Source organism: Pollachius pollachius (genome assembly GCF_949987615.1).
Source record: "Pollachius pollachius genome assembly, chromosome: 15".
In the NCBI taxonomy this organism is placed as follows: domain Eukaryota; kingdom Metazoa; phylum Chordata; class Actinopteri; order Gadiformes; family Gadidae; genus Pollachius; species Pollachius pollachius.
Genome location: NC_136948.1, coordinates 1,577,494 through 1,648,588, shown reverse-complemented (window position 1 = coordinate 1,648,588; position 71,095 = coordinate 1,577,494). Strand labels below are relative to the sequence as shown.

The 71,095-nt window shown below is 45.0% G+C and overlaps 4 protein-coding genes and 3 long non-coding RNA genes across 10 annotated transcripts in view; all 7 read left to right on the top strand.

Moving 5' to 3' along the window:
- Positions 1-842, top strand: part of LOC307086639 (major histocompatibility complex class I-related gene protein-like) — a 5,795-nt gene extending 4,953 nt beyond the window's left edge. Inside the window, exon 4 of the mRNA XM_079751913.1 lies at positions 425-842. Within this exon, the coding sequence (XP_079608039.1) occupies positions 425-825 (401 nt within the window). The 3' untranslated portion in view covers positions 826-842. The remainder of the gene's footprint in view (positions 1-424) is intronic.
- A 3,714-nt stretch (positions 843-4,556) lies between these two features.
- On the top strand, positions 4,557-5,900 carry LOC307086644. Its single transcript, XR_013812453.1, has 3 exons — positions 4,557-4,635; positions 4,863-4,923; positions 5,847-5,900. It is a non-coding gene; the product is annotated as an uncharacterized lncRNA (long non-coding RNA).
- Positions 5,901-11,601: 5,701 nt separating this feature from the next.
- Positions 11,602-12,987, top strand: LOC307086642. Its single transcript, XR_013812451.1, has 4 exons — positions 11,602-11,755; positions 11,923-11,995; positions 12,198-12,344; positions 12,893-12,987. It is a non-coding gene; the product is annotated as an uncharacterized lncRNA (long non-coding RNA).
- Positions 12,988-15,101: 2,114 nt separating this feature from the next.
- Positions 15,102-24,685, top strand: LOC307086637 (class I histocompatibility antigen, F10 alpha chain-like). Of its 3 annotated transcripts, none has more exons than XM_079751910.1 (8): positions 15,102-15,216; positions 16,461-16,727; positions 16,999-17,277; positions 18,230-18,550; positions 19,168-19,269; positions 19,515-19,538; positions 19,987-20,054; positions 24,537-24,685. In XM_079751910.1, exons 1-8 carry the CDS (start codon positions 15,162-15,164, stop codon positions 24,576-24,578), a joined length of 1,158 nt encoding a protein of 385 aa, XP_079608036.1. In that variant the 5' UTR covers positions 15,102-15,161; the 3' UTR covers positions 24,579-24,685. The 3 variants fall into 3 exon arrangements, with proteins under 3 accessions (XP_079608036.1, XP_079608037.1, XP_079608038.1); XM_079751911.1 differs by lacking the exon at positions 24,537-24,685 and adding an exon at positions 21,676-21,721; XM_079751912.1 differs by lacking the exon at positions 24,537-24,685 and adding an exon at positions 20,644-21,187.
- Positions 24,686-29,378: 4,693 nt separating this feature from the next.
- LOC307087349 (class I histocompatibility antigen, F10 alpha chain-like) lies at positions 29,379-34,878 on the top strand. The gene is made up of 8 exons (XM_079752891.1): positions 29,379-29,485; positions 30,322-30,588; positions 30,967-31,245; positions 31,846-32,166; positions 32,721-32,822; positions 33,068-33,091; positions 33,516-33,583; positions 34,205-34,878. Exons 1-8 carry the CDS (start codon positions 29,431-29,433, stop codon positions 34,208-34,210), a joined length of 1,122 nt encoding a protein of 373 aa, XP_079609017.1. The 5' UTR covers positions 29,379-29,430; the 3' UTR covers positions 34,211-34,878.
- Positions 34,879-50,861: 15,983 nt separating this feature from the next.
- Positions 50,862-51,625, top strand: LOC307086641. Its single transcript, XR_013812450.1, has 3 exons — positions 50,862-51,047; positions 51,213-51,285; positions 51,493-51,625. It is a non-coding gene; the product is annotated as an uncharacterized lncRNA (long non-coding RNA).
- Positions 51,626-54,656: 3,031 nt separating this feature from the next.
- LOC307086678 (class I histocompatibility antigen, F10 alpha chain-like) lies at positions 54,657-70,603 on the top strand. Of its 2 annotated transcripts, none has more exons than XM_079751975.1 (8): positions 54,657-54,758; positions 56,157-56,423; positions 58,561-58,839; positions 62,436-62,756; positions 63,328-63,429; positions 63,675-63,698; positions 64,001-64,068; positions 70,547-70,603. In XM_079751975.1, exons 1-8 carry the CDS (start codon positions 54,704-54,706, stop codon positions 70,586-70,588), a joined length of 1,158 nt encoding a protein of 385 aa, XP_079608101.1. In that variant the 5' UTR covers positions 54,657-54,703; the 3' UTR covers positions 70,589-70,603. The 2 variants fall into 2 exon arrangements, with proteins under 2 accessions (XP_079608101.1, XP_079608102.1); XM_079751976.1 differs by lacking the exon at positions 70,547-70,603 and adding an exon at positions 64,733-65,218.
- Positions 70,604-71,095: the final 492 nt, after the last annotated feature.

Genomic DNA, 71,095 nt, shown 5'->3' with positions numbered 1-71,095 from the left:
CATTGGTTGTAACGTAGTTTTTTTTAAATCAAAAGGAACATTAAATGTAGGCTACCAGACGTGTAATTTTATCATGGACAAAAATCATGTGCACTTCACGTGAACAACATATTCACATCAGCTGAATAATCAAGTGAATAACAGTTAACTATCAGACCAATCGCTAAACAGACCACCAGCCTTAGCCATTAATAAAGACGTGTGCAGTACCGAACCGCGCTGAGACGGTGGAGGGGTTAGAAACCCATCAATGAAAATAGGCTATTTATCTCAGGTACCCTATTTTTACACCAAAAAGATTTGAAAACTATGAAAGTTTAAAATCAAAAAGATTTTAAATTCCCTCTCTCTGCCCCCCTCTCTCTCTCTCTCTCTCTCTCTCTCTCTGTCTCTCTTTCTTTCCCCCCCCCCCTCCCCTCTCCAGAGCGTCCCCGGGTGTCTCTGCTCCAGAGGAGCCCCTCCTCCCCAGTGGTGTGCCATGCTACAGGCTTCTTCCCTGACAGGGTGGTGGTGTTCTGGAGGAGAGACGGCCAGGAGCTCCAGGAGCAGGTGGACCCCGGGGAGGTCCTCCCCAACCACGACGGGACCTTCCAGGTCAGCGTGGACCTGGACCTCACAGCCGTCCCACAGAAGGACTGGGGGAGGTACCAGTGTGTGGTCCGGCTGAAAGGCATCGAGGACATCTCCACCCCCCTGGACCCCGCCCTCATCAGGACCAACGGGGGTAAGACTGGTGTTGGAGGGGATGGAGGTGGGGGAAACATGTCTCACCACCTCCACCTGACCTCATCACATCCACTGCCAGGTCTACCTGGACACTGCTGAAGCTACTGGGTAAACACACAGCTCTCAGGAGTAGCTCACTGCAGCAGAACACGGTGGATTGTGGGTAAATGAGTTCTTTGAATAGGGCTAGGCTCAGATCAGTCCCTGAGTGACCCTGAGCTCCAGAACAGATTTTAGAGGAATGGTTACACTGACGTTGTGTAGCATCACGTGACCGTAGACATGTGGTTCACTGATGGAGGGATGGACAGGGGAGGGTCTCTGTCCAACATTAAAATTGAGTTTTTGGTGAGAAATCTGAGTAATACTGTATTACTCATGTTTCTGTATTACTAATACAGTTGTATATTGATCTTATCATTTTAGTATATATAATTAAAAGTACTGATGTCAATATTTATTAAGAATTACACATTTAATTTAAAATACAATTATTTATTTACTAAATATTTTCCTCATCACTAAAAATGGGGGTGTAAGTATCGATAGTGGTATCGATAAAGACTCGGCTCGTTAAGGAGTATCGAAAATGGTATCGATATCAATAAATATTAATGATCCCCATCCCTAACTGTCACTCTGCATCCACAGGCCGTGACTGACCTCCAGAGGATGGGGTATAGGGCCGTAGCACCAAGTTCTGGCCCCCCCCCCCGAATTCCCCCTACCAGCCCCCTGCGCAGAATTGTTGGGGGGGGGGGGGGGAGGGTTGCAATTTGCCGCTGAGCGCAGTGTGCGGCTCCTACCACTAGGGGTGGTAGAAAATTCAAAAAAAAAAAAAAATTTGTTTATTATTTTTTTTTAATCCCATGGGCCCCCCTCTGCCTTGGACCCCCCCACAACTGTCTACCTTACACCTGCAGTCCAACGGCCCTGCGGGGTAGGATGGGCCTACAACTGGTGTACAGTATTATGTATAAATGTTGCTGTTTGAGATAATGCTTTATAATCTACAGTTGGTTTATAAAGTAACCAATGAGCAGTTACAAATACATTACAGATTTTATTAAGCAGCTGTTGCTTTTTTAGATGGATAATGAGATTGCACCAAACAATTAAATAAATGAAGAATTTTCAAACTTTGTGTTGAATGAATAGTTGTTTTATTTGCACACTAACAGTTAATGTTAAAACATACAGACGCAGGCGCATCACCTCCAAATCTATGTTGGGTAATAAATGTGTTAATCATAGCTGCCCAAAAAGTCGATGCGTCCTCATCAATCACTTGTCAACAGAGCAGAATTCTGCAAACAACCCTGAGCAGGTTATTAAAGAGACACAGGGACTGTCCAGTTTGAACCAAAATTAAAATAGTTCACATTCTATGGATAAAATAACATTCTAATTGCTAAATTAACAAAAAGTCCATTTGAATCCGAAATAATATGTGTGAAAGCAGAGCTGGAGACTTGAGGCTTGACTTGACCTGTGAGACTGGACTCAGACTCCCTGCTGTGAGACCGGACTCAGACTCCCTGCTGTGAGACTGGACTCAGACTCCCTGCTGTGAGACCGGACTCAGACTCCCTGCTGTGAGACTGGACTCAGACTCCCTACTGGGAGACTTGACCTACTTGAGACTTGACTGCTTGGAGTCTCGGGTCTCTCTCTCTGGAGACAGAAAGTAAAGATGTGGTCACATTCCATAAGGGCTGTTTTAAACGATCGGTGTATCATATCATCACTGCATGCATCGTTAGTCCGTTGCATAATTATTCCAAAAAAACAATGCTTCCAAATATGTCCCTTCTTTAAACTGGTCTCATGTGCCAAGCTAAGGTAGGCCTAGTGTTGATGAACCAAACATCGGAATATTAAGAAATATTGAGAGAATGAAGTACAGAGAAGAAGTGAAACAACAAGCAAATAAATCATTGATTTAAAAGTGCCAGGGGTGTGTGTGTGTGTGTGTGTGTGTGTGTGTGTGTGTGTGTGTGTGTGTAAACCAAATAAACGCATCATCGCATGACTGTTACCGCCTCGGACACTCGGTGATAAACTGTCAGACACTGGGGGATAAACTGTCAGACCAACACAGTCTCACTTTAAATTCCGGCTGTTGGCAAGGGCACTTTAGCGTCTGTCACTGACGGGTAAAAGTACCCTTCTGCGTAGGGTGACCAGATGTTCCGCTTTGTGCGGGACAGTCCCGCATTTCCATTACTTTGTACAAAACTGAGACATTGTCCCGCATTGTTATTGACAGTCATACTCAAGTTTTTGAAATAAGTGTTTTATAATCTGGCATTTATCAAAAAGCTGTGTGCGGAGACAGCACTGAGGGCTGTCATCAGGGATTTGGCGGGCTGTCTGATCACGTCAATGAAATTTGGACGCGGACGCAGGTTAAGGGCACGCCCACCAACAAGAAACAATGCAAAGGCGATCCTAGGCGACCGCCTAGGGCGGCAAATGCGTTGGGGCGCCCTCTGGTGGCGGCCTTAATTAATTAATTAACTAATTAATTCATTAATTAAATTTAACTAAATAAGCGAAATAAAACATGTTCACTACAATGTGATGCCATACCCGGCGATGTTTGACGTTCAAAGCGGTTGCTCCAGCAGCCCAATCACTCCTGTTTTAACCCGACTACGGCTCTAATAGACGCTGGGAGCATCTTTCCTATTGGACAGTTATTAGATTTTTTTTCTGTGAAAATGGCGGACATAGTTTTTATTCTGGTTGGAAAATATGATAATTTAGTATAGTTACGCCATTAAAAGTGTTGATGTAAACATTTTTGGCGAGAAATGTGCATTTTACTTTCAGAATCTTCGCTCTGTGAATGGTAGGGGGATAAATATATTATTATGAAATATAATAATTATATTATTATATGAATTATTATCATTCCAATGATAGCAATGTGAAGATAGTTAAAATGCTGTCATCTATGAAAGTGAATCGCACCGCACGACTACGAGTTGCCTTTATTTGACGCACCAAAAACGTATAAGGATAACAGCACATCCAACGAACAAACATATCATAGTCAGTGATGCTGGCGGCAACGATACACGCACATGTTAATATTAAACAACACGCAACTACACACAGCCCCGAACCCATTAACCCCACTTAACCTAACAACCAAACAAGTTGACAAAAGCCCCTTTTTTCAACTGACAACCCCAATTCCCAGGATCCCCTGCGCGACCCCGGAAGAGTCGCCACAATAATAATGTTTTTTGTGACTCCCGCATTGTCTGTGTCGTTTCACGTCGTATTCACCTCCGTGTGAAATGGAAAAATGACTCAAGCAAACTTCACACAAAACTTTACCAAACTCGCCTTTCACTGGTTTCACCCAGGGACAGATGGTTTCCCATTCTTTACTGTAGCTGCATTTCCTCAGCCGTATGAGTCGTGCTTTCCTCCGTCCCGTGCTGCATGCCTTTCTCACTCCTCACTTATTAGTCAATTTATCTCGGATGCTGGGCCGAAACATGGACCTATTAAAGAAACATTTGTTTTACTAAGACTCCTTTCGGCTGCCCACCCCAAATAAATAAAGAAAACAGCTAATTTAACGCGTTTGAAAAGAGAAAAGTTACATTTTATTAGTACATGGTATAACGATAATTATGAGCCTTTGATTGACATCCAGACATTTTTTTGTGGGGACACATTCCTGTTCCCCAATTGTATTGGAGTGAACGGCGATATCTACTTCCGGACCTCCATGAATTGAGGGACCCGTCCACAGCCCGCTAAACAGCTGCAATACCAGGCTTGGCCGCTGAGCACTGGTGGATTGCGGAAGTATGCACTGCTCCCGGGGGCCTGGCGTTGCCTCCGTTGCCTCCTCTAAGGAACCCTGAACCCGGCCCTGTTCGTCTCGCGGTAATGAGGTCACCTGTCGCAGCTCGCGCTCTGTTTGCATTGATCAAACTATCTGTTGCTGCGTCTCGTTAAACTTAAACGGTTGGTCTCCCCAACCGTTTATCAGTCTAAGGTCTCAATATGCGGTAATCTTAATAATGGTTAAAAAGTTTAATCATAGCGTGGTGTGAATGTTCCGGTTAACGGTTATGACTGACCGGCGATGGATCTGTTCTTCTGTTCTCCAGGTGAACCGCGAGGTCACGAACACTTTTCGAAGTAAAACGGACCACAAGATCTGGAGCAGCTGTGAGTAGTTTATTATCCACGAAGCCGACTTGATATGTTTAATAATGTTAGTTCTAAATGTAATTTGAGTTGAACTGTTTTAAATTTGTGTTTCCTTGTGGATATGGGTCTGTTTTGTCTGATGTCTTGGCAGTCATACTTTAATTGAACCCTTCATGGTTTTATTTGTTTTTCTCCTTTTTGAAGGATTTTTGATTTAATATTTTAGTCAAAATATTATTTCTTCTATTCCTCAAACAGTTGATTGAAAATAATGTATGTATGACCTATAATATTGGCTTATTGATTTGGATAGCTCTTTGCATTGAAATGATTGCATTGAAGAAATTCTGTTAGTATTGGAACACGGCCCAGTCTGACTCAGCAGAAACCATGGACCTATTAAAGGCAGAAACTCGACTCATGGAAGCACGAGACCTCAATCAAACTTTAAAATGGCCTTCATCATAAGAGTGTTAAAGTAGGCGGGAAAATGACGGCGTACAATGCCTCTGTCTAGATAGACGGTAGAGCGACAGAACTGAATTGAATGTGAAAGAATAAGTCACTTATAAGCTATTCACATGGAAGTCAAATGAGGATTGTTGAAGCGCAATCTTTGAAGTTAAATGGGATAGAATATATCTAGCTTTTTTACATGATTTTCATTGGATGATGCACTAATTAAATCAGGGCCCCGCTTCGTGTTAAATGAGCTCACCTGTGGCGGCTCGCTCTGTTTGCTTTGATCCATCTGCTGCCGAGTCTCGTTCAGTAATCAATAAATTATATGTTGGTTTCCCCAACCGTTATCAGTCTAATGTCTATTAGATCGATACACGGTAATCTTTTTAATGGTTAAGACCTTGAACCATGATGTGGTGGGAATCTTCCGGTTACCGGTTATGACTGACCGATGATGGATCTGTTCTTCTGTTCTCCAGGTGAACCACGAGGTCACAAACACTTTTCGAAGTAAAACGGACCCCAAGATCTGGAGCAGCTGTGAGTAGTTTATTATCTACAAGGCCGACTTGATATGTTTAATAATGTTAATTTGGGATGTAATTGGAGGTGAACTGTTTTATATGAGTGTTTCCTCGAGGATATTGGACTATTCGGGTGGTGTGAGTGGATGTTGGTCTTCATGTTGGTTGTGTGGCTGATTTAAGAGGTTTAGTGTCAATGCGTTGGTCCAGTCATGTATTAATTGAACCCTTAATGGTTGCATCAGTGGTTGTTTTGGGATTTGTGTTTAAGGGTTAGTTAAGTCAAAAAAATATTGGTTTCAAGTTTTAATGACATTTCTACGTTTAACTAGAATAAGTTTGAAGATTGAAGCTCACTGACTTCCATGGTAAAAAAGTTGATTGAAAATATCAAAAGCTTAATAACGAACTGTTTTTTTTACTTGAGTAGGTGACCCTAGAAATGTGGGATTAGATGGTTGCCAAAGAGGAACGATTGAATAGTTTAAATGAACAGTGAACATGAAGCAATGTTGCCACTGTGTTCAGTCGTTAATTTATACTCTGAAACTGATCAGCTCGTTGCACTCCTTCACAGGTCAAGAAGAAGAAACGCATTCTGTGAGTATCCCAATTGAACAATGAAGAAGAAACTGCGAACTGTAAGTCCAGATTTTTCCTTTTTGGGAATCATTTTGGCCTCCTGTTTGGTCCGGTTGGTCAGGGTTGATAGGTGAAGATTGATGTAGTTAAAAGTAGTGCAGTATAGGTTCTAAGTGAATGGTGTACGACTAGTTGGATTTCTATGGGTAAAGCTATAACATACTCCAGGGTTGTGTTCAGATTTTCTTCTGCCCACTTCGCCACTACTTTCCTGAACCTTGCATCACTTTACGTGTGTGTTGTCTTACTGATGGGGGTCTGGTCTGAGCGATCAGAGATGCATGCTAGGGTACTGTGCTGTCTGAAGTCTACAGTTCTGTAGACGTGCCCTCTCAGGGGAAACCAAGTGTTTAAGAGGCCGTCGTAACGTCAGTTACGTGAATGGGAATGTCTATCAAGATGGTGATGGGACTCCCCTGAGGAGAAACTCATGGGGCAAGATGGGAGGGCTCCTCATCTCAGCAACTAGAACACAACCTGGTTCCTGCACCTGAGAACCATGGAGCACATTTCAACGTTCCCCTCCATACATCTTGAAGCCGTAGCGATGGTTTCTCTACCTCCACAGCTGGAGTAGAGCACTATTGCAGCTCAGAATGGGTCCTTGTTGGGATCTTTCCAGGTCGGTTTCTGATTTGAGGGGACCCATCTTCCAGGCCCAGCTGGCCTGGCCCATTACTCTGCAGTACAGCCTGAGAAAGACTTGCATCTGAGCCAGTAGAGGGCTCATCGGCCTGTTGCTCAGATGGGATGAAGAGGATCCTGCTGTTGAAGACTCACCACCCCTCCACTGGGTGGTCCTTCTCAACAGACCACCTACCTCACCTCTTCCATCCAATCCTGTCCCTGTCCTCGCGCTCATTAAGCGGCACCATTTGTATGTGAACATCACTGAGGACAGTACTGAACAATGTTTAACCATGAGTATGATGATGGGTACGGCTTGGCTCAGGAGGTAGTGCGGGTTGGCTTGTAACCGGAAGGTTGCTAGTTCGATTTACGGCTGCTCCTAGTGTAGTGCAGAGATTTCCCTGAGAAGGACACCTAACCTGAACTGTGTTAAATGCCAAATGTCCTAAATGTAAATAAAAGTTTGTTTATACTACTTGTTAATAAAGTCTTTAATTTGTATTTCTTTCACACGTGTGCGCCTGGTCAGAGTTTGACCATGCATGGGGTTCATGTGTCATTTTAACAAGCAAATGGTTCATGTGCGCGTGGTCAGCTTTTAACCTGGCAAATGGTTCTTCGTGTGAGTGGTCAGCTTTTAACCTGGCAAATGGTTCTTTGTGTGGTCAGCTTTTAACCTGGCAAATGGTTCTTTGTGTGGTCAGCTTTTAACCTGGCAAATGGTTCTTCGTGTGAGTGGTCAGCTTTTAACCTGGCAAATGGTTCTTCGTGTGAGTGGTCAGCTTTTAACCTGGCAAATGGTTCTTTGAGTGGTCAGCTTTTAACCTGGCAAATGTTTTTTTGTGAGTGGTCAGCTTTTAACCTGGCAAATGGTTCTTTGTGAGTGGTCAGCTTTTAACCTGGCAAATGGTTCTTTGTGAGTGGTCAGGGTTCTAGTCCCCTCAAGATTTAAACTATTGCTTTAGGTGGAGGCCTATTATATGTTTTGACTTTTCAGCTACGTTTCTGCATGAGTTCAGCCCGACCAAATCACCACGGAAACAAAGTGAGTGGTACAGGGTGATTAATGCCAACAGGTTCAGATCGTCACAGCAAACAAGGTCTACAATGGGAAGGAGCAATGGATGCCTGAAACAATGGATGATGGCCTCCGGATGGACAGAAGTTTGGAAATGTACCAAAAGATCTTTGGAAATAGTTACTTAAGCATGAGAGTCCACGACGTGGCTGCCCTTCTGAACCCCGGAGGATGATGGCTGGCGGGCCCTGTGGATCAAGACTTCTGTGCTGAGATGAAAGCCTTTCTCAGGCCGAGTTATAATTTACAGGTCCACTTGATTCAGAAACCAACCTTGGAAACATCCCAACCATGGTCCTCTTCAAGCTGCAGTTATGCTATTCTTCAGAGGAGGAGGAGGTAAAGAAACCCTCACTGGGGCTTCAAGATCTATGAAGAGGAACATTGAAATTTGCTCCATGGTTCTCAAGTAGCAGCTAGGTTGTATTCTACTCACTAACCGTTGGAGCCCCCCCATCCTACCCTTGGTGTCTCTCTTTGGGTAGTCCCTCTCACGGTCCTGAAGGATGTTCCAGTTTGTGTAACTGATGTTACGACAACCTTTGAACACTTGGTTTCTTCTGAGGGGGTACATCTACAGAACTGTGGTCTTCAGACGGCATATTATCCTAGCATGCATCTCTGGTCACCAAGACGACACCCAGATCAGTAAGGCAACAATCATGCAATGTGAATGCAACGTTTGGAGAATAGCAAGGAAGTGGACAAACGTAAGAGCATGTCATGTCTGTAGTTCTGTCAAGGGGAGGGAAGATTAATGGTTTATTTTAGTACGTTGTTCCTCTAAAAAATACACTTTATACCTGTACATATCTAGATAATTTACAAAAGATGAGGGATGTCAGTTAAAGATATTCAGGTTAAATGTGGTTACCAGACATGATGGTTATAAGTTTATTGTACAGTTCCAAGCCTTGTTTATTGTTAGTCGATTTGTTAGACGGGGGAGCTGTGTAGTTAAAATTATTAGTTCTGTACATAAACCAACAGCAACAAACTACTAGATCGACTCAAGGTAAGTCTGTTGGCTGTATTGTGAAATGAGACGATGGACCCCAAGATCTTCATCCTCGTTCAGCTCAAGGTAAGGTGCTGGTTACGTTACTTATTGCTGGTTTGGTTTGTACTGGAATATTGGTATTCCAGTTGGAAGGTGTTGAGCTTTCTGCAGAGGTCTGTTAGATGTGTCCAGTTTGTGACCCTCTAATGCTGCAGTGCGGTGTATGAGCTTGCTGTATCCTTTGAGCAAGAGGTGTAGTGCAGAACATAAGAGGCCAATATGGGCGCTTTATTTGGTTTCATTATGATTGGCATTGATTTCATAAAACATTCTAGCACCAAAATCAGTAGTTGGCTGGATGTTGAGTCACCTGATCAGGGGAACTGGCATTATGAGCAGAATTTGCATTACCTCATCACTAATGAGTTCACACTATTGGGTCATCTGGCAGTAGGATTGGCATTTGCGTAATCTCATCACTAACGAGGGTAACCTATTGGGTCATCTGGCAGTACGATCAGGATTGGCATTTGCGTAACCTCATCACTAATGTGTTTACACTATTGGGTCCTCTGGCAGTACCCGATTTCTATCTGTAACCATCTGGCATATTTGTCTTGTACTTTAGGTAGGGCATAATTCTAAAACGTAGCATTAGTTGCTGAATTGCGTTTATGGTTAAATTTTACCTACGACTTGGATAACTGAGCTGTACTTAAGTCAACTGACTCTCACTGCGTACCGAACTGCATTCTTGCGCGCACATTTTTGAATCGCGAATAAGATCGGAGACAATTTGGCATTTTCCTACTACGGAGTACGATCATCCCAGCAGCTGAATGTGGCCAAGTATCATTTTACTATTAAATGAACTATTGATACTGCTAGTGAGGTAAATATCTGGGCTGTGAGTTTCAGTTAAATTGCAAGGAATTACTTTTTTACTATACTTTTGTGGGCAAATAGTTAGGTAACCTTCTGAAATTAATCAACAGCTAAAATCATGGAACCATGTCCTACATGCTTATACAGTAATATGGACTAAACTGTACAGAGCTGAACTTGTAGCTGTAGTTTGTGTCCCAAGGTGTCTGCCTCCACACCTCCCTGCTGTCACCACTGGTCTAAGAAGTCCATAAAGGTTAGGTAAGGGCACTTTCAGTTTCAGGGCTTGGGCTGAATAACTTTTTGTAGTTGATGCAGTCTCTTCTAGACTTCAGAAGTAAAAGGAATTGTTCAATGTTGTCATTTGCATAAATCAAATGGTACAGCTGGTCAAATATGGTAATTGTAGCATAAGAGTAGCAATTAAAAGTTGCTGCATCACCTCCCGTATCTGGTGGTTGTTACCATGTGATCTCAGAGTGTGATGTTATATTGGCGTTGTGATGTCTTGTTTTTAAAGTGATGAATGTTGTGTCAACAGTGGGGGCGGGCGCAACTCCAGTACTTGCTTTCTTGAACCTGTATGATGCACAAGATGTTGATCCGACCGCACAGGTGAGCTTTTGATATGGACGGTTTCACATTGATGCCGCCGTATTTACCCATCTTTAACATTATGACCTTCCCAAAGTGAACTCTGCAGGGTGGTCGGGAAGGCTGTAGATGTGGAGGACGGAGCGGTGAGCCAGGCTCACCAGTGTAAGTGGCATTTGATTGTGTCATTTAACTTGCTGTTGTGATACTATGGAATATATTTGCTCTGTGTCAATGTTGCATCCATTTCAATAATGATAATTGAGTTACAAGGATTTCTATTGGAGAATATGCTTGATTAGGATTGGTTCAGTACCTTCAGTGTATGGAAGTTCGCCTTTCTTAAGTCGGCCAACCTGTATGTCTCTAGTTAATAAATAAAGCTAGGAAGTTATAGCACAGCTATTTAGTTATAGCACATTGTCTTCCGAGATTGAATCACATGTACATCCTGTATGAAACAAGACGGCTGTGATCGTGTTCATAAAGATGCTGTCTGACTTAACAGGATCTCCTGGGCAAGGCATGGGGCACCAACCGAGGCTGATCACCAAGCTGTTCTGAAACGCCTAAGGCCAGAGATTATTTTAGGTCTTAGTTTTTTGTTTTTTCTTAGTGGTAGTTCTGATTTTCATTCTGTGAAATTGTGATATGTGATATGAGGTAATATCTTGGGTCATCTGAGTAGTTAGCTATTTTTGCCCCTATTGCTGCTTCTGCCACTATAGTTTATACATTACTCAATAAGTTGAAATGTAAAGTTAAAGTTGGATATTTTTTACCGCTTTACAAGTGCAACGGTGTTTCTTACCAGATGTTAGACCGAGCTACCACTGTTGTTACCAAACATTGAGGTGAAACCACCGGTTTGTTACCAGACATTGAGGTGAAACCACCGGTTTGTTACCAGACATTGAGGTGAAACCACCTGTTGTCCAGAATAGGACCCGTGGTGGAGGGCAGCTAATGGGGAGCAGTGCTGGAGGACCTGCTGGGAAGGATATCCCTCGTGGGGTAAAGACACCCGTCTCTGAGGTGGTTATCACACTCACCTCAATGCAATATAGAGTACTACTACTGCTAAACGAGCTACTTAACCTCTCCTACATCTGTCTCTTCAGCCATCCTTTTGACCAAAATTATTTTGGGAACATTCCCTGGGTATATATTTTTATTTAGCCTCTAAGTCATTTCTCTTCTAGATGTGAAGGCTGCAGAGGACCCACCAGGATCCCCTTGGAGGACAACAATTGGACTACGTAAGGTCTTTGGAAGGTAAATGACAGATGTTGGTCAACATTGAATTCTCATAATCTCGTCACAACCAGAAGTGCACTCTTGAATTCACACTTTTAGATTCCTGAGTTACAAATAACTGAAGATGGTTGGTCCTACACAATGATTTCCAGAGTATCTATGTTGGGGCAGGTTTCAAATAGGAAAATAAATCTCTATTCATCTTTTACACTCCATCCAGCACTACAGTTCAGAATGACTTCCAAAGAATGAAGCCCACCCACCCATGGTCCAGCTAGTGGTGTTCACCAGACCAGGAACCCTGAGACCTGAAGGAGGAGCCATGCATCTGGAGGAACAGCATGAGGCTACCTGCCAAGTATTACTCGTAAGTTGGCATAAACTGTTTAGTTTACTCCCAGACATTCCAGCGACCTACCACTGATACTAGACTGCCCATACCAGTGCTGTGTGTTACCAGACCATCAAACTGCCACTGATACAGACCCCACAAACCAGTGCTCTGTTACCAGACCATCAAACTACCACTGATACAGACCCCACAAACCACTGCTGTTACCAGACCAGCAAACTACCACTGATACAGACCCCACAAACCAGTGCTCTGTTACCAGACCATCAAACTACCACTGATACAGACCCCACAAACCACTGCTATGTTACCAGACCATCAAACTACCACTGATACCAGACCGCCCATACCAGTGCTCTGTTACCAGACCATCAAACTACCACTGATACCAGACCGCCCATACCAGTGCTCTGTTACCAGACCATCAAAGTACCGCTGATACCAGCCCATCAAACCACTGCTATTACCAGCCAACTGCTGACACATGTTACCAGAGCAGAAAAACTACCACTGTGACGGTTGCCAGACATTGAGGCCAAACTACCGCTGTTTGTTACGCCCAGACTTCCACGAGGAGGGGGGCTGACGGCTGGAGGACCTCCCTGCTGGTGGGGCGAGTGACACCCAACTCTACAGGGATGACCACGGAGGAGAGAGAGCTGGAGCTCTGCATCCTGAAGGGGAATCTGCTACTGATGGTACTGATACTGGGCAGGATGGGGCGTTGGGCTCTCCATCAGATGGTACTGGGTTCCAAACCCAAGTCAGAATACATGTAATGACATGCATCAGAATGCATGTCATTACAGGTCTCTTTGGATAAGGGGGTCTGCAAAATAACTGAATGTTGTCTAATTTTCAATAGTGACAGTGATCCATGTCATCTATTTTGCAAGGAGCGGTTCAAGTGCTGTGTTCAGTCTGGGAAGGACACACCTGAGCTGTTTCACACCTGCATGTCTAAACAGCTGAAGCCCTTCAGGTCAGTAGTGCTCTGCTGGAGATTACATGAGCTAGGATATTGTGTTAATTAACTACAGTTGTAATAACCTGTTTAATGTGACACTGCATTTTTTTCTCTGGCAACATTTCAGTGACCAACATCATCCCTCATCACAGCTTATCATCGCTGGCCTATGGACTCATCTCCTACACTCACACGTCTTCCACCAAGGGTTCCTGCCTTCCCACAGTGGGAGTGTTCCTTGTCCTTCAAGGAGTTAGGGTTCAGTGTTAGGGACAGAGTTAGGGAGAGATGGTTGAGTCCTGGCTGGTTTACGATGAACCGCTCTAACGCTTTGCCAAAATGTTTCAATGGGCAAACACTCACATACACATAAAATGTATAATATGTGTTTATAAAATAAATTCTGATAAAATTCTGCCTGTGTGGCTTTTTATTACCATTAAACAATTTTCTCTAACCTCAACCTCCCCTCCACTCTACCTTAACCTCCCCTCTACCCTCACCTTAACCTCCCCTCTACCTTAACCTCCCCTCTACCCTCACCTTAACCTCCCCTCTACCTTAACCTCCCCTCTACCCTCACCTTAACCTCCACTCTGCCTTAACCTCCCCTCTACCCTCACCTTAACCTCCCCTCTACCCTCACCTTAACCTCCACTCTACCTTAACCTCCCCTCTACCTTAACCTCCCCTCTACCCTCACCTTAACCTCCCCTCTACCCTCACCTTAACCTCCCCTCTACCCTCACCTTAACCTCCACTCTACCTTAACCTCCCCTCTACCCTCACCTTAACCTCCCCTCTACCCTCACCTTAACCACCCCTCTACCCTCATCTTAACCTCCACTCTACCTTAACCTCCCCTCTACCCTCACCTTAACCTCCCCTCTACCCTCACCTTAACCTCCCCTCTACCCTCACCTTAACCTCCACTCTACCTTAACCTACCCTCACCTTAACCTCCCCTCTACCCTCACCTTAACCTCCACTCTACCTTAACCTCCCCTCTACCGGGACACATACACACACCCATGCACATACACACATATGCACATACACACACAAACGATCACACACAGGCATATACAAAAACACACAAAGAGATTCACAAAATGTTTGTGCTATGGCCATAATAATTGATGACAAACATACCTCCATAGTATAGTCTGTATAGGTCAGTGTTTAAGTATGCATTATCCCCACTGTCCTATCTCTTGAGGAGGGTCAGACAGCACTGTCCCCTCTACCTCTCCCAGCTTAGATACTGACCTGGGCTGCAGTTGGAGAGGCTTTTCCTCCTCTGCCTCCGGCTCCGATTCCACCTCCACCACGGGGATGTGGGCGAGGGGCTCACTATCGAGAGAGAGGGATGGGGAAGGGAGAGAGAGAGAGAGGGGAGAGAGAGACACAGACAGACAGAAGGATAGGGGAAGAGAGGAATAGGGGAAGGGAGGGAGAGAGAGAGAGAGATTGTTTACAGCCAATATATACCTTCAATGAGAGTTATTTGCACATGATGGACGCATGTCCATGTGCGCACGCACGCACACACACACGCACACACACACACACACACACACACACACACACACACACACACACACACACACACACACACACACACACACACCAGAGGGTCTGTCTCTTTGTCGGCTGTCTGATGTGTTTAATCTGTTGAACACCGAGGTCTACTCGGCCTCTCTGGAAGCTCTCCTGCCCGTTCTGTTGCTTCACTTATTTCTACTTCAACTCTTGTTGTCCACCTGGTAACTAATGACACGTCTGCCTTTCTGAATTCCCATTGGTCGAGCGGGCCCGCCGGTTCAAACCTTCAGGAGACCAGACGACCATCGTCCACACTCAGCATGGGGGCGTTGGGACAGCTGCTGCTGCTGGGGCTCCTCTCCGGGGGGTCTGCAGGTAGGACCCTTCAGAGCGTCTCGGTCCCAACTATATATAGAACCGGAACTAGGACTATAGTGGTCCAGAGGCCGTGCTTAGTTTCGCTTTCTTTCCTGTTGATATGAAACTGTGTTTGTGTACAATCTCAAACTCGAACAATTAATCCACAGGATGATTAATCATTCACTTGTTCCGATATTTAAACTGAATTTTCAGAAACCAGTTTGTGTTTTGTTTCGACTGCGTTTCATTTTGGGTCCGAGCTGAGAAAACGAAAGTTAGTCTGAGACTAAACCGGATGATGATGTTGGGTTTCAGATGTCAACAGATGTGTCGGTTTATCAGAAGCACTTTCATACTGTTCGACCCTACTCACTTTAATTCTTTATCAATTCATATCATCATATTTATATATGAGTAAATATTGCCTCCCAGGTCAGTGAAGTGTTGCGAACTAGATGGACATTCATGCACATTAACATTATCTTAATAATGGTATAATAATGTTTATTTAAGTTATTCATATCTTATAATACTTAAGGAAACTGGCTCATTAATATGTTCACTTGATCAACAGAAGACACATTTAATCTCACTATAAATCATTCCTGGATCAGAAATCCTTGAGAATGTAAAAATGTATTTTATAAAATGGTGGATTAAGGAATATATAGTTCTAAGAATGAAACAGTAACATTTACATTTACATTGAGGGCGTTTAGCAGATGCTTTCATCCAAAGAACATTAGTCATCAGAAAGAGGAACAACAATATATCACTGTGGGTACAGTGAGGATTTTCATAAAACCGAGTGCCAAGCACTAACAATCACTAGGTTAACCCATATACAACAGAGATAGCTAGGTTAACCCATCCCCCTTTACAACAGAGATAGCTAGGTTAACCCATCCCCCTTTACAACACAGATAGCTAGGTTAACCCATCCCCCCTTTACAACACAGATAGCTAGGTTAACCCATTCCCCCTTTACAACACAGATAGCTAGGTTAACCCATTCCCCTTTACAACACAGATAGCTAGGTTAACCCATTCCTAGTTAAGTGGAGGATTCAAATGAAGCTTAGACAAAGCGTTTCACTGTTACCTGAAGAGAAGGCAATACAGTTAAAACAAATCCTCCATGAATGTCCTGTAGACAGGGGGCGGAGCCACATGCTGGGGGGGGGGAAGGGGGCGGAGCAACACGCTGGGGGTGTCTGTCTCAAGTGATGTACAGCATTAACCTGTCTGTCTGTCCACAGTGATTCACTCTCTGAGATATTTCGACACGGCGTCGTCTGGCCTCTCATCCTTCCCAGAGTTTGTGTCTGTTGGGATGGTGGATGAGGTTCAGATTGTTCACTATGACAGCGTCAGTAAGAGAGCCGTACCCAAACAGGCCTGGATGGACCAGGTCACCACAGACCGCCTTGACTACTGGGACTGGCAGACTGGAATATATCAGGGTGACCAGCAGGTCTCCAAGGTCAACGTAGAGACTGCTAAGAAGCGCTTCAACCAGACGGGAGGTATGGTCATACATTATATATGTACACACACACACACACACACACACACACACACACACACACACACACGTGTCCATGACTACCAACACACCCAGATGTCCAGAGGCTACAGTACTGACCACAGGGGGCATCCCATAATACCCCTAGAGCAGCACCCAGACAGACAGACAGTTAACCTTCAGACAGACAAACAGTTAACCTTCAGACAGAGAGACAGTTAACCTCTCTCTCTGTCTCTGTCTCTCTCTCTCTTTCTCTCTCTGTCTCTCAGGTGCCCACATTGTTCAGGTGATGTTTGGCTGTGAGTGGGATGATGAGGATGATACTACTGATGGTTATAACCAGCAGGCCTACGATGGAGAGGACTTCATAGCGTTGGACCTGAAGACCCTGACCTGGGTCGCTCCAGTGCATCAGGCTGTCCCCACCAAACTCAGATGGGATCAGAATAGAGCTAATAATCAATACAAGAAGAACTACCTCACCAAGGAGTGTGTTGATTGGCTGAAGAAGTACCTGGCCTATGGGAAGAGCACTCTGCAGAGAACAGGTAGAGTCACATGACCTGGTGGGCGTGACCGACTCATGTCTGGTGGATTAAGTGATACACTACAGCAGTGGTGGCGCCCCCCCCACCCCGTGGGTCGGCTGTGTCCATTACCAACGCCACTCACACTCGGGCTATATTGCTTGAATAAAAAATGATTTTATTTTTATTTTGAAGCAGATTTAGCCAACTGCGATATGCAATAGGAGGCTGTTTAGATAAGAAAGAAACACGACTACATCAGCATTGGTTGTAATGTAGTTTTTTTTTAATCAAAAGGAACATTAAATGTAGGCTACAAGACGTGTAATTTTATCATGGACAAAAATCATTTGCACTTCACGTGAACAACATATTCACATCAGCTGAATAATCAAGTGAATAACAGTTAACTATCAAACCAATCGCTAAACAGACCACCAGCCTTAGCCATTAATAAAGCTATATTGTAAGACACCAACAACCCGCTTTCACTTTGATTGACGTTCCGGTGAACAGGATGTTGATGTAGGACGCCTTGAACGCTGATCCCTCAGAGACTTGAGTAGGCCGGATCTTTGGATGCCTTGTCAGGCTGTTTTTTAAATTAATGTACCTGTAACCGCGAGGGTTTCATGGCCTCATTAGAGAAAACGTGATCTCAGAGCAGGCGCATAGGTGAACTACTGTTGATCTCTGAAGGAATAAATCCATCATTTATGCAATTGACATGTTACTGTCGGCCCTTTTTCTTGCTATCCGCCATGTTTCATTGTGTTGTGTTGGTTATTGAACTGTTAACCCGTGAACTTGGGTTATGTTCATCAGCGTTACTATAGAGTTCATGACGATAGCTGATGTAACGGGAGTCCGGGCGTAAATTCCCTCTCTCCCTCCCTCTCTCTCTCCCCCCCCTCTCTCTCCTCCCCCCCTCTCTCTCCGGCCCCCCCCCCCCCCCCCCCCCCCCCCCCCCCAGAGCGTCCGCGGGTGTCTCTGCTCCAGAGGAGCCCCTCCTCCCCAGTGGTGTGCCATGCTACAGGCTTCTTCCCTAACAGGGTGATGGTGTTCTGGAGGAGAGACGGCCAGGAGCTCCATGAGCAGGTGGACCCCGGGGAGGTCCTCCCCAACCACGACGGGACCTTCCAGGTCAGCGTGGACCTGGACCTCACGGCCGTCCCACAGGAGGACTGGGGGAGGTACCAGTGTGTGGTCCAGCTGAAAGGCATCGAGGACATCTCCACCCCCCTGGACCCCGCCCTCATCAGGACCAACTGGGGGAAGACCGGGAGAGACGGAGGTAGGGAACACACCTCACCTCCACCTCACCTCCACCTCACCTCACCTCCACCTCACCTCCACCTCACCTGACCTCCACCTCACCTCACCTCCACCTCACCTCCACCTCACCTCACCTCCACCTCACCTCCACCTCACCTCACCTCCACCTCACCTCACCTCACCTCCACCTCACCTCCACCTCACCTCACCTCACCTCACCTCCACCTCACCTCACCTCACCTCATCTCACCTCCACCTCACCTCACCTCCACCTCACCTCCACCCGTCCTCCACCTCACCTGACCTGACCTCACCTCCACCTCACCTCACCTTCACCTGACCTCCGCCTCACCTCACCTCACCTCACCTCACCTCCACCTGCCCTAACCACCCCCCCTGCCGTCAGCTGGACCCTGGAGACCCCAGCCTGGTCCTGGTCTCAGGACCAGGCTGGGGTCAGGGTCAGGGTCATGACCCTGAGCTCCAGGACTCCTTCTGTTGGCCCAGTGTGTAGACGTTGTGGGGCTCATGTATGCAGCAGCATGTGTCTTCAGGCTTACCTTGGGGTGTGAGCTGATGGAGGGGAGATGACTCCCAGCTGACACACCTGATCTCCTGCTCTTGATTCCCCTGAAGGGCTCCCGGGGGCCTTCCCCGTCGCTGGCTCTGTGGTTGGGGCCCTCCTCCTGGTTGGAGCTCTGGTCCTGGCGGGAGTCTGTTGGTACAGGAAGAGGAACGGTGAGTGAGCTGACCCCTGACCCCCACCTGCCCCTACTTCCTGCCCCCTCGCTGCGTCCCTTCCTAGACTCTGATTGGTCGTCGTGATACTCTAGCGGCCTGGTTGTAGAAACCTCTCCGTCACTGGATGAAGAACCTCCTCTAAGGTCCAGGCCCCAGTGATGTTGTGGCTTTAAGAATATGAAAGTAAACAACATGAGGATGTTCACCACTGTTACACACTGATCATTTCTCCTGGTCCTTAGATTCAGCCAAACGTCCAGCAGCTGGTGAGTAACATGTGTTTTTACTGCAGTTCTGCTCTCATGATTAACAATACTACCAACACAGAGACCATGGTGACTTGTCTGTGGACTATACAGCTCTGTAGATCTAGATACACCTAGCTCTGTAGATCTAGATACACCTAGCTCTGTAGATCTAGATACACCTAGCTCTGTAGATCTAGATACATCTAGCTCTGTAGATCTAGATACACCTAGCTCTGTAGATCTAGATACACCTCGCTCTGTAGATCTAGATACACCTAGCTCTGTAGATCTAGATACACCTTGCTCTGTAGATCTAGATACACCTAGCTCTGTAGATCTAGATACACCTAGCTCTGTGGATCTAGATACGTCTAGCTCTGTGGATCTAGATACATCTAGCTCTGTAGAACTAGATACACCTAGCTCTGTAGATCCATTCAGCTCCTCACCGTCTGCTTCTTGCCAGGTTCTGACACCAGCTCTGAGAACCCTGAGGGACAGAAACATCTTCTGGCCCCAACCCCTGACCCCAAGGTCAGTATTCTGTGACATCACAATCTTTTGGAGGATGGGTGGGAGGGCACTAATATCTTCACAGTACATTACTGCAGTACTTCATGAGAGGAATATATATAGTACTTCATCCCAGTAATATATTTTGTACTTCATCACAGTGATAGCAATTTTGTAATAGTATTCATCAGTGATAGTAATTTTAAAACAGTATTCATCAGTGATAGTTATATCGTGAAAGAATTCATCAGTTATAGTATTATTATAGCAGTATTCATCAGTAATAGTAATATTATAACAGTATTCATCAGTGATAGTGATATTGTATTGATACGGGTGTTTGTGTGGGGACCCTGTTTCAATGGCTAGAGGCTAGCTGCTTCTTTACTCCCGGTCTTCAGGTCTTTAATCCCGGTAGAAGCTAAACACTAACAATAATGCTTCAACAATCTTTTCAACCTGATGCTATCTACACAAACGATATGTCATATGAAAGACCCCAAGGAGTCCAACGGTACAAGCCCTATCATGTTGTGGGCTTTTGATGAGGTAGTGAGCAGTGACGTGCTGATAGATGGTTGAAGCTGACCTGTGCTCCCTTGGTGTTTAGAGCTGAATGATGAAGAGGCTTCTCGTTGGAGGATTGATCATCGTTCATAATCCGGACCATCAGGCGTGGGGCTCAGATCCCCTCAGACTCAACGACAACACTCTGACTCACTTTGATTTGGAAAACAATCATTCATCCCTAAGAAAGCTTAAATTAATGAAATCATTATCTACTTATATTACAGTATAACAAAGTGATTATGACCAAATAAAATCACTGTAATATTCCATTAAGTTGTACATTTGATAATTTGTTGAGTAATTGGTTGACTCGCCAATCTGTAACTAATGCTTTGAAACCATGGCAACATGATCTCCCTCATGAGCGGCCATCTTAGTTAGGATGCGGTTGCTCACCGCACAACGTTTATTTAACGAGTGGGTTTATAATGTTTAAGATGTTTAATATGATATTATTAGGATTATTAAGGGGCCGTAATCCAGACCGTTGATTCAGACTGATCTGTAATTAAACCTTCTTTAATATTATATATATATATATATATTTATATAAAATAATCATTATCATGTCAGTCTTTTGGAAAATAGTTGCTGGAATACACTGGTTTTGTTGGATTTATAATTAACATATAACAAGTTGTATTTTCTTTTTGCTGTCAATGAATTTTCCAACTTCCAATTCAAGTTTGCTTATTTCATGTTGTGGTAGACTCTAGATCAGTGGTTCTCAAAGTTTTGACAGCTGAGGGACAATTTAGGAACCCGGAAATTGACTGAGGGCCGCCAAAGGAAAAATAATCAGGCGGGAAACGCCGTCAGCATCCCAGTGGTGAAAAAAAACATTGCACCGTGGACCTCTGGGAGTGAGGTCAAGTGAGGTCTAAATCAGGAAACTGAGGTTCGTCCTTTCAAAGTAATGAACAGTCGGATTAAAAGTAACAAATTAAACATGATTTTATTGAAAGCTAGAGAGAGTCGACTTTTCTCTTTATATTTATTTATTCTTGTTTAAATTAATATTGGTATAATAATTAAAAAGTTTTCCAATGTACTATCTCCTTCTGTGTCATAGGGATGCTGTCTCTTTAAGATCGCACGACCTGTTTGTTGATATGCCGGTTGGCGCGAAGTTTGAATTCAACGGTTTTGGTTGAATGAATGAATGATTAAAAAGAAAAGGCTAACTGGACAGATCATTTAGATACCTGAACGTAACACTCGTAACGTAACAACAACACAAGCTTGGCTATAATCTGTGATTTCAGCCCATAGAAACCGTGTGTATAAACTTTTCGGCGCACATTTTACAGGCTTAACGGAATCTTCTCCACTTTATCCAAGACTGTGTTTTATGTCACACCACCACTGGAAGTCTGTCTTAGAGGGCTTGGAAGGTCAGGAAAAACAAAGGAAAAGTCACTTTTCACTCATCACCTTTTCAGGGGAGTTCCAATGTACCAGAGCGATGCTGTTTAGGGGTTTTAACTGAAGCTTGTAGATGAAAACGTCCTGAAACTAAAGGCGTTGTGTATGTTTGGTGTAATGAGCTCACAGGAGTCCCAGCGTTCTGCTCTCAGCGCTTTATTAAAACATTCCTGGACACGACGCTCGGTGATCAAGAGTGATATGATGATGAGAGTTGATCAGGAGCCCGTCCTCTGGCCGGGTCACATGGGGCTCCAGGTGGGAGGTCAGAGGTCAGAGCCCGTCCTCTGGCCGGGTCACATGGGGCTCCAGGTGGGAGGTCAGAGGTCAGAGCCCGTCCTCTGACCGGGTCACATGGGGCTCCAGGTGGGAGGTCAGAGGTCAGAACGTCCTTCCTCTATCTGTGGATCAGCTCTGAGACGTCCTCCTTACACACCTTCACCCAGCCGTCTGCCTTCATGTGGTACACTACCCAAACACACACACACATACACACACATTATACACGCACACATTATTCACACACACACAAACACAAACATACACACATTATACACAAACATTATGCAAACACACACACTACAAACACACATTTTGATAAAATATGTCTTTAAGAATACTAGTACGGATATGTACTGGGCCTTGATCAATATGAACATACCCCCCCCCCCCCCCCCTTCATCTATCCTCCATCATGATCCACACATCTAGTCAGTCTGTGGTCGTGTGATGCTACAGACCTCTCTGTGGTCATGTGATGCTACAAGCCTCTCTGTGGCCATGTGATGCTACAAGCCTCTCTGTGGTCATGTGATGCTACAGACCTCTCTGTGGTCATGTGATGCTACAAGCCTCTCTGTGGTCATGTGATGCTACTATCGTACCTCCCTTAATGCTGATTGATCCTCTCGTACCTCCCTTAATGCTGATTGGTCCTATCGTACCCCCCTTAGTCAGTACGGACTGCGGTGACCCTAAATTTCAGTGGGGCAGAAACTACTGCCGTATGAAAACAACCACAATTTGTTTTTGTAATATGTATATACATATATAATACTGCATTATACATTATTATATATATACAGTATACATATATATACTTTGTTTAGAGGTTAGGTTTATTATTAATGGTTGTTAGGTTATAGGTTCATCCTTAAGATTATATTGACAAGTAAATACTCTAATTTATTTTAAACTAATATGAAATTGAATTAAAAAATACTGAAATTAATAATACAAAATTATTATATAAAGTTATAAAAAACTGAAAAGCATTGTGATACATATACATTCACAAAAACATTTATTAACTGAATTTATGATATTAGGTTATTTAGATAGGTATTTATCTTTTCATTATTTATTTGATAATATCCTATGATGTACAATATGAACACAATCATACTAAATGTAAATAGCTTTAACATCATGAAAACAGAGATATAATCTTACTGCAGATCAAATAATAGAATGTATAATGGTGCGTTCACATCGCTGGAAATTATGGGGAAAACATTTTCTCGAAGTCGGAAAGTTCGCGTGAAGGACCCCTCATGACGCTGTTATGATTCTACTTCCGTTCGGCAACTCGGGCCAAATTTTGATAACAGAGTTGCCCAGTTGGGGACGTATGGTTTACTAGTGACGCGCATGAACATGGCGGAACATGAACGTTTGACTCAATATAAAACCAACCATCATATCACATACTGTACTATTGATTGACGTTGTAACGTCTGTTGGCACGACTTTGCTCAGTTTTAAACGTTGTGTACTGGTAAACCAGCGCTATATAGGGCCAAGTGTAGCCTTCCACACAGTGGCAATACTGTATGTGCTTCTTATTAATAATAGCAAAAGGATAGGTGATAGGCATCAAGGAAATAAAGAAATACAATCTTGGGACTGATCCTACTAAGTTCAGTTTAGTTCTGACTAGTTTGTATTGGAAAAAAGCCCTGCTATGAAGAACTTTTAGATTCCCAGTGTGCACATGAACGGTCGCTCTCGGGAACGCGAATAAGTGTGAGCGTCATCACTGGTGAGCCGTCTCGTTACCACCAGGAGAGTGAACGCGCCTTAAATCCTTATTCAGTTCCCTATTGTTACGTATTTTAAACACATAAAGCTACCCACACATAGCCACTAGGAAGTAGGATCGAACACATAGGCTGTAATTACCATACATAGCCACTAGGAAGTAGGATCGAACACATAGGCTGTAATTACCATACATAGCCACTAGGAAGTAGGATCGAACACATAGGCCGTAATTACCATACATAGCCACTAGGAAGTAGGCTCGAACACATAGGCCGTAATTACCATACATAGCCACACTCATCGTTGTGTTGTATGCTAAAGTGAGATTGTTGTGTTGTGTACTAAAGTGAGATCATCATTGTTTTGTGTACTAAAGTGAGATCATCATTGTGTTGTGTACTAAAGTGAGATCATCATTGTGTTGTGTACTAAACTGAGATCATTGCATTGTGTTGTGTTCCCTAGGTGGAGCAGGGTGAAGAGACAACACCGTCACCAGCGTCATAACACCTAAACTGCCAACACACAAAATGGCGTCCAGTGAAGTATAACCTGTAGGTGTGGCGGGAGATTCCAGAGATACGAGTGCCTCACCGCCCACGGTGTCCATGGTTACGCACAAACTTCACTTCTTAAAGGGGACATCTCATACCACCAGGTGTGAGTGTGATTAGCCATTACAAGCAGGTTTGAAAATGTGCAGCATTGTGACATCACAGGTGGGCGTGTCCATCTAGATGTCTGACGGATAGATGGACACGCCAACTGTCATTTTTTTTGTCATATTAAAAACACACAAATAAGTGCTGGCAGATAATGTGCAAAATAGATAAAACTGAGTAAATTAATGGGTACATAAAATAAAGATAAATAAGGCTTCTAATGTCTGGAGAAGAGGGCCGCACCAGGACATCCTGGAGGCTCCGGGTTCTCCTGTAGGCTGATATTATTTTATGATTCTGGAGTGTGGGGTTGTTGTGTTGTGCGCGTGTGAATGCGTGTTTCAGTGTGGCGTGTGTGTGATGTGTCGTTTCAATGTGCTGACGAGGGGTATGATGCGTGTGTGTGGCTGCCCCCCCCCCCCCCCCCCCGATTGTCTCCGCTCCTGATGCCAGGGGTCCCCTCAGGGAACCTGTTGGGGAAGACCACCTGACTCAGGGATCCAGATCCATTAAGGTTAGGGCGGGGGGGGCGGGGTTAGGGTTAGGGCAGGGGGGGCGGGGTTAAGGTTAGGGCGGGGGGGGGCAAGGGACGAAGACCCAGACGACGGGGGTTAGGGTTAGGGTTAGGGTTACCGGGGGGGTCCCCCGAGGAGGCCCGCGGCCCGAGCTCCGCCATTGTCCGGAGAAGATGGAGCGCAGGAAGCGCCTGGTGTACCCCCCCCAGGACCCTGAAGAGGGTCCCGGTCGCCCTCCGCGTGTCCGTCTCCTCCGGGCAGAGTCTGTGAAACCCGATGGTTTGTGGTTTAATAATACCCGCCAACGTGGGCTTGGGGTGAAAGCTACTTCATGGAGGAGTGCGTGTGCGTCGCTGGGGTTGAAATCAACTCTTGTGTGAAGGACTGTGTGTGGTGCGTTTGTGTCTGGGAAAAAAACAGTTTAGTGTTGAGAAAAAATCTACGAGAAAATCTACGCCTTCTGTTGGGGCAAAATAACCTGCTGAGCACATCACATGTACATTATAAATATAGCTAACTCCTACCCTAGCTTAATGAGCACATCACATGGCAGTCACCTTATAATATAGTCAACTTTTAACACATAACACATACATGAGAATATAGTCAGGTCAGGGCCAGAGTCAGGGCCCCATATCTCCTCCCGGCAGATGGTAGACACTCAGACAATGCACCAGTCATCCTCAAGGACGGGAGGACCACAACAGGTGATGCTCTGAAGCTCTCCCCCGTAAGGAGGAACACAAGAAGATATACATGCATACACTAGTGCCTGGGAACCAAGGTCAAGTAAAAACACACAGAACCACACACATCTCAAACGCACACACCTCATCACGAGGAGATACAGCATAAGACTGTATCACTCTGAGACTCTTCACCTTCTTCCGAAGCAGACCTTCCACGGAGGCGAAGCTCCGGACGAACCATCAGCGCTGATTAGGGACTTAGACATATTCGATTTCTCACGCTTATGACTCTGTATAACCGTTGCCACTTTACTTAATAAATCCAAGGTCCTCGTGCCGATAGACTTTATTACCTCTCCGTCTCATTTCATCTGGTCCAGTAACTAGACAGACCGTTTTTCCCAACACTTCTAAAAGGTTAAACAACTACTATCTCCTCCTCGACTTGAATGTTTTTATACAGCGCGCAGGCTGGATGCACTCCACTTATTTTTGTGGAGAACCAGCGCCTTGAATATGTAGGTACTACGGCGTTTGCACAGCTCGTTGCATTTCCGCAATGAGATATTCCTGAAACGCGTCAAAGGAAAACGGAGGGGGAATGGTCGTTTTCGCCTTGTTACTTGGTTGCTATTTATGGGGCGCTTCAGTGTCTCCGCCCGGACGTCCATTAGAGAGGGCATGGCCACTTCCAAAACCTCTCTCGCCGCACAGCATCCGAAATGCCCTTAGAAAATAAGTTAGTCAGAACCTGACTTCCTTCATTTTGTCTTCTCTCCATCTTACTTCACCTCATCTTCTGAGAGCCAGACTTCAATTTATTTAACTGTGGCTTTGACAAATGAGTAAAAAAGTACATTTTTCGGGTAACGAGTACTTTTCACGTTCCTTTTTTTAAGTCTATAATTTTACCCTTAGTCATGTAAATATTTGATTTAGAATTCTACTGTTTACTCAATTACATATTCCATTGTGACTTCATTAAAATGAGTATTTTGATAGACATTATCTTCGTTGACTGTAATACAAGCGTACACGTCAGCGACGCGCCCTCCCTAGGTTGCAACATTGTTGTGATTCCATGGCCGAGGAGACGAGGCGCGCCAGCTGTGTGGACTGAACCATTTTGCGCTTTTTGAAATGGGTGTTCACAGAGTAGTCACAGCAGTCTTTGCTTTTAACAACAATATACCAATTTATTTAACTAATACTCTCAGATTGTATTTAGATCGATATTCATCATGACATTTAGTTATGTTTTTAAACTATTTTAACAACAATCAAAAAATACGAAAAATAATCATAATAATTGAAACTTCCCATGGGCCCCCTCTGGCTTGCCCCCCCCCCCCCCCCCCCCCCCCCCCCCCCCCCCCAGCATATCCCCCTTACCCCCCCAGTCCGTCGGCCCTGGGTATGCCCACTGTACTGCCAACAATAGGCCCATGATTTTGTAGCGAAGTATTATCCATGCTGTTGCATGTCCTTTCCACTAGATGGCAATGAAAATTCAAAAGCTTAAAAAAGATCCGGGGCTTTTGAAGTGAGATCCGGGGCTTCAGTCCCGAAAGCCACCCCCAAGCTCCGCGGTCTGACCGGGAACCAGGAGCGGAGCGGGTCTGACCGGGAACCAGGAGCGGAGCGGGTCTGAGCGGGTTCACTGCGTCACTCGGTTACTTTCTCTTTCAGTTTTTCCGGTTCATTCAACGGCTCCCAGAACAGTCGGCTCTAGGGTGACCCGATCCCAATTCACCAGATGTAGGACAAAGACTACGTTTGTGTGGGACAATGTGGGACAATGTGGGATACCAAAGCATCGAGGTAGTCTAAAAAAACAACAAAAAAAAAAAACATTTCTAATCTGCCCCTTTGCTTATTACATTAGGTACTATGCTTTAGCATCTGTTTGATTCAGTAGCATAGCCTGCAAATAAATACTTAACGAATCTATCTTATTCAAATGGAACTTCCCCAAGTTCTCTCACGTGAGGAAACATATTAGGCATGGAGCTCTCGTGCTATTTCACAGTGCCTCAAGTTAACACACCTGCCTGTATACAGTCAAACAGAACAGACAGTCAAGGCTACAATTGTTATATCAAGTATTGTACTTTAATGTGCATTTTCTCCAACAACAGAGAGCAACAACCTAACCCCAGCACAACTCAAGAAACACCACATTAAAGTGTTTGCTCTAGTAGAACACTCAACCACATATTCAAGTTGGATTAGGCTACATGGAGTACATAGGCTGATTATCTGAACAAAACTCACTCAGCTCAGAATCACATAGATTAGCTACACAAAAGAAATGCATTTGAACATTATCTAAATTTACTGGACAACGCCAACTAAAGGCACCCCTTGGTATACAATTAGGCAATAAGCACGGCATAAAATAATAACGTTTTTTGTGAGTCCCGCATTGTCTGTGTCGTCTCACGTCGTATTCACCTCCGTGTGAAATGGAAAAATGACTCAAGCAAACTTCCCCCGAGGTTTCACACAGGGATGGATAGTTTCCCATTCTTTATTGCACTGATTTGCACTGTTTCTTGATGGTGGGCGTGCCCTTAACCTGCGTCGGCGTCCCAGTTTGATTGACATGATCAAACAGCCCGCCCCGCCCCCTGATGAAAACCCCTAACGCTTTCTCCACGCACAGCTGTTTGATGAATGCCAGATTATAAAACACGCATTTCAAAAACATAAAAAATGGAGTCTGAATGTCAATAACAATGCGGGACAACGTCTCAATTTGCGGGACGTGTAAAAAGTGAAGGAAATGCGTGACTCTCCCGCACAAAGCTGGACATCTGGTCCCCCTGGTCGGCTCTCACCGTGTTGATAACGCCCCCCGCCCCGCAGCGCTATGGGCACACCCACACCTCGAACACATCACCGGAGATACTGAGTTCTATTTCATTACTTTAATAACCATAGATGACTTGACTTTTTTTTAATACTGTCCTGTACTTTCGGTTATGACGACGCCATTTACTGTTGAGGGCGTTGTTTTCCTATTATCATATTCATAATTCACCCAAAGGCGGCTGTGGTCAGCGACCCGCGGTTCACCGGCCACACGGGGGCGCTGCGGTCCTGTTGATCTCCTCAGCACCATGACCCTGTCACAACAGCAGGCCAGAACACATGGAGTCACTCTATATGTCCACCGACATACTCTATATTTACATGTATATAAACAGTATAGGCTACTATATATTTTATATTTTTAGTGAGTGAGTGTGTGTGTGTGTGTGTGTGTGTTTAATCTGTTGAACACCGTGGTCTACTCGGCCTCTCTGGAAGCTCTCCTGCCCGTTCTGTTGCTTCACTTATTTCTACTTCAACTCTTGTTGTCTACCTGGTAACTAATGACGGGTCCGCCTTTCTGAATTCCCATTGGTCGAGCGGGTCTGCCTCCTCCCTCCCCTCGAGTCCCGCCGGTTCAGACCTTCAGGAGACCAGACGACCATCGTCCACACTCAGCATGGGGGCGTTGGGACAGCTGCTGCTGCTGGGGCTCCTCTCCGGGGGGTCTGCAGGTAGGACCCTTCAGAGCGTCTCGGTCCCAACTATATATAGAACCGGAACTAGGACTATAGTGGTCCCGAGGCCGTGCTTAGTTTCGCTGTCTTTACTGTTGATATAAAACTGCGTTTGTGTACAATCTCAAACTCGAACAATTAATCCACAGGATGATTAATCATTTACTTGTTCCGATATTTAAACTGAATTTTCAGAAACCAGTTTGCGTTTTGTTTCGACTGCGTTTCTTTTTTGGTCCGAGCTGAGAAAACGAAAGTTAGTCTGAGATTAAACCGGATGACAATGTTGGGTTTCTGAATCTGTTCTTAAAGTCAACAGATGTGTTGGTTTATCAGAACCACTTTCATACTGTTCGACCCTACTCACTTTAATTCTTTATCAATTCATATCATCGTATCAACCTAGCTATCAACACAGATAGCTAGGTTAACCCTTTCCCCTTTACAACACAGATAGCTAGGTTAACCCATTCCCCTTTACAACACAGATAGCTAGGTTAACCCATTCCCCTTTACAACACAGATAGCTAGGTTAACCCATTCCCCCTTTACAACACAGATAGCTAGGTTAACCCATTCCTAGTTGAGTGGAGGATTCAAATGAAGCTTAGACAAAGCGTTTCACTGTTACCTGAAGAGAAGGCAATACAGTTAAAACAAATCCTCCATGAATGTCCTGTAGACAGGGGGCGGAGCCACATGATGGGGGGGAGGGGGCGGAGCCACATGCTGGGCGGGGGGGAGGGGGCGGAGCCATATGCTGGGGGGGGGTCTGTCTGTCTGTCCGTCTCAAGTGATGTACAGCATTAACCTGTCTGTCTGTCTGTCCACAGTGATTCACTCTCTGAGGTATTTCCTCACGGCGTCGTCTGGCCTCTCATCCTTCCCAGAGTTTGTTGCTGTTGGGATGGTGGATGAGGTTCAGATTGTTCACTATGACAGCGTCAGTAAGAGAGCCGTACCCAAACAGGCCTGGATGGAGTGGGTCATCAGACACGACTCAGACTACTTGGAATGGGAGACTGATAGATATCAGGGTAACCAGCAGGTCTCCAAGGGCAACTTAGAGGCTGCTAAGAAGCGCTTCAACCAGACGGGAGGTATGGTCATACATTATATATGTACACACACACACACACACACACACACACACACACACACACACACACACATACGCAGGAGCACACACACACACACACACACACATACACACACGCAGGAGCGCACGCAGGAGCAAACACGTGCACACACACACACACACACACACACACACACACACACACACACACACACACGTGTCCATGACTACCAACACACCCACATGTCCAGAGGCTACAGTACTGACCACAGGGGGCATCCCATAATACCTCTAGAGCAGCACCCAGACAGACAGTTAACCTTCAGACAGACAGACAGTTAACCTCTCTCTTTGTCTCTGTGTCTGTACGTCTCTCTCTCTCTCTCTCTCTCTCTCTCAGGTGCCCACGTGTTTCAGTGGATGTATGGCTGTGATTGGGATGATGAGGATGATACTACTGATGGTCATGAACAGTTTGCCTACGATGGAGAGGACTTCATAGCGTTGGACCTGAAGGCCCTGACCTCGGTCGCTCCAGTGCGTCAGGCTGTCCCCACCAAACTGAGATGGGATCAGGATAGAGCTGATAATCAACACAAGAAGAACTACTACACCAAGGGGTGTGTTTATTGGCTGAAGACGTACCTGGCCTATGGGAAGAGCACTCTGCAGAGAACAGGTAGAGTCACATGACCTGGTGGGCGTGACCGACTCATGTCTGGTGGATTAAGTGATACACTACAGCAGTGGTGGCGCCCCCCCCACCCCGTGGGTCGGCTGTCTCCATTACCAACCCCACTCACACTCGGGCTATATTGCTTGAATATATATATTTTTTATTATTAAGCAGATTTAGCCCACTGCTATAAGCAATAGGAGGCTGGTTGGATAAGACAGAAACACGACTACATCAGCATTGGTTGTAATGTAGTTTTTTTTAATCAAATGGAACATTAAATGTAGGCTACAAGACGTGTAATTTTATCATGGACAAAAATCATGTGCACTTCACGTGAACAACATATTCACATCAGCTGAATAATCAAGTGAATAACAGTTAACTATCAGACCAATCGCTAAACAGACCACCAGCCTTAGCCATTAATAAAGACGTGTGCATTACCGAACCGCGCTGAGACGGTGGAGGGGTTAGAAACCCATCAATGAAAATAGGCTATTTATCTCAGGTACCCTATTTTTACACCAAAAAGATTTGAAAACTATGAAAGTTTAAAATCAAAAAGATTTTAAATTCCCTCCCCCCCCCCCCCCTCTCCAGAGCGTCCCCGGGTGTCTCTGCTCCAGAGGAGCCCCTCCTCCCCAGTGGTGTGCCATGCTACAGGCTTCTTCCCTGACAGGGTGATGGTGTTCTGGAGGAGAGACGGCCAGGAGCTCCATGAGCAGGTGGACCCCGGGGAGGTCCTCCCCAACCACGACGGGACCTTCCAGGTCAGCGTGGACCTCAACCTCACGGCCGTCCCACAGGAGGACTGGGGGAGGTACCAGTGTGTGGTCCGGCTGAAAGGCATCGAGGACATCTCCACCCCCCTGGACCCCGCCCTCATCAGGACCAACTGGGGGAAGACCGGGAGAGACGGAGGTATGGAACACACCTCACCTCCACCTCACCTCCACCTCACCTCACCTCCACCTCACCTCCACCTCACCTGACCTCCACCTCACCTGACCTCCACCTCACCTCCACCTCACCTCACCTCCACCTCACCTCCACCTCACCTCCACCTCACCTCACCTCCACCTCACCTCACCTCACCTCCGCCTCACCTCCACCTCACCTCACCTGACCTCCACCTCACCTCCACCTCCACCTCACCTCACCTGACCTCCACCTCACCTCACCTCACCTCACCTCACCTCACCTCACCTCACCTCCACCTGCCCTAACCACCCCCCCTGCCGTCAGCTGGACCCTGGAGACCCCAGCCTGGTCCTGGTCTCAGGACCAGGCTGGGGTCAGGGTCAGGGTCATGACCCTGAGCTCCAGGACTCCTTCTGTTGGCCCAGTGTGTAGACGTTGTGGGGCTCATGTATGCAGCAGCATGTGTCTTCAGGCTTACCTTGGGGTGTGAGCTGATGGAGGGGAGATGACTCCCAGCTGACACACCTGATCTCCTGCTCTTGATTCCCCTGAAGGGCTCCCGGGGGCCTTCCCCGTCGCTGGCTCTGTGGTTGGGGCCCTCCTCCTGGTTGGAGCTCTGGTCCTGGCGGGAGTCTGTTGGTACAGGAAGAGGAACGGTGAGTGAGCTGACCCCTGACCCCCACCTGCCCCTACTTCCTGCCCCCACGCTGCGTACCTTCCTAGACTCTGATTGGTCGTCGTGATACTCTAGCGGTCTGGTTGTAGAAACCTCTCTGTCACTGGATGAAGAACCTCCTCTAAGGTCCAGGCCCCAGTGATGTTGTGGCTTTAAGAATATGAAAGTAAACAGCATGAGGATGTTCACCACTGTTACACACTGATCATTTCTCCTGGTCCTTAGATTCAGCCAAACGTCCAGCAGCTGGTGAGTAACATGTGTTTTTACTGCAGTTCTGCTCTCATGATTAACAATAATACCAACACAGAGACCATGGTGACTTGTCTGTGGACTATAGAGCTCTGTAGATCTAGATACACCTAGCTCTGTAGATCTAGATACATCTAGCTCTGTAGATCTAGATACACCTAGCTCTGTAGATCTAGATACACCTCGCTCTGTAGATCTAGATACATCTAGCTCTGTAGATCTAGATACATCTAGCTCTGTAGATCTAGATACACCTAGCTCTGTAGATCTAGATAAACCTAGCTCTGTAGATCTAGATACACCTAGCTCTGTAGATCTAGATACAGCTAGCTCTGTAGATCTTGATACACCTAGGTCTGTAGATCTAGATACATCTTGCACTGTAGATCCATTCAGCTCCTCACCGTCTGCTTCTTGCCAGGTTCTGACACCAGCTCTGAGAACCCTGAGGGACAGAAACATCTTTTGGCCCCGACCCCTGACCCCAAGGTCAGTATTTTGTGACATCACAATCTTTTGGAGGATGGGTGGGAGGGCACTAATATCTTCACAGTACATTACTGCAGTACTTCATGAGAGGAATATATATAGTACTTCATCCCAGTAATATAAATAGTACTTCATCACAGTAATATATTTTTGTACTTCATCACAGTGATAGTAATATTGTAATAGTATTCATCAGTGATCGTAATATTATAACAGTATTCATCAGTGATAGTAATATTATAACAGTATTCATCAGTGATAGTGATATTGTAATAGTATTAGTTTTCGCAACTTGGTCAATTTTTAACCCTAAAAAGATTAATCGATTTGAAATATGATTGTTATGTATCGGGTGTTTGTGTGTGGGGACCCTGTTTAAATGGCTAGAGGCTAGCTGCTTCTTACATATGCGGTTTACTCCCGGTGGAAGCTAAACACTAACAATAATGCTTCAACAATCTTTTTAACCTGATGCTATCTACACAAACGATATGCCATATGAAAGAGACCCCAAGGAGTCCAACGGTACAAGCCCTATCATGTTGTGGGCTTTTGATGAGGTAGTGAGCAGTGACGTGCTGATAGATGGTTGAAGCTGACCTGTGCTCCCTTGGTGTTTAGAGCTGAATGATAAAGAGGCTTCTCGTTGGAGGATTGATCATCATTCATAATCCTGACCATCAGGCGTGGGGCTCAGATCGCCTCAGACTCAACGACAACACTCTGACTCACTTTGATTTGGAAAACAATCATTCATCCCTAAGAAAGCTTTAATTAATGAAATCATTATCTACTCTTATTACAGTATAACAAAGTGATTATTACCAACTAAAATCACTCTCATATTCCATTAAGTTGTGCATTTGATAATTTGTTGAGTAATTGGTTGACTCGCCAATCTGTAACTAATGCTTTGAAACCATGGCAACATGATCTCCCTCATGAGCGGCCATCTTAGTTAGGATGTGGTTGCTCACCGCACAACGTTTATTTAACGAGTGGGTTCAAAATGTTTAAGATGTTTAATATGATATTATTAGGATTATTAAGGGGCCGTAATCCAGACCGTTGATTCAGACTGTTCTCTAATTAAACCTTCTTTAATATTATAGATATATGTAATATATGTATATATATATATATATGTAATATATGTATAAAATAATCATTATCATGTCAGTCTTTTTGTAAAATATTTTAGAGTTGCTGGAATACACTGGTTTTGTGGGATTTATAATTAACCTATTACAAGCTGTTTTTTTCTTTTTGCTGTCAATAAAGTTTCCAACTTCCAATTCCAGTCTGCTTATTTCATGTTGTGGTAGACTCTAGATCAGGGGTTCTCAAAGTTTTGACAGCTGAGGGCCAATTTAGGAACCCAGAATTTGACAGAGGGCCGCCAAAGGAAAAATAATTAGGCAGGAAACGCCGTTTGCATCCCAATGGTGAAAATAAACATTGCACCGTCGACCTCTGGGAGTGAGGTCAAGTGAGGTCTAAATCAGGAAACTGAGGTTCATCCTTTCAAAGTAATGTACAGTCGGATGAAAACTAACACATGTAACAGGATTTCATTGAAAGCTAGAGGGAGTCGACTTTTCTCTTTATATTTATTTATTTTTGTTTAAATTAATATTGATATAATAATTAAAGAACAAAAATTAAAATCTTTTTTTTTTTATTTTTTACTCACATCTGTATGTCATTGCGGGCCGCCAGGAATGTTTCTGCGTGCCGCACTTCGAGAACCAATGCTCTGGATATAATTCACCATACTGTGTTATTGACCTGTTTTCCAATGTACTATCTCCTTCTGTGTCATAGGGATGCTGTCTCTTTAAGATCGCACAACCTGTTTGTTGATATGCCGGTCGGCGCGAAGTTTGAATTTAACGGTTTTGGTTGAATGAATAAATGATTAAAAAGACTTGGCTAACTGGACAGAGATTTTTAGATTTAGATTCCTGAACGTAACACTCATGCTAACAACAACACAAGCTTGCCTATAATGTGTGATTTTAGCCCATAGAAACCGTGTGTATAAACTTTTTGGCGCACATTTTACAGGCTTAACGGAATCTTCTCCACTTTATCCAAGACTGTTTTATGTCACACCACCACTGGAAGTCTGTCTTAGAGGGCTTGGAAGGTCAGGAAAACAAAGGAAAAGTCACTTATCACTCATCACCTTTTCAGGGGAGTTCCAATGTACCAGAGCGATGTTGTTTAGGGGTTTTAACTGAAGCTTGTAGATGAAAACGTCCTGAAACTAAAGGCGTTGTGTATGTTTGGTGTAATGAGCTCACAGGAGTCCCAGCGTTCTGCTCTCAGCTCTTTATTAAAACATTCCTGGACACGACTCTCGGTGATCACGAGTGATGTGATGATGAGAGTTGATCAGGAGCCCGTCCTCTGGCCGGGTCACATGGGGCTCCAGGTGGGAGGTCAGAGGTCAGAGCCCGTCCTCTGACCGGGTCACAAGGGGCTCCAGGTGGGAGGTCAGAGGTCAGAGCCCGTTCTCTGGCCAGGTCACATGGGGCTCCAGGGGGAGGTCAGAGGTCAGAGCCCGTCCTCTGGCCGGGTCACATGGGGCTTCAGAGGGGAGGTCAGAGGTCAGAGCCCGTCCTCTGGCCGGGTCACATGGGGCTCCAAGTGGGAGGTCAGAGGTCAGAACGTCCTACCTGTGTCTGTGGATCAGCTCTGAGACGTCATCCTTGCACACCTTCACCCAGCCGTCCGCCTTCATGTGGTACACTATACACACACACACACACACACATACACACACACACATTATACACGCACACATTATTCACACACACACACACAAAATACAAACACACACACATACAAACATTATACACACACATTATGCACACACGCACACACACAATACAAACACACATTTTGATAAAATATGTCTTTAAGAATACTAGTACGGGTACTAGTATATACTATGTACTGGGCCTTGATCAATATGACCAGACCCCCCCCCCCCCTTCATCTATCCTCCATCATGATCCACACATCTAGTCAGTCTGTGGTCATGTGATGCTACAAGCCTCTCTGTGGTCATGTGATGCTACAGACCTCTCTGTGGTCATGTGATGCTACAGACCTCTCTGTGGTCATGTGATGCTGCAGACCTCTGTGGTCAGGTGATGCTACAGACCTCTCTGTGGTCAGGTGATGCTGCAGACCTCTCTGTGGTCATGTGATGCTACAGACCTCTCTGTGGTCATGTGATGCTACAGACCTCTCTGTGATCATGTGATGCTGCAGACCTCTCTGTGGTCATGTGATGCTACAGACCTCTCTGTGGTCATGTGATGCTGCAGACCTCTCTGTGGTCATGTGATGCTACAGACCTCTCTGTGGTCATATGATGCTGCAGACAGACCTTTCTGTAAGTTCTCAACTGCGTTGGAACATACGAGTTTCTATCGTACCTCCCTTAATGCTGATTGGTCCTATCGTACTTCCCTGAGTGCTGATTGGTCCTATCGTACCCCCCTTAGTCAGTACCGTGCGGTGACCCTAAATATCAGTGGGGCAGAAAGTACTGCCGTATGAAAACAACCACAATTTGGTTTTGTAATATGTATATACATATATAATACTGCATTATACATTATTATATATATGCAGTATATATATATATATATATATATATATATATATACTTTGTTTTGAGGTTAGGTTTATTATTAAAGGTTGTTAGGTTATAGTTTAATCCTTAAGATTAAATTGACAAGTAAATACTCTAATTGATTTTAAACTAACATGAAATTGAATATAAAAATACTGAAATTAATAATACAAAATTATTATATAAAGTTATAAAAAACTGAGAAGCGATGTGATACATATACATTCACAAAAACATCTATTAACTGCATTTATGATATAAGGTTATTTAGATAGGTATTTAGCTTTTCATTATTTGATAATATCCTATGATATACAATATGAACACAATCATATTAAATGTAAATAGCTTTAACATCATGAAAACAGAGATATAATCTTTCTGCAGATCAAATAATATAATGTATAATGGTGCGTTCACATCGCTGGAAATTATGGGGAAAACATTTTCGCGAAGTCTGAAAATTCGCGTGAAGGACCCCTCATGACGCTGTTATGATTCTACTTCCGTTCGGCAACTCGGGCCGAATTTTGATAACAGAGTTGCCCAGTTGGGGACGTATGGTTTACTAGTGACGCGCATGAACATGGCGGAACATGAACGTTTGACTCAATATAAAGAACCAACCATCATATCACATACTTTATCATTGATTGACGTTGTAACGTCTGTTGGCATGACTTTGCTCAGTTTTAAACGTTGTGTACTGGTAAACCAGCTCTATATAGGGGCAAGTGTAGCCTTCCATACTGTGGCAATACCGTATGCGCTTCTCATAAATAAAAACAAAAGGATAGGTGATAGGCATCAAGGCAATAAAGGAATACAATCTTGAGACTGATCCTACTAAGTTCAGTTTAGTTCTCACTAGTTTTTATTGGAAAAAAAAACCCTGCTATGAAGAACTTTTAGATTCCCAACCGGCTGTTTGCCAAGTGCACATGAACGGTCGCTCTCGGAAACACGCGTAAGTGTGAGCGTCATCACTGGTGAGCCGTCTCGTTATCACCAGGAGAGTGAACGCGCCTTAAATCCTTTTTCAGTTCCCTACCCAGCTAGCGTGTAGAACCAAGCTGGCTGCTGGCCCAGGACTGATCTGACTGGTTTGGAGACATTCTGCCTGGGCGACCTGATTGGCTGCCTGGGTCACATGGTGTGCTGAGTGTTGGCTGTGGAAAGCCCCGGTAGCTGCAACCTTGGTTTCGCCAGAGACCAGGAGCACCACACAAAGTGCTACAACGCCGGCCTCCGTCTTGTCTCCTGACGGCAAAAGAACCGTCGAATGACGGCTGTGGTCACTACACACGGCGTCTGATTTAACGACAATAAAAAACATGGATTTGGTCATAGTTAATCACGATTATTTTACAATGTTGTGTTGCGTTGTAATGAACTGTATTGTAAATGTTAACAACAAACCTTTGACCCTGGCTCTAACTTTCAATTCGGTTTGCCATGTTGTGTACTGAAAGTCTGGTTGTTTCATGGTGTTGTGTTGTATTGTGTACTAAGGTGAGATCATCGTTTTTTTGTGCACTAAAGTGAGATCATCATTGTGTGGTGTAATAAAGTGAGATCATCATTGTGTTGTGTACTAAAGTGAGATCATCATTGTGTTGTGTTGTGTTCCCTAGGTGGAGCAGGGTGAAGAGACACCAGCGTCATAACACCTAAACTGCCAACACACAAAATGGCGTCCAGTGAAGTATGGCCTGTAGGTGTGGCGGGAGATTCCAGAGATACGAGAGCCTCACCGCCCACGGTGTCCATGGTTACGCACAAACTTCACTTCTTAAATCGTCCCAGTGTGTGTGTCTGTGTGCGTTTGCTTGTGTGTCCGTGCGTGCAAGCGTGTGTGTGTTTGTCTGTGTGTGTATGTGTGCGTGTGAGCGTGTGTGTGTGTTTTGTCTGTCAGCGTAAGACATCTGATATCAGGTCGCAGTAGAGCAGGAGAGTCTCTCTGACTTTCACTTTCCTTTGACTCCTCTGGCACAAAACAAACATATCCACACTGCACACACACTCTCTCTCCTCTCTCTTCCCCCCCCCCCCCCTCTCTCTCTCCCTCCCTTCCCCCCCCCCCCTCTCTCTCTCTCCCTCCCCCCCCCTCTCTCTCTCTCTCTCACACACACACACACACACACACACACAAACAGAGACAACATCTACGTAGTTTCCTTGTCCAAGAGGACCTTCAGTGTGTATATATCTCGTCACATTAGACTTCAGCAGTTATTGTTAAATGTTCGGTCTAGTAAACCAATATCCAGCCCGCGTCGCCTCGTCTGAACCCACGCGGAGGAAAGAGTCACTTTCTCTTTCAGATGACCACAGGATTTATTTGATATCAGTACTAATGACCTAGAAAAAATGAACAAACTCCATTCACAGACTATTGGTCAAGAGTCGCCATGGCCAGAGCCGCAATGATATGCGAATTTGAAGCGTTCATGAGCGACAACAACACCAGAAAATAAGATCTCATAAAGACGCCCCATTGTAACATGAGCAGTTATGGTTCAGAGGAGATAACCCCTCCCTCTTTATGGCTCAGAGTAAATAACCCCTCCCACTTCATGGCTCAGAGGAGATAACCCCTCCCACTTTATGGCTCACATGAGATAACCCCTCCCACTTTATGGCTCAGAGGAGATAACCCCTCCCACTGTCAGTCTGCATTCACAGGCTGTGACTGACCTCTAGTGGAGGAGATGAGAGCAGAGGAAGACGGGGTAGGATGGGCCTACAACTGGTGTACAGTATTATGTATAAATGTTGCTGTTTGAGATAATGCTTTATAATCTACAGTTGGTTTATAAGTAACTAATGTACTGTTACTGATGTTTACTGATGTTATTATACAGCTTTTGCTGTTTTCGGTGGATAATTCTCTATGTATCTACAGTTGGTTTATAAAGTAACCAATGTGCAGTTACGAAAACATTACAGATGTTATTAAGCAGCTGTTGCTGTTTTAGGTGTATAATGAGATTGCACCAAACAATTAAATAAATGAAGAATTTTCAAACTTTGTGTTGAATGAATAGTTGTTTTATTTGCATACTGCACAACAGTTAATGTTAAAACATACAGACGCAGGCGTATCGCCTCCAAATGTATGCTGGGTAATAAATGTGTTAATCATAGCTGCCCACAAAATCGATGCGTCCTCATCAATCACTTGTCAACAGAGCAGAATTCTGCAAACAACCCTGAGCAGGTTATTAAAGAGACACAGCGACTGTCCAGTTTGAAACAAAATTCAAATAGATTGAAACAAATTTCAAATAATAAAATTCAAAAAGTCAATTTGAATCCGAAATAATGTTTGAAAGCAGAGCTGGAGACTTGAGGCTTGACTTGACCTGTGAGACTGGACTCAGACTCCCTGCTGTGAGACCGGACTCAGACTCCCTGCTGGGAGACTGGACTCAGACTCCCTGCTGTGAGACTGGACTCAGACTCCCTGCTGTGAGACTGGACTCAGACTCCCTACTGGGAGACTTGACTTGACCTACTTGAGACTTGACTGCTTGGAGTCTCGGGTCTCTCTCTCTGGAGACAGAAAGTAAAGATGTGGTCACATTCCATAAGGGCTGTTTTAAATGATCGGTGTATCATATCATCACTGCATGCATCGTTAGTCTGTTGCATAATTATTCCAAAAAACAATGCTTCCAAATATGTCCCTTCTTTAAACTGGTCTCATCTGCCAAGCTAAGGTAGGCCTAGTGTTGATGAACCAAACATCGGAATATTAAGAAATATTGAGAGAATGAAGTACAGATAAGAAGTGAAACAACAAGCAAATAAATCATTGACTTAAAAGTGTCAGGGGTGTGTGTGTGTGTGTGTGTGTGTGTGTAAACCAAATAAACGCATCATCGCATGATTGTTACCGCCTCGGACACTCGGTGATAAACTGTCAGACACTGGGGGATAAACTGTCAGACCAACACAGTCTCACTTTAAATTCCGGCTGTTGGCAAGGGCACTTTAGCGTCTGTCACTGACGGGTAAAAGTACCCTTCTGCGTAGGGTGACCAGATGTTCCGCTTTGTGCGGGACAGTCCCGCATTTCCATTACTTTGTACAAAATTGAGACGTTGTCCCGCATTGTTATTGACAGTCATACTCGAGTTTTTGAAATAAGTGTTTTATAATCTGGCATTTATCAAAAAGCTGTGTGCGGAGACAGCACTGAGGGCTGTCATCAGGGAGTTGGCGGGCTGTCTGATCACGTCAATGAAACGTGGACGCGGACGCAGGTTAAGGGCACGCCCACCAACAAGAAACAATGCAAAGGCGATCCTAGGCGATCGCCTAGGGCGGCAAATGCGTTGGGGCGCCCTCTGGTGGCGGCCTTAATTAATTAATTAATTAATTAATTCATTCATTAAATTTAACTAAATAAGAGAAATAAAACATGTTCACTACAATGTGATGCCATACCCGGCGATGTTTGACGTTCAGAGCGGTTGCTCCAGCAGCCCAATCACTCCTGTTTTAACCCGACTACGGCTCTAATAGACGCTGGGAGCATCTTTCCTATTGGACAGTTATTCGATTTTTTTTTCTGTGAAAATAGCGGACATACTTTTTATTCTGGTTGGAAAATATGATAATTTAGTATAGTTACGCCATTAAAAGTGTTGATGTAAACATTTTTGGTGAGAAGTGTGCATTTTACTTTCAGAATCTTAGCTCTGTGAATGGTAGGGGGATAAATATATTATTATGAAATATAATAATTATATTATTATATGAATTATTATCATTCCAATGATAGCAATGTGAAGATAGTTAAAATGCTGTCATCTATGGACTCCCCCAGGACACCCCCAGGACTAATAGGGACTGTTGGAGACGGGCGTCCCAACCAGGGAGGAAGGCTGCGCCGCAACGGGGCCGCCGCTGGCAGGGGCCAAGGCGGCGGCGCCGACCCCCTGAACATTCGGGACTATGTGTTGGGTGTTGGGGTCGACGGGACGTCTGACCCCTAAGGTGGGGGCTGTGTGGCGACCACGGGTGTGGGCGCCATGTTCCGGAGCCGCGGGGATTCTGTGAGTTGGGGTAGTCAGTTGACAAAGAGGGTTTTGTTAATTTGTTCTGTTGTTGGGGCTAATTTCTCGGGATGATGTGTGTTAATTGTGTGTTGTTCCATTGTTGTGTGATGTGTAGTGTGATCGGGACCATTAGTGAGAGTGTTGTGTGTGTTGGTCAGGTGTCCCGTGTTTCTGTTACGTTCGGTTCGTTAATAAAGGCAGTCCGTAGTCGTGCGGTGTATGGGGCACGGAACTGCATAATTGTTCAACCTGGGCTCCCGTCTCGTCCTTCCCGTGCTGCTCATCACAATATCATAGTCAGTGATGCTGGCGGCAACGATACACGCACATGTTAACATTAAACAACACGCAACTACACACAGCCCCGAACCCATTAACCCCACTTAACCTAACAACCAAACAAGTTGACAAAAGCCCCTTTTTTCAACTGACAACCCCAATTCCCAGGATCCCCTGCGCGACCCCGGAAGAGTCGCCACAATAATAACGTTTTTTGTGACTCCCGCATTGTCTGTGTCGTTTCACGTCGTATTCACCTCCGTGTGAAATGGAAAAATGACTCAAGCAAACTTCACACAAAACTTTACCAAACTCGCCTTTCACTGGTTTCACCCAGGGACAGATGGTTTCCCATTCTTTACTGTAGCTGCATTTCCTCAGCCGTATGAGTCGTGCTTTCCTCCGTCCCGTGCTGCATGCCTTTCTCACTCCTCACTTATTAGTCAATTTATCTCGGATGCCGGGCCGAAACATGGACCTATTAAAGAAACATTTGTTTTACTAAGACTCCTTTCGGCTGCCCACCCCAAATAAATGAAGAAAACAGCTAATTTAACGCGTTTGAAAAGAGAAAAGTTACATTTTATTAGTACATGGTATAACGATAATTATGAGCCTTTGATTGATATCCAGACATTTTTTGCGGAGACACATTCCTGTTCCCCAATTGTATTGGAGTGAACGGCGATATCTACTTCCGGACCTCCATGAATTGAGGGACCCGTCCACAGCCCGCTAAACAGCTGCAATACCAGGCTTGGCCGCTGAGCACTGGTGGATTGCGGAAGTATGCACTGCTCCCGGGGGCCTGGCGTTGCCTCCGTTGCCTCCTCTAAGGAACCCTGAACCCGGCCCTGTTCGTCTCGCGGTAATGAGGTCACCTGTCCCAGCTCGCGCTCTGTTTGCATTGATCAAACTATCTGTTGCTGCGTCTCGTTAAACGTAAACGGTTGGTCTCCCCAACTGTTTATCAGTCTAAGGTCTCAATATGCGGTAATCTTAATAATGGTTAAAAAGTTTAATCATAGCGTGGTGTGAATGTTCCGGTTAACGGTTATGACTGACCGGCGATGGATCTGTTCTTCTGTTCTCCAGGTGAACCGCGAGGTCACGAAAACTTTTCGAAGTAAAACGGGACCACAGGATGTGGAGCAGCTGTGAGTAGTTTATTATCCACGAAGCCGACTTGATATGTTTAATAATGTTAGTTCTAGATGTAATTTGAGTTGAACTGTTTTAAATTTGTGTTTCCTTGTGGATATGGGTCTGTTTTGTCTGATGTCTTGGCAAAGTCATATTTTAATTGAACCCTTGAAGGTTTTTTTGGTTGTGTTCTCCTTTTTGAAGGATTTTTGATTTAATATTTTAATCAAAATATTATGTCTTCTATTCCTCAAACAGTTGATTGAAAATAATGTATGTATGACCTATAATATTGGCTTATTGATTTGGATAGCTCTTTGCATTGAAATGATTGCATTGAAGAAATTCTGTTAGTATTGGAACACGCCCCAGTCTGACTCAGCAGAAACCATGGACCTATTAAAGGCAGAAACTCGACTCATGGAAGCACGAGACCTCAATCAAACTTTAAAATGGCCTTCATCATAAGAGTGTTAAAGTAGGCGGGAAAATGACGGCGTACAATGCCTCTGTCTGGCTAGATAGGCGGTAGAGCGACAGAACTGAATTGAATGTGAAAGAATAAGTCACTTATAAGCTATTCACATGGAAGTCAAATGAGGATTGTTGAAGCGCAATCTTTGAAGTTAAATGGGATAGAATATATCTAGCTTTTTTACATGACACATTTTCATTGGATGATGCACTAATTAAATCAGGGCCCCGCTTCGTGTTAAATTAGCTCACCTGTGGCGGCTCGCTCTGTTTGCTTTGATCCATCTGCTGCCGAGTCTCGTTCAGTAATCAATAAATTATATGTTGGTTTCCCCAACCGTTATCAGTCTAATGTCTATTATATCAATACACGGTAATCTTATTAATGGTTAAGACCTTGAACCATGATGTGGTGGGAATCTTCCGGTTACCGGTTATGACTGACCGATGATGGATCTGTTCTTCTGTTCTCCAGGTGAACCGCGAGGTCATGAACACTTTTCGAAGTAAAACGGACCACAAGATCTGGAGCAGCTGTGAGTAGTTTATTATCTACAAGGCCGACTTGATATGTTTAATGTTAATTTGGGATGTAATTGGAGGTGAACTGTTTTATATGAGTGTTTCCTCGAGGATATTGGACTATTCGGGTGGTGTGAGTGGATGTTGGTCTTCATGTTGGTTGTGTGGCTGATTTCAGAGGGTTAGTGTCAATGCGTTGGTCCAGTCATGTATTAATTGAACCCTTAATGGTTGCATCAGTGGTTGTTTTGGGATTTGTGTTTAAGGGTTAGTTAAGTCAAAAAAATATTGGTTTCAAGTTTTAATGACATTTCTATGTTTAACTAGAATAAGTTTGAAGATTGAAGCTCACTGACTTCCATGGTAAAAAAGTTGATTGAAAATATCAAAAGCTTAATAACGAACTGTTTTTTTTACTTGAGTAGGTGACCCTAGAAATGTGGGATTAGATGGTTGCCAAAGAGGAACGATTGAATAGTTTAAATGAACAGTGAACATGAAGCAATGTTGCCACTGTTTTCAGTCGTTAATTTATACTCTGAAACTGATCAGCTCGTTGCACTCCTTCACAGGTCAAGAAGAAGAAACGCATTCTGTGAGTATCCCAATTGAACCATGAAGAAGAAACTGCGAACTGTAAGTCCAGATTTTTCCTTTTTGGGAATCATTTTGGCCTCCTGTTTGGTCTGGTTGGTCAGGGTTGATAGGTGAAGATTGATGTAGTTAAAAGTAGTGCAGTATAGGTTCTAAGTGAATGGTGTACGACTAGTTGGATTTCTATGGGTAAAGCTATAACATACTCCAGGGTTGTGTTCAGATTTTCTTCTGCCCACTTCGCCACTACTTTCCTGAACCTTGCATCACTTTACGCGTGTGTTGTCTTACTGATGGGGGTCTGGTCTGAGCGATCAGAGATGCATGCTAGGGTACTGTGCTGTCTGAAGTCTACAGTTCTGTAGACGTGCCCCCTCAGGGGAAACCAAGTGTTTAAGAGGCCGTCGTAACGTCAGTTACGTGAAGGGGAATGTCTATCAAGATGGTGATGGGACTCCCCTGAGGAGAAACTCATGGGGCAAGATGGGAGGGCTCCTCCTCTCAGCAACTAGAACACAACCTGGTTCCTGCACCTGAGAACCATGGAGCACATTTCAACGTTCCCCTCCATACATCTTGAAGCCGTAGCGATGGTTTCTCTACCTCCACAGCTGGAGTAGAGCACTATTGCAGCTCAGAATGGGTCCTTGTTGGGATCTTTCCAGGTCGGTTTCTGATTTGAGGGGACCCATCTTCCAGGCCCAGCTGGCCTGGCCCATTACTCTGCAGTACAGCCTGAGAAAGACTTGCATCTGAGCCAGCAGAGGGCTCATCGGCCTGCTGCTCAGATGGGATGAAGAGGATCCTGCTGTTGAAGACTCACCACCCCTCCACTGGGTGGTCCTTCTCAACAGACCACCTACCTCACCCCTTCCATCCAATCCTGTCCCTGTCCTCGCGCTCATTAAGCGGCACCATTTGTATGTGAACATCACTGAGGACAGTACTGAACAATGTTTAACCATGAGTATGATGATGGGTACGGCTTGGCTCAGGAGGTAGTGCGGGTTGGCTTGTAACCGGAAGGTTGCTAGTTCGATTTACGGCTGCTCCTAGTGTAGTGCAGAGATTTCCTTGAGGAGGACACCTAACCTGAACTGTGTTAAATGCCAAATGTCCTAAATGTAAATAAAAGTTTGTTTATACTACTTGTTAATAAAGTCTTTAATTTGTATTTCTTTCACACGTGTGCGCCTGGTCAGAGTTTGACCATGCATGGGGTTCATGTGTCATTTTAACATGCAAATGGTTCATGTGCGCGTGGTCAGCTTTTAACCTGGCAAATGGTTCTTTGTGTGAGTGGTCAGCTTTTAACCTGGCAAATGGTTCTTTGTGTGAATGGTCAGCTTTTAACCTGGCAAATGGTTCTTCGTGTGAGCGGTCAGCTTTTAACCTGGCAAATGGTTCTTTGAGTGGTCAGCTTTTAACCTGGCAAATGGTTCTTTGTGTGGTCAGCTTTTAACCTGGCAAATGGTTCTTTGTGTGGTCAGCTTTTAACCTGGCAAATGGTTCTTCGTGTGAGTGGTCAGCTTTTAACCTGGCAAATGGTTCTTTGTGTGTGAGTGGTCAGCTTTTAACCTGGCAAATGGTTCTTCGTGTGAGTGGTCAGCTTTTAACCTGGCAAATGGTTCTTTGTGTGTGAGTGGTCAGCTTTTAACCTGGCAAATGGTTCTTTGTGTGTGAGTGGTCAGCTTTTAACCTGGCAAATGGTTCTTTGAGTGGTCAGCTTTTAACCTGGCAAATGGTTCTTTGTGAGTGGTCAGCTTTTAACCTGGCAAATGGTTCTTTGTGAGTGGTCAGCTTTTAACCTGGCAAATGGTTCTTTGTGAGTGGTTAGCTTTTAACCTGGCAAATGGTTCTTTGTGAGTGGTCAGCTTTTAACCTGGCAAATGGTTCTTTGTGAGTGGTCAGCTTTTAACCTGGCAAATGGTTCTTTGTGAGTGGTCAGCTTTTAACCTGGCAAATGGTTCTTTGTGAGTGGTCAGCTTTTAACCTGGCAAATGGTTCTTTGTGAGTGGTCAGCTTTTAACCTGGCAAATGGTTCTTCGTGAGTGGTCAGGGTTCTAGTCCCCTCAAGATTTAAACTATTGCTTTAGGTGGAGGCCTATTATATGTTTTGACTTTTCAGCTACGTTTCTGCATGAGTTCAGCCCGACCAAATCACCACGGAAACAAAGTGAGTGGTACAGGCTGATTAATGCCAACAGGTTCAGATCGTCACAGCAAACAAGGTCTACAATGGGAAGGAGCAATGGATGCCTGAAACAATGGATGATGGCCTCCGGATGGACAGAAGTTTGGAAATGTACCAAAAGATCTTTGGAAATAGTTACTTAAGCATGAGAGTCCACGACGTGGCTGCCCTTCTGAACCCCGGAGGATGATTGCTTGCGGGCCCTGTGGATCAAGACTTTTGTGCTGAGATGAAAGCCTTTCTCAGGCCGAGTTATAATTTACAGGTCCACTTGATTCAGAAACCAACCTTGGAAACATCCCAACCATGGTCCTCTTCAAGCTGCAGTTATGCTATTCTTCAGAGGAGGAGGTAAAGAAACCTTCACTGGGGCTTCAAGATCTATGAAGAGGAACATTGAAATTTGCTCCATGGTTCTCAAGTAGCAGCTAGGTTGTATTCTACTCACTAACCGTTGGAGCCCCCCCATCCTACCCTTGGTGTCTCTCTTTGGGTATTCCCTCTCACGGTCCTGAAGGATGTTCCAGTTTGTGTAACTGATGTTACGACAGCCTTTGAACACTTGGTTTCTTCTGAGGGGGTACATCTACAGAACTGTGGTCTTCAGACGGCATATTATCCTACCATGCATCTCTGGTCACCAAGACCACACACAGATCAGTTAGGCAACAATCATGCAATGTGAATGCAACGTTTGGAGAGTAGCAAGGAAGTGGACAAAAGGTGTAAGAGCATGTCATGTCTGTAGCTCTGTCAAGGGGAGGGAAGATTAATGGTTAATTTTAGTACGTTGTTCCTCTAAAAAATACACTTTATACCTGTACATATCTAGATAATTTACAAAAGTGGTCTGAGATGAGGGATGTCAGTTAAAGATATTCAGGTTAAATGTGGTTACCAGACATGATGGTTATAAGTTTATTGTACAGTTCTAAGCCTTGTTTATTGTTAGTCAATTTGTTAGACGGGAACTGTGTAGTTAAAATTATTAGTTCTGTACATAAACCAACAGCAACAAACTACTAGATCGACTCAAGGTAAGTCTGTTGGCTGTATTGTGAAATGAGACGATGGACCCCAAGATCTTCATCCTCGTTCAGCTCAAGGTGAGGTGCTGGTTACGTTACTTATTGCTGGTTTGGTTTGTACTGGAATATTGGTATTCCAGTTGAAAGGTGTTGAGCTTTCTGCAGAGGTCTTAGATGTGTCCAGTTTGTGACCCTCTAATGCTGCAGTGCGGTGTATGAGCTTGCTGTGTCCTTTGAGCAAGAGGCGTAGTGCAGAACATAAGAGGCCCATATGGGCGCTTTATTTGGTTTCATTATGATTGGCATTGATTTCATAAAACATTCTAGCACCAAAATCAGTTGTTGGTTGGATGTTGAGTGACCTGATCAGGGGAACTGGCATTATGAGCAGAATTTGCATTACCTCATCACTAATGAGTTCACACTATTGGGTCATCTGGCAGTACGAGTAGGATTGGCATTTGCGTAATCTCATCACTAACGAGGGTAACCTATTGGGTCATCTGGCAGTACGATCAGGATTGGCATTTGCGTAACCTCATCACTAATGTGTTTACACTATTGGGTCCTCTGGCAGTACCCGATTTCTATCTGTAACCATCTGGCATATTTGTCTTGTGCTTTAGGTAGGGCATAATTCTAAAACGTAACATTAGTTGCTGAATTGCGTTTATCGTTAAATTTTACCTACGACTTGGATAACTGCGCTGTACTTAAGTCAACTGACTCTCACTGCGTACCGAACTGCATTCTTGCGCGCACATTTTTGAATCGCGAATAAGATCGGAGACAATTTGGCATTTTCCTACTACGGAATACGATCATCCCAGCAGCTGAATGTGGCCAAGTATCATTTTACTATTAAATGAACTATTGATACTGCTAGTGAGGTAAATATCTGGGCTGTGAGTTTCAGTTAAATTGCAAGGAATTACTTTTTTACTATACTTTTGTGGGCAAATAGTTAGGTAACCTTCTGAAATTAATCAACAGCTAAAATCATGGAACCATGTCCTACATGCTTATACAGTAATATGGACTAAACTGTACAGAGCTGAACTTGTAGCTGTAGTTTGTGTCCCAAGGTGTCTGCCTCCACACCTCCCTGCTGTCACCACTGGTCTAAGAAGTCCATAAAGGTTAGGTAAGGGCACTTTCAGTTTCAGGGCTTGGGCTGAATAACTTTTTGTAGTTGATGCAGTCTCTTCTAGACTTCAGAAGTAAAAGGAATTGTTCAATGTTGTCATTTGCATAAATCAAATGGTACAGCTGGTCAAATATGGTAATTGTAGCATAAGAGTAGCAATTAAAAGTTGCTGCATCACCTCCCGTATCTGGTGGTTGTTACCATGTGATCCCAGAGTGTGATGTTATATTGGCGTTGTGATGTCTTGTTTTTAAAGTGATGAATGTTGTGTCAACAGTGGGGGCGGGCGCAACTCCAGTACTTGCTTTCTTGAACCTGTATGATGCACAAGATGTTGATCCGACCGCACAGGTGAGCTTTTGATATGGACGGTTTCACATTGATGCCGCCGTATTTACCCATCTTTAACATTATGACCTTCCCAAAGTGAACTCTGCAGGGTGGTCGGGAAGGCTGTAGATGTGGAGGACGGAGCGGTGAGCCAGGCTCACCAGTGTAAGTGGCATTTGATTGTGTCATTTAACTTGCTGTTGTGATACTATGGAATATATTTGCTCTGATGTGTCAATGTTGCATCCATTTCAATAATGATAATTGAGTTACAAGGATTTCTATTGGAGAATATGCTTGATTAGGATTGGTTCAGTACCTTCAGTGTGTGTAAGTTCGCCTTTCTTAAGTCGGCCAACCTGTATGTCTCTAGTTAATAAATAAAGCTAGGAAGTTATAGCACAGCTATTTAGTTATAGCACATTGTCTTCCGAGATTGAATCACATGTACATCCTGTATGAAACAAGACGGCTGTGATCGTGTTCATAAAGATGCTGTCTGACTTCACAGGATCTCCTGGGCAAGGCATGGGGCACCAACCGAGGCTGATCACCAAGCTGTTCTGAAACGCCTAAGGCCAGAGATTATTTTAGGTCTTAGTTTTTTGTTTTTTCTTAGTGGTAGTTCTGATTTTCATTCTGTGAAATTGTGATATGTGATATGAGGTAATAGCTTGGGTCATCTGAGTAGTTAGCTATTTTTGCCCCTATTGCTGCTTCTGCCACTATAGTTTATACATTACTCAATAAGTTGAAATGTAAAGTTAAAGTTGGATATTTTTTACCGCTTTACAAGTGCAACGGTGTTTCTTACCAGATGTTAGACCGAGCTACCACTGTTGTTACCAGACATTGAGGTGAAACCACCGGTTTGTTACCAGACATTGAGGTGAAACCACCGGTTTGTTACCAGACATTGAGGTGAAACCACCTGTTGTCCAGAATAGGACCCGTGGTGGAGGGCAGCTAATGGGGAGCAGTGCTGGAGGACCTGCTGGGAAGGATATCCCTCGTGGGGTAAAGACACCCGTCTCTGAGGTGATTATCACACTCACCTCAATGCAATATAGAGTACTACTACTGCTAAACGAGCCACTTAACCTCTCCTACATCTCTCTTCAGCCATCCTTTCGACCAAAATTATTTTGGGAACATTCCCTGGGTATATATTTTTATTTAGCCTCTTAGTCATTTCTCTTCTAGATGTGAAGGCTGCAGAGGACCCACCAGGATCCCCTTGGAGGACAACAATTGGACTACGTAAGGTCTTTGGAAGGTAAATGACAGATGTTGGTCAACATTGAATTCTCATAATCTCGTCATGTCACAACCAGAAGTGCAGTCTTGAATTCACACTTTTAGATTCCTGAGTTACAAATAACTGAAGATGGTTGGTCCTACACAATGATTTCCAGAGTATCTATGTTGGGGCAGGTTTCAAATAGGAAAATAAATCTCTATTCATCTTTTACACTCCATCCAGCACTACAGTTCAGAATGACTTCCAAAGAATGAAGCCCACCCACCCATGGTCCAGCTAGTGGTGTTCACCAGACCAGGAACCCTGAGACCTGAAGGAGGAGCCATGCATCTGGAGGAACAGCATGAGGCTACCTGCCAAGTATTACTCGTAAGTTGGCATAAACTGTGTAGTTTACCGTATTTTCCGCACTATAAGGCGCACTTAAAAGCCGGTAATTTTCTCAAAAAACGACAGTGCGCCTTATAATCCGGAGCGCCTTATATATGGATCAATTGGTTAATTGGTTGATCCATACTGGTTGTAAACGGCGCTCTGTCGAAATGTTTCAGTATGAAAAACCAATAAAAACAATTTAATAATAATAATAAAATGTTTCACTACGACTACGATAAAGCCACACCGCTTGCAGCATTACGGCTATCGTAGTCAGTGCACACAGCATTTTACTGCGCTTACTCACGGAAGGTCACACTATACGATCACAGAGCCAGGAAATCGGGCGGAAGACTGGCCACACTACAAGATTCGAGGGTGCGATGCTCTACTTTGTATCATTCACGTTTGCAAGATATTTAAAAAATCTAAGGTTTGGATCTGCGTAATTGTGTTTTACTTTTTTGTCATAAAGGTTCCAGTTTTATATCTGCTAAATGCAGCAACTCGTCCTCACAGTTGCGTTGCGCGTGACGAGCTATACAATTAGCACAGCTCCATCTAGTGGATGCATAACGCATCCCCAGTCAAACGTTTGACTGCAGTATCTTCTATGCTATGCGCCTTATAATCCGGTGCGCCCTATTTATGAAAAAAGTTTTAAAATAGGTCATTCATTGAAGGTGCGCCTTATAATCCGGTGCGCGTTATAGTGCAGGAAATACGGTACTCCCAGACATTCCAGCGACCTACCACTGATACTAGACTGCCCATACCAGTGCTGTGTGTTACCAGACCATCAAACTACCACTGATACAGACCCCACAAACCAGTGCTCTGTTACCAGACCATCAAACTACCACTGATACAGACCCCACAAACCACTGCTGTTACCAGACCATCAAACTACCACTGATACAGACCCCACAAACCACTGCTGTTACCAGACCATCAAACTACCACTGATACCAGACCGCCCATACCAGTGCTCTGTTACCAGACCATCAAAGTACCACTGATACCAGACCATCAAACCACTGCTATTACCAGCCAATTGCTGATGCATGTTACCAGAGCAGAAAAACTACCACTGTGACGGTTGCCAGACATTGAGGCCAAACTACCGCTGTTTGTTACGCCCAGACTTCCACGAGGAGGGGGGCTGACGGCTGGAGGACCTCCCTGCTGGTGGGGCGAGTGACACCCAACTCTACAGGGATGACCACGGAGGAGAGAGAGCTGGAGCTGTGCATCCTGAAGGGGAATCTGCTACTGATGGTACTGATACTGGGCAGGATGGGGTGTTGGGCTCTCCATCAGATGGTACTGGGTTCCAACCCCAAGTCAGAATACATGTAATGACATGCATCAGAATGCATGTCATTACAAGTCTCTTTGGATAAGGGGGTCTGCTAAATAACTGAATGTTGTGTCATTTTGAATAGTGACAGTGATCCATGTCATCTATTTTTGCACGGAGCGGTTCAAGTGCTGTGTTCAGTCTGGGAAGGACACACCTGAGCTGTTTCACACCTGCATGTCTAAACAGCTGAAGCCCTTCAGGTCAGTAGTGCTCTGCTGGAGATAACATGAGCTAGGATATTGTGTTAATTAACTACAGTTGTAATAACCTGTTTAATGTGACACTGCATTTTTTTCTCTGGCAACATTTCAGTGACCAACAAATGGTGCCTCATCACAGCTTATCATCGCTGGCCTATGGACTCATCTCCTACACTCACACGTCTTCCACCAAGGGTTCCTGCCTTCCCACAGTGGGAGTGTTCCTTGTCCTTCAAGGAGTTAGGGTTCAGTGTTAGGGACAGAGTTAGGGAGAGATGGTTGAGTCCTGGCTGGTTTACGATGAACCGCTCTAACGCTTTGCCAAAATGTTTCAATGGGCAAACACTCACATACACATAAAATGTATAATATGTGTTTATAAAATAAATTCTGATAACATTCTGTCTGTGTGGCTTTTTATTACCATTAAACAATTTTCTCTAACCTCAACCTCCCCACTGCTCTCACCTTACCCTCCCCTCTACCCTCACCTTAACCTCCCCTCTACCCTCACCTTAACCTCCCCTCTACCCTCACCTTAACCTCCCCTCTACCTTAACCTCCCCTCTACTGGGACACATACACACGCCGATGTGTATGTGTACACACCCATGCACATACACACATATGCACATACACACACAAACGATCACACACAGGCATATACAAAAACACACAAAGAGATTCACAAAATGTTTGTGCTATGGCCATAATAATTGATGACAAACATACCTCCATAGTATAGTCTGTATAGGTCAGTGTTTAAGTATGCATTATCCCCACTGTCCTATCTCTTGAGGAGGGTCAGACAGCACTGTCCCCTCTACCTCTCCCAGCTTAGATACTGACCTGGGCTGCAGTTGGAGAGGCTTTTCCTCCTCTGCCTCCGGCTCCGATTCCACCTCCACCACGGGGATGTGGGCGAGGGGCTCACTATCGAGAGAGAGGGATGGGGAAGGGAGAGAGAGAGATAGAGAGGGAGAGAGAGGGGGGAGAGAGGGGGAGAGAGAGAGAGAGAGGGAGAGAGAGGGGGAGAGGGAGAGGGGGAGAGAGAGGGGGAGAGAGAGAGAGGGGAGAGAGAGACAGACAGACAGAAGGATAGGGGAAGAGAGGAATAGGGGAAGGGAGGGAGAGAGAGAGAGAGATTGTTTACAGCCAATATATACCTTCAATGAGAGTTATTTGCACATGATGGACGGATGTCCATGTGCGTGCGCACGCACGCACGCACACACGCACACACACACACACACACACACCCAGAGGGTCTGTCTCTCTGTCGGCTGTCTGATGTGTTTAATCTGTTGAACACCGAGGTCTACTCGGCCTCTCTGGAAGCTCTCCTGCCCGTTCTGTTGCTTCACTTATTTCTACTTCAACTGTTGTTGTCTACCTGGTAACTAATGACGCGTCCACCTTTCTGAATTCCCATTGGTCGAGCGGTCCCGCCGGTTCAGACCTTCAGGAGACTAGACGACCATCGTCCACACTCAGCATGGGGGCGTTGGGACAGCTGCTGCTGCTGGGGCTCCTCTCCGGGGGGTCTGCAGGTAGGACCCTTCAGAGCGTCTCGGTCCCAACTATATATAGAACCGGAACTAGGACTATAGTGGTCCCGAGGCCGTGCTTAGTTTCGCTGTCTTTCCTGTTGATATGAAACTGTGTTTGTGTACAATCTCAAACTCGAACAATTAATCCACAGGATGATTAATCATTTACTTGTTCCGATATTTAAACCGAATTTTCAGAAACCAGTTTGTGTTTTGTTTCGACTGCGTTTCATTTTGGGTCCGAGCTGAGGAAATGAAAGTTAGTCTGAGACTAAACCGGATGATGATGTTGGGTTTCAGATGTCAACAGATGTCGGTTTATCAGATGCACTTTCATACTGTTCGACCCTACTCACTTTAATTCTTTATCAATTCATATCATCATATTTATATATGAGTAAATATTGCCTCCCAGGTCAGTGAAGTGTTGCGAACTAGATGGACATTCATGCACATTAACATTATCTTAATGTTATAATAATGTTTATTTAAGTTATTCATATCTTGTAATACTTAAGGAAACTGGCTCATTAATATGTTCACTTGATCAACAGAAGACACATTTAATCTCACTATAAATCATTTCTGGATCAGAAATCCTTTAGAATGTTAAAATGTATTTTATAAAATGGTGGATTAACGAATATATAGTTCTAAGAATGAAACAGTAACATTTACATTTACATTGAGGGCGTTTAGCAGATAGTTTCATCCAAAGAACATTAGTCATCAGAAAGAGGAACAACAATATATCACTGTGGGTACAGTGAGGATGTTCATAAAACCAAGCACTAACAATCACTAGGTTAACCCATATACAACACAGATAGCTAGGTTAACCCATCCCCCTTTACAACACAGATATCTAGGTTAACCCATCCCCCTTTACAACACAGATAGCTAGGTTAACCCTTTCCCCCTTAACAACACAGATAGCTAGGTTAACCCATTCCCCCTTTACAACACAGATAGCTAGGTTAACCCATTCCCCCTTTACACCACAGATAACTAGGTTAACCCATTCCCCTTTACAACACAGATAGCTAGGTTAACCCATTCCTAGTTGAGTGGAGGATTCAAATGAAGCTTAGACAAAGCGTTTCACTGTTACCTGAAGAGAAGGCAATACAGTTAAAACAAATCCTCCATGAATGTCCTGTAGACAGGGGGCGGAGCCACATGCTGGGGGGGAGGGGGCGGAGCCACATGCTGGGGGGGGAGGGGGCGGAGCCACATGTTGGGGGAGGGGGAGTGGGAGCAGAGCCACATGCTTGGGGGGGAGGAGGCGGAGCCACATGCTGGGGGGGAGGGGGCGGAGCCACGTGCTGGGGGGGGGTCTGTCTGTCTGTCCGTCTCAAGTGATGTACAGCATTAACCTGTCTGTCCGTCTGTCCACAGTGATTCACTCTCTGAGGTATTTCTCCACGGCGTCGTCTGGCCTCTCATCCTTCCCAGAGTTTGTTGCTGTTGGGATGGTGGATGAGGTTCAGATTGTTCACTATGACAGCGTCAGTAAGAGAGCCGTACCCAAACAGGCCTGGATGGACCAGGTCACCAGAGACCGCAAAGACTACTGGGACAGGGAGACTGGAGGATATCAGGGTAACCAGCAGGTCTTCAAGGTCAACGTAGAGACTGCTAAGAAGCGCTTCAACCAGACGGGAGGTATGGTCATACATTATATATGTACACACACACACACACACAAAAATGTACTAAAACTAAGCACGTGCCCGCGCTTGTGCACGTGCTGAACCCCACACACACACACGCATATACACACACACACATATGCAGGAGCACACGCGCGCACACACACACACACACACACAGGAACGCACGCGGACACACACACACACACACACTCACACACGCAGGAGCGCACAAAAATGTCTTTATTTGTGTCCGCATTTATTAAATACATTGCAGGGGCACAAATATTTTCAGTTGCTTTTGATACCTACATCCTCGAAACAACATGTTGTAATGCTTGAGTCAAACATGCACAGAGTAGACAATACGTACACATGAGGTTATTCAATCAACGTTGGTTGCACACAGTCTGTTAACATACAGAGAAAATCTATGGGTACAGAAAACACCTCCTCCTCCAAATAGCTCGGCTGCCTATAATGGAGGAGATTGAGCAATATGTTGCAAGCTGCTTTGCTTTACATTTGGTCAACCTCATAATTCTCAAGCCTCTGACCACCAGCCTGTGGACATGACCTAGGCTGCCGAAAATAAAAACGATGAGCTGGCATTTATAGCCTAAACGTATAATAGCTTGCACTAATGGTTGGTACTTAACTTGTTTAGTGAGGAAAGCTTCCTCTAAACTTGAGTCAAAAGTGCAACCGACTTCCCATAGGAAAACCTCTCTGCTATTCTCATCAATCACAATGACATCTGGTGTATTTGCTGTTATACCTTGAAATACATGGGGGTCATTGCATTGAAACATTTCTGGTTTCACACATGAATGTTTGTAGAACAAAACAGAGGAATCAAACATGGGTGACACATCTTTGGTGATAATGTCAACAATTCTGTCATGCCTGGCTATGTATAGTCCTTGGTAAACATTACAGCCGTTTAAAATGTGGGACATAGACTCTATGGTCTGACGCTGTCCATGATTATTGGGATACCAGATGGACAGATTCAGTTTAGTTGGCAGCACCTGAAGGCGTGCCTTTACCGTAAAAATTAGGATATCCTCATCGATAGCTGCATTTTTTAGAATCGAGTGGGACACAGAGTGATCAGCTGACTTGAGGCAGGCAAGCTTCCCTTGCAGCCTCAGTCCTGTCCAGCGCTCCTTTCTCTCTTGCTTTCTGAGCGTTAGAAGGTGCGCGCACGCCCCGATGGTGGGGAGCGCGCTTGATGTTCCGTCGAGGCTCGCTGTTGCGTGCACATTTATTGACAGGTCCGTGATCACAGACTTGGAGACGCTCACCGTCTCGTTGTCCGCTCTATTCCACTCCAGGGAAACACCAGTCCAGTCACACAGGTCGTTCAGGTCGGGCCAGTCAGAGTTTACGCCAAACCCTGGCGCATTGGTGTCCAGTTTACCACTGGGCTTCTTTTTAAACCCAAGGAAGCTGGGGAGGTCGCTCGTTTTCGGGACCTTGCGCCGCTCCAGGTCGAGAATGAGCGAGGCTCTGGCGATCTCTCTGACTGCCTGATCGTCGCTGTTAAGCATGTTTAATAAATGGGCAGGGTGTGTGGAAATATATGTCCATTCAATGTCTGTTATCCCTAGTCCCCCCTCCCGCTTACTGTGAAACATGAAGTCACGAGTTGTGTGTGTGCTCATGCCAAACCACTCTCTCACTCGTTGTACAGTTTTGTTGTTGAGTTCGTACAATACCTTCTTTGGTATGTGAACATTGGAGAAGAGATGGTTTATTTTTGCCAGAGCAATCTGCCCGATCGCCTCCAGTTTCATAACCAGAGGAGAGGAGTGTATCATGTGTGTATCATACCACACATACACACACACACACACACACACACACACACACACACACACACGTGTCCATGACTACCAACACACCCACATGTCCAGAGGCTACAGTACTGACCACAGGGAGCATCCCATAATACCTCTAGAGCAGCACCCAGACAGACAGACAGTTATCCTTCAGACAGACGGACAGTTAACCTTAAGACAGAGAGACAGTTAACCTACAGACAGACAGTTAACCTCTCTCTCTGTCTGTCTGTCTGTCTGTCTGTTTGTCTGTCTGTCTGTCTGTCTGTCTGTCTGTCTGTCTGTCTGTCTCTCTCTCTCTCTCAGGTGCCCACATTGTTCAGGTGATGTTTGGCTGTGAGTGGGATGATGAGGATGATACTACTGATGGTTATAACCAGCAGGCCTACGATGGAGAGGACTTCATAGCGTTGGACCTGAAGACCCTGACCTGGGTCGCTCCAGTGCATCAGGCTGTCCCCACCAAACTGAGATGGGATCAGAATAGAGCTAATAATCAAAACTGGAAGAACTACCTCACCAAGGAGTGTGTTGATTGGCTGAAGAAGTACCTGGCCTATGGGAAGAGCACTCTGCAGAGAACAGGTAGAGTCACATGACCTGGTGGGCGTGACCGACTCATGTCTGGTGGATTAAGTGATACACTACAGCAGTGGTGGCGCCCCCCCCACCCCGTGGGTCGGCTGTCTCCATTACCAACCCCACTCAAACTCGGGCTATTTTGCTTGAATAAAAAATGATTTTATTTTTATTTTTATTATTAAGCAGATTTAGCCTACTGCTATAAGCAATAGGAGGCTGGTTGGATAAGAAAGAAACACGACTACATCAGCATTGGTTGTAATGTAGTTTTTTTTAATCAAATGGAAAATTAAATGTAGGCTACAAGACGTGTAATTTAATCATGGACAAAAATCATGTGCACTTCACGTGAACAACATATTCACATCAGCTGAATAATCAAGTGAATAACAGTTAACTATCAGACCAATCGCTAAACAGACCACCAGCCTTAGCCATTAATAAAGCTATATTGTAAGACGCCAACAACCCGCTTTCACTTTGATTGACGTTCCAGGCGAACAATTCAATTCAATTCAATTCAATTTTATTTGTATAGCCCTTAATCACCATTACAGTCTCAAAGGGCTTAACAAGTCAAATATTTATGACACCCCCCTTTACCCAAGCCCCCACAAGGGCAAGAAAAAACTCCCTTGAAATTAGCAAGGAAGAAATCTTGAGAAGAAACGCATAGTGGGGGATCCTTCTTCCAGGGATGGTCAGGAGTGCAATGGGTGCCATAATTGACATACAGGTAAATACATGCACAAAAATGGGGATGTGGTGCTGGCCGGTTGACCATGAGGAGAGTCCAGGCATCCAGTCCAGTCACCGCAACATGCTAGAACAGACAGAATAGTGAATTAGAACGGAACAGTACATAGCGGGAATGTATACTGCATTAACAAAACACAAACAACCAGAGTGGTCTTCACTTCGCATTTTCACAATCGTTTTCACAATCCTATGTTCCAAATGCAAGATCGTAGAGGTGCGTTTTGAGCTTTCCTTTGAATAGCTCCACAGAGTCAGCTTCCCTGATCACTTGTGGCAGCCTATTCCATAGGAAGGGGGCTCGATAGGCAAACGCTCTCTGTCCGGCCGATTTCTTTTTAACCTTCGGCAGTGAAAGAAGGCCAGCTCCCGAAGACCGGAGGGACCGAGAAGGACTATAAGGAATGATCAGGTCCTTCAGGTAGGATGGAGAAGATCCATGCACGGCTTTATAGGTTAGCAGTAGCACCTTAAAGTCCGATCTGAAAGTTATTGGTAGCCAGTGCAGAGAGGCGAGAATAGGTGTGATATGATCAAACCTTCTCGTTCTGGTCAGCAGTCTAGCTGCAGCATTCTGTACAAGCTGTAGACTTTTTGTGGTAGATTTTGGTAGTCCCGAGAACAGTGCATTGCAATAATCCAGTCTTGATGAAACAAATGCATGAATCAGTGTCTCTGCATCCGCTGCAGATAACATTGGTCTGATTCTTGCAATGTTTCTCAGATGAAAAAAGGCAATTCTAGTTATGCTTCTAACATGTTGGTTGAAGCACAGTTGAGGGTCGAACAGGACCCCAAGATTCTTGACTGATGCACTCTGTAGGATGGCGAGTCCATCCAACCACAGTGAGACATCCTCAAACTCTCTCCGGTCCCGCTTGGAGCCGATAATTATCAGCTCTGTCTTCCCAGTGTTAAGCTGGAGGAAGTTTTGTGACATCCAGCCCCTCACCGCAGCTAGACAGGACTCAACCCTCTGGATCTGGGGCGAGTTCCCTGAATCCACTGGAATGAAGAGCTGGGTGTCATCCGCGTAGCAGTGGAAACTAATTCCGAAGTTGCGGATAACGTCGCCCAAGGGAAGCATATAAATTGCAAAAAGTAATGGGCCAAGGACCGACCCTTGTGGTAAGCCACAGCGTAGTTTGCAGTGTTTTGATTCTGAACCCTCATGGAGCACAAATTGGGTTCTATCTGTGAGGTACGATTCAAGCCAACCAAGAGCCGTACCCCCGAAACCAACATAGTGCTCAAGACGGTGAAGAAAAATGCTATGGTCGATCGTGTCGAACGCAGCACTCAGGTCCAGCAGCACAAGCATTGAGCTTGTATTTTTATCCAAGGCAAGAAGGATGTCATTTACAACTCTTGTAACAGCAGTTTCAGTTGAGTGGAAATTCCTGAACCCTGACTGGAAAGGTTCGAAGAGATTGTTCCTCGTCAGATAATCGACGATTTGCTTTGCTACAATCCTTTCCTGTACCTTGGACAGGAAGGTCAGGTTCGATATAGGCCGATAGTTCCTGACTAAGTCAGGGTCTAGGCCAGGCTTTTTGAGTAGCGGTTTTATCACCGCAGCCTTGAAATTGGAGGGAACAATTCCTGTTGAAAGCGAAAGATTCATAAGCGAGAGTATAGTAGGCCCCACAGTTGGAAGAAGTTCTTTAAGAACCTTGGAAGGGAGAGGATCCAACATACAAGTTGTTGGTTTCGATGCCTTTATCACCTTTTCAAGTTCCACCAGAGGAATTGCCTTGAACTCCAAGAAAGTTGCGTCAGAATTACCCATCCTACTAGGCAGGACCCCATCCTGCCCCACAGGATGTGTAGGACAAGCTGCACGGCAAGCATCAATTTCCTCTCTAATCGATTGAATCTTATTCACAAAGAAATCCATGAATTCACCTGCCATGATGGAAGAACTTACTGTCTCAGTCTGAATCTGAGTCAGACTCTTCACCGTGTCAAAAAGAAACTTGGGATTGTTTCTATTCAAGTTGATGATACGGGAAAAGTAGGCGTTCCTGGCAGTAGTCAGCGCACCCTTATAGGTGAGCAGACTGTTGTGCCATTCAAGATGAAAGACCTCAAGTTTAGTCGAGCGCCATTTGCGTTCAAGGATTCTGCAGCTTCGCTTCATAGTGCGCGTTTCTGCATTAAACCAGGGAGCTGGTTTTTTCAATGATCGTCAAGGATGTTGATTGTAGGACGCCTTGAACGCTGATCCCTCAGAGGCTTTAGTAGGCTGGATCTTTGGATGCCTTGTCAGGATGTTTTTTAAATTAATGTTCCTGTAACCGCGAGGGTTTCATGGCCTCATTAGAGAAAACGTGATCTCAGAGCAGGCGCATAGGTGAACTACTGTTGATCTCTGAAGGAATAAATCCATCATTTATGCAAATGACGTTTTACTGTCTGCACTTTTTCTTGCTATCCGCCATGTTTGATTGTGTTGTGTTGGTTATTGAACTGTTAACCCGTGAACTTGGGTTATGTTTATCAGCGTTACTATAGAGTTCATGACGATAGCTGATGTAACGGGAGTCCGGGCGTGGGCAGGACCGAACCGCGCTGTATGATCACTGTTACACTGCGCATAGACAGTGAAAAGTAGCTGAGACGGTGGAGGGGTTAGGAACCCATCAATGAAAATAGGCTGTTTATTTCAGTTACCCTATTTTTACACCAAAAAGATTTGAAAACCATGAAAGTTTAAAATCAAAAAGATTTTAAATTCCCTCTCTCTCCCCCCCTTCTCTCTCCCCCCCCTCTCTCTCCCCCCCTTCCTCTCTCTCCCCCCCTTCCTCTCTCTCTCCCCCCCTCTCTCTCCCCCCCCCCTCCAGAGCGTCCCCGGGTGTCTCTGCTCCAGAGGAGCCCCTCCTCCCCAGTGGTGTGCCATGCTACAGGCTTCTTCCCTGACAGGGTGATGGTGTTCTGGAGGAGAGACGGCCAGGAGCTCCATGAGCAGGTGGACCCCGGGGAGGTCCTCCCCAACCACGACGGGACCTTCCAGGTCAGCGTGGACCTGGACCTCACGGCCGTCCCACAGGAGGACTGGGGGAGGTACCAGTGTGTGGTCCAGCTGAAAGGCATCGAGGACATCTCCACCCCCCTGGACCCCGCCCTCATCAGGACCAACTGGGGGAAGACCGGGAGGGACGGAGGTAGGGAACACACCTCACCTCCACCTCACCTCCACCTCACCTCACCTCCACCTCACCTGACCTCCACCTCACCTCCACCTCACCTGACCTCCACCTCACCTCCACCTCACCTCACCTCCACCTCACCTCCACCTCACCTCACCTCCACCTCACCTCCACCTCACCTGACCTCCACCTCACCTCACCTCACCTCACCTCCACCTCACCTCCACCTCACCTCATCTCACCTCCACCTCACCTCACCTCCACCTCACCTCCACCCGTCCTCCACCTCACCTGACCTGACCTCACCTCCACCTCACCTCACCTCCACCTGCCCTAACCACCACCCCTGCCGTCAGCTGGACCCTGGAGACCCCAGCCTGGTCCTGGTCTCAGGACCAGGCTGGGGTCAGGGTCAGGGTCATGACCCTGAGCTCCAGGACTCCTTCTGTTGGCCCAGTGTGTAGACGTTGTGGGGCTCATGTATGCAGCAGCATGTGTCTTCAGGCTTACCTTGGGGTGTGAGCTGATGGAGGGGAGATGACTCCCAGCTGACACACCTGATCTCCTGCTCTTGATTCCCCTGAAGGGCTCCCGGGGGCCTTCCCCGTCGCTGGCTCTGTGGTTGGGGCCCTCCTCCTGGTTGGAGCTCTGGTCCTGGCGGGAGTCTGTTGGTACAGGAAGAGGAACGGTGAGTGAGCTGACCCCTGACCCCCACCTGCCCCTACTTCCTGCCCCCTCGCTGCGTCCCTTCCTAGACTCTGATTGGTCGTCGTGATACTCTAGCGGTCTGGTTGTAGAAACCTCTCTGTCACTGGATGAAGAACCTCCTCTAAGGTCCAGGCCCCAGTGATGTTGTGGCTTTAAGAATATGAAAGTAAACAACATGAGGATGTTCACCACTGTTACACACTGATCATTTCTCCTGGTCCTTAGATTCAGCCAAACGTCCAGCTGCTGGTGAGTAACATGTGTTTTTACTGCAGTTCTGCTCTCATGATTAACAATACTACCAACAGAGACCATGGTGACTTGTCTGTGGACTATACAGCTCTGTAGATCTAGATACACCTAGCTCTGTAGATCTAGATACATCTCGCTCTGTAGATCTAGATACATCTAGCTCTGTAGATCTAGATACACCTAGCTCTGTAGATCTAGATACATCTAGCTCTGTAGATCTACATACACCTAGCTCTGTAGATCTAGATACATCTTGCACTGTAGATCCATTCAGCTCCTCACCGTCTGCTTCTTGCCAGGTTCTGACACCAGCTCTGAGAACCCTGAGGGACAGAAACATCTTCTGGCCCCGACCCCTGACCCCAAGGTCAGTATTCTGTGACATCACAATCTTTTGGAGGATGGGTGGGAGGGCACTAATATCTTCACAGTACATTACTGCAGTACTTCATGAGAGGAATATATATAGTACTTCATCACAGTAGTATATTTTGTAGTTCATCACAGTGATAGCAATTTTGTAATAGTATTCATCAGTGATAGTAATTTTATAACAGTATTCATCAGTGATAGTTATATCGCGAAAGAATTCATCAGTTATAGTATTATTATAACAGTATTCATCAGTAATAGTAATATTATAACAGTATGCATCAGTGATAGTGATATTGTGATAGTATTAGTTTTTTCGCAACTTGGTCAATTTTTAACCCTAAAAAGATTAATGGATTTGAAATATGATTGCTATGTATCGGGTGTTTGTGTGGGGACCCTGTTTCAATGGCTAGAGGCTAGCTGCTTCTTTACTCCCGGTCTTCAGGTCTTTACTCCCTGTAGAAGCTAAACACTAACAATAATGCTTCAACAATCTTTTAAACCTGATGCTATCTACACAAACGATATGCCATATGAAAGAGACCCCAAGGAGTCCAACGGTACAAGCCCTATCATGTTGTGGGCTTATGATGAGGTAGTGAGCAGTGACGTGCTGATAGATGGTTGAAGCTGACCTGTGCTCCCTTGGTGTTTAGAGCTGAATGATGAAGAGGCTTCTCGTTGGAGGATTGATCATCGTTCATAGTCCTGACCATCAGGTGTGGGGCTCAGATCGCCTCAGACTCAACGACAACACTCTGACTCACTTTGATTTGGAAAACAATCATTCATCCCTAAGAGAGCTTAAATTAATGAGATCATTATTTACTCTTATTACAGTATAACAACGTGATTATTACCAAATAAAATCACTGTCATATTCCATTAAGTTGTGCATTTGATAATTTGTTGAGTTATTGGTTGACTCGCCAATCTGTAACTAATGCTTTGAAACCATGGCAACATGATCTCCCTCATGAGCGGCCATCTTAGTTAAGATGCGGTTGCTCACCGCATAACGTTTAACGAGTGGGTGTATAATGTTTAAGATTTTTAATATAATATTATTAGGATTATTAAGGGGCCGTAATCCAGACCGTTGATTTAGACTATTCTTGTCCCTAATTAGACCTTCTTAAATACTATATATATATATATATATATAAAATAATCATCACGTCAGTCTTTTGGAAAATATTTTAGAGTTGCTGGAATACACTGGTTTTGTGGGATTTATAATTAACATATTACAAGCTGTTTTTTTCTTTTTGATGTCAATAAATTTTCCAACTTCCAATTCCAGTCTGCTTATTTCATGTTGTGGTAGACTCTAGATATAATTCACCATACTGTTTTCCATGTACTGTCTCCTTCTGTGTAATAGGGATACTGTCTCTTTAAGATCGCACAACCTGTTTGTTGATATGCCGGTCAGCGCGAAGTTGAATTTAGCAGTTTTGGTTGAATGAATAAATGATTAAAAAAACGTAGCTAACTTAACAGATCATTTAGATACCTGAACGTAACACTCATGCTAACAACAACACAAGCTTGGCTATAATCTGTGATTTCAGCCCATAGAAACCGTGTGTATAAACTTTTCGGCGCACATTTTACAGGCTTAATGGAATCTTCTCCACTTTATCCAAGACTGTGTTTTATGTCACACCACCACTGGAAGTCTGTCTTAGAGGGCTTGGAAGGTCAGGAAAAACAAAGGAAAAGTCACTTGTCACTCATCACCTTTTCAGGGGAGTTCCAATGTACCAGAGCGATGTTGTTTAGGGGTTTTAACTGAAGCTTGTAGATGAAAACGTCCTGAAACTAAAGGCGTTGTGTATGTTTGGTGTAAGGAGCTCACACGAGTCCCAGCGTTCTGCTCTCAGCTCTTTATTAAAACATTCCTGGACACGACGCTCTGTGATCACGAGTGATGTGATGATGAGAGTTGATCAGTAGCCCGTCCTCTGGCCGGGTCACATGGGGCTCCAGGTGGGAGGTCAGAGGTCAGAGCCCGTCCTCTGGCCGGGTCACATGGGGCTCCAGGGGGGAGGTCAGAGGTCAGAGCCCGTCCTCTGGCCGGGTCACATGGGGCTCCAGGTGGGAGGTCAGAGGTCAGAGCCTGTCCTCTGGCCGGGTCACATGGGGCTCCAGGGGGGAGGTCAGAGGTCAGAGCCCGTCCTCTGGCCGGGTCACATGGGGCTCCAGGGGGGAGGTCAGAGGTCAGAACGTCCTTCCTCTATCTGTGGATCAGCTCTGAGACGTCCTTCTTACACACCTTCACCCAGCTGTTCGCCTTCATGTGGTACACTACACACACACACACATACACACATTATTCAAACAAACACACACACACATTATACACACACACACACAATACAAACACACATTTTGATAAAATATGTCTTTTAGAATACTAGTACGGATATGTACTGGGCCTTGATCAGTATGACCAGACCCCCCCCTCTTCTGTCCTCCATCATGATCCACACATCTAGTCAGTCTGGTCATTTGATGCTAAAAGCCTCTCTGTGGTCATGTGATGCTACAGACCTCTCTGTGGTCATGTGATGCTGCAGACCTTTGTGGTCATGTGATGCTACAGACCTCTCTGTGGTCATTTGATGCTAAAAGCCTCTCTGTGGTCATGTGTTGCTCCAGACCTCTCTGTGGTCTTGTGATGCTACAGACTTCTCTGTGGTCATGTGATGCTGCAGACCTCTCTGTGGTCATGTGATGCTGCAGACCTTTGTGGTCATGTGATGCTACAGACCTCTCTGTGGTCATGTGTTGCTCCAGACCTCTCTGTGGTCTTGTGATGCTACAGACCTCTCTGTGGTCATGTGATGCTACAGACCTCTCTGTGGTCATGTGTTGCTCCAGACCTCTCTGTGGTCTTGTGATGCTACAGACCTCTCTGTGGTCATGTGATGCTACAGACCTCTCTGTGGTCATGTGATGCTACAGACCTCTCTGTGGTCATGTGATGCTACAGACTTCTCTGTGGTCATGTGATGCTGCAGACCTCTCCGTGGTCATGTGATGCTGCAGACAGACCTTTCTGTAAGTTCTCAGCTGCATTGGAACATACGAGTTTCTATCGTACTTCCCTGAGTGCTGATTGGTCCTATCGTACTTCCCTGAGTGCTGATTGGTCCTATCGTACTTCCCTGAGTGCTGATTGGTCCTATCGTACCTCCCTTAATGCTGATTGGTCCTATCGTACCCCCCTTAGTCAGTACCGTGCGGTGACCTTAAATTTCAGTGGGGCAGAAACTACTGCCGTATGAAAACAACCATAATTTGTTTTTGTAATATGTATATACATATATAATATTGCATTATACATTATGTATACAGTATATATATACTTTGTTTAGTGGTCAGGTTTATTATTAAAGGTTAGGTTATAGGTTAATCCTTAAGATTAAATTGACAAGTAGATACTCTAATTGATTTTAAACTGATATGAAATTGAATTAAAATATATACAGAAATTAATAATACAAAATTATTATATATAGTTATAAAAAGCTGAGAAGCATTGTGATACATATACATTCATAAAAATATTTATTAACTGCATTTTTGATGTTAGGTTATTTAGATAGGTATTTAGCTTTTCATTATTTAATAATAATAATAATAATAATGCATTTTATTTATAGGCGCCTTTCTTGACACTCAAGGTCACCTTACAAAATCAGACATCCATAATAGCAAACAAAAAAACAAAACAAAATAACAACAACATAATAAAACAGTGTACAAGAGTGTTCATTCTAGTCCCAAGAATGCAACTGACTTAAAGGGAGGCTTGGCTGAATAGATAAGTTTTCGGGTGAGATCTGAAAGTGATAATGGAACTAGAGTGTTGGATGTCATGAGGCAGAGAGTTCCAGAGGTGGGGGGCTGAGCGACTGAATGCTCTTGACCCCATGGTAACCAGGCGAGCTGGTAGGAGGGTGAGCTGGATGGAGGAAGACCATCTGAGAGAACGGGTGGGTGTCTTGATATGGAGGAGCTCGGTAAGATACTGAGGGGCAAGATTGTTGATGGCCTTGAAAGTGAGAAGCAGGATCTTGTAAATGATACGATATTTGATGGGGAGCCAATGAAGTTGCTGCAGGACAGGTGTTATGTGACTGATGGAGGGGGTTTTAGTAATGATACGGGCTGCAGAGTTTTGTACCAATTGTAATTTATGTATGGACTTAGCAGATAAACCAAAGAGGAGAGAGTTGCAGTAGTCCAGACGCGATGCGACCAGGGTGTGGACCAGAATTTCAGTAGTGTTGGGGGAGAGAGATGGGCGCAGGCAAGAGATGTTACGTAGATGGAAGTATGCTGACAGAGTGAGATTATTGATATGGGACTGAAATGATAGGGTGCTATCCAGGTTGACACCCAGACTCTTGACCTGGGGAGAGGGGGAAACTGATAAATTGTCAATGGAGATGGAGATGTTATTTATTTTAGAGAGGGTGGATTTGGTGCCAATAAGGAGGATTTCAGTTTTATCACAGTTGAGTTTGAGAAAGTTTTGGGAGAACCAGGATCTGATTTCCTGGAGGCAATCGGAGAGGGTGGTGGGAGGGAGGATCGTGTTGGGTTTGGTGGACAAGTAGAGCTGGGTATCATCTGCATTACAATGGAACTGAATATTATATTTACGGAAAAAATGGGCAAGAGGGAGGAGATAGAAAATGAACAGGAGGGGTCCAAGGACAGAACCTTGGGGTACACCAGAGGAGAGGGGGGAAGAATGGGATCTAAATTCTTTGAGTTGGACAAACTGAGTAGGTCCAGACAGATATGATTTAAACCAGTCCAGAGGTGTTATGTGTGGGAAATTACAGCAGCAGGGGGGAGGTTAAAGTCAGAGAATGGACGGGAATGAACTTTTTGAAAGTCAGGGGAGGGTAGGATGCTTGAGATCAGGGGGACTAACTGCTGATGAATTTGGTCAATTTTAGTATTACAAAATGTCATAATGGAATTACAGGAGTCAGTGGAGTAAAAATGGGGAGGGTCCGGTGGGCGTAGCGTTTTGTGAACCAGGGAGAATAGTGCTCGAGAGTTTCCAGTACCTAACCTGATTATTTCTGCATAATAGTTGGATTTTGCGTTGGTCAGAGAATCCTTATAGAAGAGGAAATGGGTAGTGAACATTTCCTTGTGGATGGTACGCCCAGTCTTCCTATAGAGGCGTTCCAGTTGGCGACCTCTGGCTTTCAGTTGGCGAAGTTCAAGAGTAAACCAAGGCGCAGATTGTGTAAATGAAACACTCCGTGATTTTAAAGGGGCCAGGGTATCCAGGAGACTGTGAAGGCCACTGTTGTAGTGACTGAACAGTTCATCAGGGGTGGATGTAAAGTGGATGCTCGGAATTTATTTGATGATATACAACATGAACACAATCATACTAAACGTAAATAGCGTTAACATCATGAAAACAGAGATATAATCTTTCTGCAGATCAAATAATAGAATGTATAATGGTGCGTTCACATCGCTGGAAATAATGGGGAAAACATTTGTCTGAAAGTTCGCGTGAAGGACCCCTCATGACGCTGTTATGATTCTACTTCCAATTTGGCAACTGGGGCCAAATTTTGATAACAGAGTTGCCAAGTTGGGGACGTATGGTTTACTAGTGACGCGCATGAACATGGCGGAACATGAACGTTTGACTCAATATAAAGAACCAACCATTATATCACATACTTTACTATTGATTGACGTAACGTCTGTTGGCATGACTTTGCTCAGTTTTAAACGTTGTGTACTGGTAAACCAGCTCTATATAGGGGCAAGTGTAGCCTTCCACACAGTGGCAATACTGTATGTGCTTCTCATAAATAAAAGCAAAAGGATAGGTGATAGGCATCAAGGAAATGAAGGAATACAATCTTGGGACTGATCCTACTAAGTTCAGTTTAGTTCAGACTAGTTTTTATTGGGAAAAAGCCCTGCTATGAAGAACTTTTAGATTCCCAACCGGCTGTTTCCCAAGTGCACATGAACGGTCGCTCTCGGGAACACGCGTAGGTGTGAGCGTCATGACTGGTGAGCCGTCTCGTTATCACCAGGAGAGTGAACGCGCCTTAAATCCTTATTCAGTTCCCTACCCAGCTGGCGTGTAGAACCAAGACGGCTGCTGGCCCACGACTGATCTGACTGGTTTGGAGACAGTCTGCCTGGGCGACCTGATTGGCTGCCTGGGTCACATGGTGTGCTGAGTGTTGGCTGTGGAAATCATCATCATCATCGTGTTGTGTACTAAAGTGAGATCATCGTTGTGTTGTGCACTAAAGTGAGATCATCGTTGTGTTGTGCACTAAAGTGAGATCATCATTGTGTTGTGTACTAAAGTGAGATCATCATTGTGTTGTGTACTAAAGTAAGATCATCATTGTGTTGTGTATTAAAGTGAGATCATCATTGTGTTGTGTTGTGTTCCCTAGGTGGAGCAGGGTCAAGAGACAACACCGTCACCAGCGTCATAACACCTAAACTGCCAACACACAAAATGGCGTCCAGTGAAGTATGACCTGTAATGGTGGCGGGAGAGTCCAGAGATACGGGAGCCTCACCGCCCAAGGTGTCCATGATTACGCACAAACTTCACTTCTTAAATCGTCCCAGTGTGTGTGTCTGTGTGTGTTTGCTTGTGTGTCCGTGCGTGCAAGCGTGTGTGTGTTTGTCTGTGTGTGTGTGTATGTGTGCGTGCGTGCGTGTGTGTGTCAGTATGTGTGTGTTTTGTCTGTCAGCGTAAGACATCTGATATCAGGTCGCAGTAGAGCAGGAGAGTCTCTCTGACTTTCACTTTCCTTTGACTCCTCTGGCACAAAACAAACATACCCACACTGCACACCCACTCTCTCTCTCTCTCTCTCCCTCCCCCCCCCCCCCCCCCCTCTCTCTCTCTCACCCACACACACACACACACACACACACACACAGAGACAACATCTACGTAGTTTCCTGGTACAAGAGGACCTACAGTGTGTATA

Coding starts and splice junctions, on each gene's coding strand:
- LOC307086637 (XM_079751910.1), top strand. CDS start 15,162: ATGGGGGCGTTGGGACAGCTGCTGCTGCTGGGGCTCCTCTCCGGGGGG. Junction 16,728..16,998: donor GCGCTTCAACCAGACGGGAG/GTATGGTCATAC, acceptor TCTGTCTCTCAG/GTGCCCACATTGTTCAGGTG. Junction 18,551..19,167: donor GAAGACCGGGAGAGACGGAG/GTAGGGAACACA, acceptor ATTCCCCTGAAG/GGCTCCCGGGGGCCTTCCCC.
- LOC307087349 (XM_079752891.1), top strand. CDS start 29,431: ATGGGGGCGTTGGGACAGCTGCTGCTGCTGGGGCTCCTCTCCGGGGGG. Junction 29,486..30,321: donor CCTCTCCGGGGGGTCTGCAG/GTAGGACCCTTC, acceptor GTCTGTCCACAG/TGATTCACTCTCTGAGGTAT. Junction 33,092..33,515: donor AGCCAAACGTCCAGCAGCTG/GTGAGTAACATG, acceptor GCTTCTTGCCAG/GTTCTGACACCAGCTCTGAG.
- LOC307086678 (XM_079751975.1), top strand. CDS start 54,704: ATGGGGGCGTTGGGACAGCTGCTGCTGCTGGGGCTCCTCTCCGGGGGG. Junction 63,430..63,674: donor TTGGTACAGGAAGAGGAACG/GTGAGTGAGCTG, acceptor CCTGGTCCTTAG/ATTCAGCCAAACGTCCAGCT. Junction 64,069..70,546: donor CCCCGACCCCTGACCCCAAG/GTCAGTATTCTG, acceptor TGTGTTCCCTAG/GTGGAGCAGGGTCAAGAGAC.